The sequence below is a fragment of the Neolamprologus brichardi genome, chromosome 1 (genome assembly GCF_056152115.1).
Source record: "Neolamprologus brichardi isolate AB-2024 chromosome 1, ASM5615211v1, whole genome shotgun sequence".
In the NCBI taxonomy this organism is placed as follows: domain Eukaryota; kingdom Metazoa; phylum Chordata; class Actinopteri; order Cichliformes; family Cichlidae; genus Neolamprologus; species Neolamprologus brichardi.
This window is the reverse complement of record NC_142104.1, coordinates 17,552,223-17,613,170: the sequence shown is the minus strand read 5'-3', so window position 1 is coordinate 17,613,170 and position 60,948 is coordinate 17,552,223. Positions and strand designations below refer to the sequence as shown.

General features: G+C 39.2%; 3 protein-coding genes across 3 annotated transcripts; 1 reads left to right on the top strand and 2 right to left on the bottom strand.

The window, feature by feature from the left end:
* Window positions 1-9,559: 9,559 nt before the first annotated feature.
* kif7 (kinesin family member 7) lies at window positions 9,560-21,201 on the bottom strand. The gene is made up of 20 exons (XM_006780031.3): window positions 21,114-21,201; window positions 18,341-18,720; window positions 17,941-18,138; window positions 17,427-17,826; window positions 16,990-17,337; window positions 15,807-15,999; window positions 15,529-15,693; window positions 15,185-15,343; window positions 14,925-15,064; window positions 14,685-14,791; window positions 14,000-14,140; window positions 13,709-13,914; window positions 13,354-13,551; window positions 12,584-12,709; window positions 12,289-12,465; window positions 11,994-12,209; window positions 11,578-11,784; window positions 10,690-10,888; window positions 10,381-10,542; window positions 9,560-10,189 (listed from the first exon to the last, which is right to left on the bottom strand). Exons 2-20 carry the CDS (start codon window positions 18,669-18,671, stop codon window positions 9,801-9,803), a joined length of 4,062 nt encoding a protein of 1,353 aa, XP_006780094.2. The 5' UTR covers window positions 18,672-18,720; window positions 21,114-21,201; the 3' UTR covers window positions 9,560-9,800.
* Window positions 21,202-25,204: 4,003 nt separating this feature from the next.
* LOC102798466 (fibulin-7) lies at window positions 25,205-31,563 on the bottom strand. Its single transcript, XM_006780030.3, has 8 exons — window positions 31,410-31,563; window positions 29,427-29,586; window positions 29,175-29,345; window positions 28,442-28,567; window positions 26,514-26,702; window positions 26,277-26,414; window positions 25,874-26,009; window positions 25,205-25,797 (listed from the first exon to the last, which is right to left on the bottom strand). The coding sequence occupies exons 1-8, from the start codon at window positions 31,476-31,478 to the stop codon at window positions 25,434-25,436; spliced, it is 1,353 nt and encodes a 450-aa protein (XP_006780093.1). The 5' UTR covers window positions 31,479-31,563; the 3' UTR covers window positions 25,205-25,433.
* A 2,260-nt stretch (window positions 31,564-33,823) lies between these two features.
* Window positions 33,824-45,356, top strand: LOC102798175 (C-type lectin domain family 18 member A-like). The gene is made up of 12 exons (XM_006780029.3): window positions 33,824-33,955; window positions 34,803-34,894; window positions 38,665-38,898; window positions 39,017-39,114; window positions 39,202-39,323; window positions 39,458-39,565; window positions 39,686-39,778; window positions 41,730-41,836; window positions 41,930-42,059; window positions 42,226-42,322; window positions 42,758-42,849; window positions 44,490-45,356. Exons 1-12 carry the CDS (start codon window positions 33,832-33,834, stop codon window positions 44,525-44,527), a joined length of 1,335 nt encoding a protein of 444 aa, XP_006780092.2. The 5' UTR covers window positions 33,824-33,831; the 3' UTR covers window positions 44,528-45,356.
* Window positions 45,357-60,948: the final 15,592 nt, after the last annotated feature.

Genomic DNA, 60,948 nt, shown 5'->3' with positions numbered 1-60,948 from the left:
TTATTTAAAACATTGCTTTTTTCTTCCCAATATTACTACATGTATCAATATGGACATTTTATTATTTAGTTAACATAAGAAACTGAAAAACACATTTTGATTCTGCTAATTATAAAGCTACGTGCATGTCAGAGATCAGGATGGGAGCAGGATCTTCTATGAGGAGCTGCAGCTCTCTAACCTTTTCAGTCTTTTGCTCCCTTAGAGTCAGCGCGGGGTTGATTGCTTGCCTACAGCTGATAAACGACGACTGGTCCACATCAGGGGTCTTAGCTGCTCAGACCCACTCGACCATGGGAAAAAGGCGAGCTGTGAAAGGTCCCCTGTCGCTGTTACAAAGCCAAGAACAAGCCATAGCAGGATAATCGTGTTTATCCCCAGATTAAGACTGGATTGCAGCTGCGGTATCCTTGTGGGATGGGGGAATGGGGCCTGCAGAGATGTAAAAAGGACAATGTCTTGCCTTCGGGAGACCTCATCATCATCCTTACTATACACAGGTACTACACAGGTACTGAGATATGAGACTTTGACTCATTCGGATCAGACTCATTCCCCTATTAAAAAAAAGTTCTACTGTGTAAAACTTTGCTCTGGTGAGAGCAAAACACAAATGAAGGTTTCTCTAAAGTGAGCCATGAGAATAAAAGCCTCACTCTCCCTGCTACCCTTCACTACTCTTCACTTCTCAAGCAAGCACAGCTCACCCAGACAGAGCTAACTAGAGTCTAATCTGTGTGTTGTTTTTGAGTATTGAATTTGACACATGGCAACATAAACTGATCAACCAATAAACTGATCATCAAAGCCCTCATAGACAAACTAAGCGGGCCAGCTCAGACCGTCTTTCCAGTTGTCCAGTATATTTCTTCATTTGTGTCTCTGTGTCTTCTTCGTTGGCTGTTTTGCTGCCAGTTTACACATTTCTGCAATGAATCGTTGCAATCTTTCCGTTACTGCTAAGATTTTGGGTTTTTGCTGGGATATTTGTAGTGTGTCATGTGCTGCTTGTTAAGGCATGTTAGGCAAGATTTTTCTTAATCGTTCTTTGGAAAATTAAGACTTACATTTCCTCATGATACATGACCACATTCACAATTCAGTTTGTGATTCGCAATAGTTCAGGCGTAAGACAGTGCATTAATTATATGCTCACAGCATGAAAGTCAGTGTCAGACATAAAGAGGCAGGAAGACAAAAGGACAACTTCTACCAGAGACACTGTTATGGCTGCTGTGCTAATGCAAGCATCTGCCACTGTCTAGTCTTGACTGTTGTTCCCACCACAGGGTTTACTGCAGCAGCCTCTCAAATATACAATGTTGGGAGGGGGACAAAAAAAAAGAAGTGGTGGACCTTTGTGAAATACTCCTTTCACAAAGCAGCCATTGTGGAGAGAAGGCAGGATCAGAATTATAATGTGGAGCCTGGTCACTGTTTACCAACAGGCCAACAGGTCTCCTGCAGCTGCACTGTCCACCACCGACATGCAGACTGCACTGTGTTTGTATGTACATGTGCACGGGTGCACATTAAAGCCTTTTGTGTTTATCCATTATACCTGTGAGTGCAGTCAAACAGCGCTTTTCCAATAAAATACATTTCAGGAATGACTTTTTTATACGAGAAATATTTTTGAATTCACTATACAGTTATTGTGCAGAATGGCAGCAGGTAAATAATCAAAGATGCAGTCACAATTCCTTGCCCTTCCAGATGTTTAGCTGTTTTCTGGACCCAAAGCACATTAAACCCAGCGTAACCTTACTGTATGAATTTAAAATTTAAATAAAGATCCAGACATAGAAATTAGAGAGCTGAATGCTTCTTGAAAAGCTAATAATGAGGATTTAAAGCATGTGCTGTGTGTTGCTAGTCACGCAGTATTCCAGTGTGTCAGCATTTATAATTACCCAGCTTTGCCCTCACCCCCCCCCTTCCAGTTGAATGTCTAATTACAACATGTAATAAAGGGACAGTTCCCCTTTTACTTGTTCAAACCACAGCCTCTGGCTATTAAAACCAGTATTTTGGCATGACAGAGGGAAAAAAATATAGAAAAAAAAACTAAGAAGCACATGGAGGGCTGCCAGCCAGCAAGAATCTGAAAGACAATTTTTTAAATCTAAAATAATCTAAAATAGCATTTTCTCGGCATCTAGGCACAATAAAAATATAGCTGAACTTTTATCTAATCTAATTATTATTATTGTTATTATTATTATTTACTACAACTTCAAAAATATTTAGGACAATAAAACAATCTTTATATTAAATATAAGCATAAAATTATATTAACGTGTTCAGAATCGCTCTATCTTTTCATTGCTGGGTGGAGCTCGCAGGTGGTGCTGTGCCTTTAAATGGGCCTACTCGCTTTTACACCCAGTTTTGATGCAATTATGTTAATATGCAGAGCTTGTCTGCGTCCTATTCATTATCTGCTAGAAATGCGTGATTGTTTTCTTTATATTACAGTCAGGGTCTTCATGCATGCCGTGATCCAACAGAGAGCTGTAAGGTGGGTTATTGGGTGCACGGTTTATTCTCCTTTAAAAAATAAATAAAAGGAAAAGATATTTTCTAAGTACTACATAAAAAAATCTAATTGCCAAGACTGATGTCCTTTTTTCATGGTCTAACTATTAAATCTTATGTAGGTCACCGGACGCAGTTCAGCCCACTGACAGACCTCGACTTAAACCTGGGCCTAACGTTAATCTCTCTCCGTTCATCAGCATCACGGCAGGAAACGGAAGGCTGGAGGAAGCATTTAAACATATTTGAATACAGCGAGTTAGAAGAAGGAATGTTTAAAAATAAAAAGGTTTAAAGGTGGGGGAAAAAACGAAACGTGTATGTCGAAAAAGGATGTAAGTGTAAATGCATATTAACCCTTCAGCTTCAGCTGTATCCTTTTTTTTTTTAAATCAAAGGGGACAAAGGTTAATTTAAAAACTTGATTCCTTTATAAATAATCATTCTTTTTGAAATAACAAAAACGTAAATCAGTGTTTCGTTTTCCAGGTCACAACTGCATGTTTTTGTCTTTTACACCAAAAATAATTAAACAAGCAAACAAAAAAAAACCCATAATAATTAATGCATCCGTTATTACAGGCTAATGGTCTAAAAGAGTTTTACCAAAACAAGACGTTTGCCATACCTGGCGTTTTGGTTTCTAATTTTCTACTTGCAGATGTCATTAGGCAGCTGATCTCTATTTGATTTTAAAATGATTACTATTGAGCTAAAAAATAAAATAAAATAAAATAAAATAAAATAAAAAAAGGGAAATATAACATAACATTTTGCATTTTTACTTTCATTTAAAAAATATTATTTATAGTTTACTTGTATTTTTTTTTTTTTTTGTATTCTAAGTGAATGATTTGTTTTTAAAGGAGGCCTAACAAATAAACTCAATACTGGAAAAAAAGGAAATTACAAATAAATTCTATATATTTAATTTCAAACTTTTTTTGCTGACTAGCTTTTATGGGAAAAGAATTAAACATAAACAGGTAACAGGTAATCACTCTAAACTGCTTCAATAACCTTAAAATGTCAAAAGTTTAGAAAATGTTGCACACAATAACACGGTGCTGTTACTTACATTGAGGTTTTAGCTTTTGAGAAGCATTTTTCTCCTTTGTGTTTTGCTTCGGTAAACTTGGAACAATTGTAGGAATTTTTACTTGTTTCACCACCTGCAGAGTCACAGAGATGCAGGTTCCCTCTCAGCTTTAATATAATCAAATGTCATGAGGTTTTTTTTCAACCACTGATTCAATGACTTTCTCCCGCTCTGTTCAATTACTGCAGCAGTTAGAAGTGCAGTGACTCACAGAACGACCTTCAAAAGGCCACAGAAACGTGACCTCAGTGATTTGCTACATCTCTGTTAAGTGAGAGCACACCGGAGGTGACAGTTAAGACAGGAAGGCATAAAGACAGCAGTGATTTGTATCTGACGGACGGCTGATGATGGACCACGTTAATGCGGCTATACTTTCTGCTACACATCCATTTTAAACGCAGCATTGAACCTCCATCTAGATGACTCCCAAAATACAAACATCCCCACGTACTTAAATTTGAGAAGGAGGCCTCTCATTTAGAGGACAATGAAATGCCTTTATTATAACCGTGCTTTTAAAAATATAACCTTTTGACACAAATACATGGGTGCTAATCCTTGGAAAGACATAAGCTAACACTTGTGATTTCTCTCCTGGATCTTAACTGTTCCTTAAACTGTGACAAATTTAAAGAATCTGGAAATTTATTGTTGGTTTATACTGTGATAAGTAAAATACACACTCTGCCGAACAGAGTCAAGGCAAAATAATATTAATTTTCTAATTTTTAAAGCTAAACTGCATTCAGCTTTAAAAATAAAAACATTTAAATGTAATAGCATTTTTTCCAAACAAAAGGCATGACCTGTATCTCAACAGTCTCCTTATGCTTATTAAAGGTTTTAATCACAGTAACATAAACATTAACATGAGGTAAAAATGGTGTTTTAAATTTGACAACGTGAGGCCAAATTCTTCTGTTATACAAAGAAATGTCATCAGTATGTTTCTAAAGGAAGTCTGTAGGAAAAATCATTCATTCATGTACAATAAAGGCCCCTTGTAAATTCTTTCTACTTTCAGAAATATTTAAGTGACCCCGTGAGCTTATTATTCCCGGATCATTTCATTAAAGCAACCTTCAGAAAAGTTCAGTGTTAGAATTTATCAGAAATGCTTTAATTTCTGGGATTCTGTGTGTTTGATCATGAGGCTGATAACTGTTGTGGAAAGGTGCAGCAAAAACACCTTATTTTGAAAAAAGCTTTTTCAGTTTACTGATAAAATATTTACCCAACATATTCACAACCATTTTCTAAAACCTAAGACAATGTCTTCATTGTGCCAGTCTTTTTCTCACAAATAGGAAGGAAGAGGCACTTTTGATTGAAGAATAGTCAATAAGTAAAACCTTACTGTATGCATTTTCATAAAGAATCTGTGTATTATTAAACCTAATACACACACATAACCTACCTGAAAAGACAACATGTCCTCCTTTTGGAGTTTTTCTTTCTTTTCTTCTTCTTTTTTTCTTAATCTCATAAACAAGAGGCTGAGGATTTGGAGGTCATTCCTACTTTCGGTTATCTAGCTTTATGATGCATGATTATCACTCATACAGCTAGATAACCAAAGACAGGAACAGGCTCCGTCATTAGCGACAACAGCAAAAGGTAAGTCCGAGGCTTTCTGGGAACAAAGAAAATGATTTGGTATTTATGCAAGTTTAGCTTCAGGTTTCACTTCAACACCATCGAATGGTAATTTCTGTTTTTTTTAAATGTTTTTAAATCAGATATGTCAATCCCAAATCTCCATATCTTCCCCAAAACTAATTAAACCATTTTAATATCTCAGCGGTCTGTCAGTCACCGAGATGATACTCCAATTCTAGAGCCTAAGCACCAAAATACACATGAAAAATAGATGTGGGGTGACAAACTGTACAGTAGCTGTTCCTGTTGTGCTTTAAGGTGCAACTTCACAGCTGTGTAGTCTGTGTGACTGTTTGTGGATTCTGTGCTCCTTCTCACACTTTGCAAACAAACCCAGATCATCAGAATTCATCAAACTCCACTGCTTTAACGTTTCATTAAAGCCCATCTTCCACAGCAACACCTTAGGAATCTATCAAACATGTATGCTAAACATTATTATTATTATTATTATTATTATTATTATTATTATTATTATTATTAGTTGTATCAGCCTTTCGGTTATTTTTACAGCTATATATGATGAGTATTGTTATTATAGGTATTCTAATGGTGCCACTACAGCTTTGGTCACAATGCAAGATTACCCTGTCATATATTTATATCTATTTCTAAATTATTTAGCTAAATATTTGACTCAAATCAACCTCGTGATGACCTCACGTTTTTCCCCTGTACGTCTGACGTCAATATTTTTAATTGGGAAATAGATGCACCGACAAGACGTGCGTCACTTTCTAACGCACACAAATACTAACACTTGTATATATGTGTATATAATTTAAAATATTAAAAAGGCAATAGCAGGTTTCATAGTGTGTTTTGGGGGGTTCATAAATTTAAAAAAAAAATCACACTGTATGAGTCAAATTGCCTTCAGTGGCCTGGACGGTGTGTGAAAGGCTTCTGGTTGAAGAGTGCAGGCCTGCATAAACACTGCTTCACTGTCACAACTAATGTTTTGCCCTTGTTATATAAGTTAAGGCACAGGTAACTGGGTTACTCATGCACCATTTTAATGTTGTTCTCTTGCAAACTAGTTATAGAAGCCAGTACACATCGTTATCTATTGGTTATGGGTTTGACTGTGAACTTGAGCATGTCACGTTAAATAAATGCCAACAATATAACCATAAATGTGTCAAATGTCAAGTCTGCGCCCTCAGATCGAGGCGCATTTGTTGAAACACGCCTGAAGGTGGAATGATCTGTGGAAACTAGTCAAGCCTACCCTAACCAAAAGACTCACTTCTTGAGATGCCTCCTGCGTTCGTGGAGACCAAAACATCCACATGTGGCAAAGAGGGGCGGCCAGCGTCGCATCATCCGGGCTCCAGGTGTTTAGAACATGGAAATGAGTTTCTGTACAGCCTCGCTTCGACAAACAGGTGAGCGCGTGGATCAGATCGATAAATCCCACGCCATCTGCCGAGCCTGCGCAGACGGCTGTGGATGAGACATCCTCGTCGTGTCTTGTGCTTGTATCCGAGATCAGGACGTTCCCGGGTCAGTGCTGTGATCTCCGTGGGACTGACAGAGGAGCGAGACGCTTTTCATCAGCCACGTCCAAAAGCGCGCATCATCAGTCCGCGGTCCTGAAGCTGCGACGCGTCCCCTGACAGACACTTCAGTGCTCTCGTCTCGCCTCCTCTCTTTTTTTCTCAATACTTCCTCCTCCTTTTGCTGACGTCACGTCAGCAAGTTGCCGATAACCAATCGCAAACTCTCCCCCTGTGCGTGTGTGTGTTTTTGGAGAACTCACGAAGACATCACGTCGCCGTTGCGCTCTTTTAACTGTGGAAGTGGAAACTGAACCAGCAAAACAAAACTTAAAAAAGAAGAAAAAGAACCAGAGAGCACGTTGTTGCTGGCTAAAGTAAAAAAAAAAAAAAGAGTAGTTACAATGTTTTGTTATTATTATTACATAAGTTTAGTTTTCTTATCTGTTCAGCTTGTTATAGCCATATTGCTCCTGGGTGGTGTCGGTATTGTTAGTAATCTATTATTGTTATTTTTTTAAAGATGTGTTAGTAAAACAGAAAATCATCTGTGACACGTTTGAAGCCGGTGTTGGCAAATGCTTTTCTTTTTTCTTTTCCCGATATATTATCAACTGCTCCCCACTAATTAAAACCATCATACAGATCTAGTCAGTTTCTGACTCTAGCGCCACCCAGCGGTAGCAAAATCAACTACAACGCTGTGGCAGACAAGCACGTCCATCTATATGTGGTCTCTTACTCTCTTACTTATGTTTACTTACTTTTCCACTGCTTTTCAAAGGTGGGAAAAGGAAACACGTATAAAATACAAAAATGTAACACAAACTCATTCGGACCAACTCACATTTTCAGCTGAATATTTTTATTTATTTACTTATTTTTATGAGAAGAGGACACACCTGAAAAAATCCCCCCAGCTTTTCCTCAGATACACACCTTTTTGCTAATGGCGTCCTGAAACAAGGCTATTTATTTATTTTATTTTATTTTTTTTTCATATATAATATATTTATTTTCAAGCCACCCCACTTGCCCCTTCTCTATCATGCCTGTTTTTGAAATTAGAATGAGTAAGAATCTGATGTTTGATTAAATATTTGACTTTTAATTATTAATAATTAGATGTAGATCAGATTTCACATCATATTTTACATTGGGCTCTTTTCCACTGATTGATTACTTGTTCCTTTTGGACTTGCGAAAGTCAGCAACACAACACAAACACATACATGCTAATGTGGTTTTTTTTCTTGCTCTCTCTCAGAAGTCAATGACTTTACGAAGAACCAAAGTTTCTGAGCCCAGAGGGGAAAACAGTCCACAGAGATGAGACTTGAAAAAGTACAAAGATGTTCAGTCCACATTTCAGATTTGAGGTTATACTGCCTTCTAGTGTCCATCCAAACTCTCATGTCCCAGATAGTCTCCATTATCTTTCATGTGTTCCTCTGTATCTAACAGAAGAGAGAAAAAGATTATGTGTTCATTAAAAAGTGTAGAGAAAGAGAGAAATGGGAGAATATTGTGAATGACAATATTTAACCACTGCCCTAAAGTGTGGTACCTTTTCTCTTACAGGTGGCATTTGGCAGCTGAAGACACAGATCTTCAGACTTTTGTATTTAAGAGTAATTTTTCACTGTGAACAGATGTGCACTTTTAGGCTGTGTATAATAATAATAATAATGCAGTGTAATGCATCTTTGAAAACCATGAAGCAAAGTTTTACCTGGAATCTGGCTTCTTTGTCCTCAGCAAATTATGCTAATTAAAACACAAAATGATTTTCTTCTCTTATCAACATCAGCTTTGCTAAGATTCATCCATTAATTTAACATTCAGAACATGCAAACGCCACTCCAAAATGATTGTTTTACAAGTCTTTACAGCTACACATATTCAATGTAATTTAGTTTAATTACTAAAAATTCATTTTAAAAAGCCCCATCAGTGTGCTTTATACTGCAAGGTCGAGATTTACAAGATTAGAGATAAATCTCAAACAATTAGACAATCCAGTATCTGCGAGCAGCCAATGGATTTTAAATTCATTTCTGGATTCAACACAGAAGTGAAGCTGATATACAACAAATATGTTGCGGGAGTGTTTAGAACAAATGGGATCAGTGACATTCAAGCCTAGAAGTTAAAAATACACAAACAAGTTTTTCAGCTTTACTAGTGATGGGACGTTTCTAATTTTAGGTATACTGCACAGATGAAAGAATGTAGTTCTACTTTTTTGTTTAAAGGACATGCTCTGGTCAAAAATGACTAAGATTCTTCATAATGCTACTGGGGAGCGGATACAGCATCTAAGTAAGACATGTTTCTGAGATTTCTAGGTCAAAATACAAAAACCTCAGCGTTTATCAGAATTTAGAAGTAAAAAATCACACATCACTGTATTTCCTAAGGGAAGCATCTATAATGTAAAAAGCATGAGTCCCAGAACACAACTCTGTGGGACTCCATGACTTGTGCTGCAAACATTTTTTTTAATCGTTCTTTAATAATAGTTCCTGTCTCTATAGTAATTGATGTAGTCAGTGTTATCAAATATTTCACCTGTCAGAGGCTATAGGAGGATCAGTAATAACCTTCAGTAGTGCTGTTTCTGTGTTGTGATGGACTCTAAATCCTGACTGAAACTTAAAATGCACCAAGACTTGAATTCAGTACAAAAGAAAATAAGAAACATGAGGATAGAAGGCAAAAACCTTTTAATATAAAATATTCAAGAAAGTCAAAAGACTACATCATCAGAGAAAGACAGAATCTCGTTTTGTAGGGATGAAATGAGCCATATTGTTAGACCACATACCTACCATCTGTATGACATGAAAAACTTAGTGGAAAGTGCTTTGTATCAAAATCAGTGGGTGTTCATTATTTAAAGTACAAAATTCACATAAAAAAGCTAAAAGACTGACAAAGCAACAAAATCTTTCAGCGACCACAGAGCAAAAATACATGCGAATTACATGTTACATTTACTTTCAGACAGGATTCTTTCGCACATCTATTAATGCATTGTTTGAGGTCAGTGGTCCAATGTTGAGGCTGGAGCGACGGGACTCTCGGCGAGATTTAACCACAGGCAGGGATGTTGGCCAAGACCCCACAGCAGTTTGACCTACACGTTTAACAGGGCCGTCACTAGCCACCTGAAGCCACAGCTCCTCCATGATGGCAGGTTCCTCCGTTGGGAGAGAAGAGCGCCTCCACGTGGACGGGAGAGGGGTGTTCACCAGCTCCCGCATTTCCTCCCTAGACTTGGAAGGTCTGTCCAGCTGCCCTGCCCCACTGCCTCCTGAGCTGTCTTCGGGGCAACGGGGAAGCTTTTCCATGCTGCCAGCGTTCGCAGGTTTACCATCAGATGGCACGACTGAAAGACAGTATGTTATAAGGATATTTACTAATGCAGGAATACATTATTTTTAACGGTAAAAATCACTAAATTTGATGGGAAAACTCCAAAAGTTACAAAGCAGAAGGAAAATTTGAACTGAAGGCATCTTGTTCCTAGTCCTGCAGAATGACATCGCAATCACACACTAAAAATAAACACTTTTGTACCTTTAGGATGCTCTTTCGGCTGCGTGGATGACCCACAGAGTTCCCTCAGTTTGCTGTTTAGTTCCAGATTAGCCGCTTTGTAATGGTTCAGTTCCCTGCTGAGGTTGAGGATCCATCCCTCATACTGCCGCTGCCGCCCTAACAGACCCTCGTCCATTTGTTCTGTTGGGATTATAAAACGTACACAGTATATTAACGGAAACACCATCTGCCACTTTAACGTATACTCTACCTTTGAGCCTTAAATATGTTCAGTGTGTGAGACTACTTAGTCTGTAGTATAGCGTGACTGGTTTATGTTAGTCTCACCTCGACACTGCTGCAGTAAGAGCTGCACACTCCTCTCATGTTCCTTCTGCTGCTGTGTAAGCCGGCGATCTGTGTCGAGTTGTGTGCGATCGAGAGCATTTTCCAGCCACTGCACCAGCCTCTGCTGCTCATCTAGTTGCATTTCCAGCTCAGCTAGGGCAAGTTGCAGCTTACGCTCTTCTTCACGCAGAGATACCACCTGCAGGAAATGTGCACACAAACACTCATAAGCCTACAACTGGTGAGTCCAGACGCAGTCCAGAGTCACATGTGCAAGGTGCACCTGCTCAAATGGTTGTTAACATAAATATATCTAAACATGGCAGCAACTCCAAGCATTGTGCATGTAGACATGGCCAAGACAACTTGCAGAAGTTCAAACTGAGCATCAGAAAAAAGGTGGGGGGAAAAAAAATGGTGATTTAAGTGACCTTGAATATGGCATGGCTGTTGGTGGCAGCTGAGCTGGACTGAATGTTGCTGCTGATCTACACAACCAATTTTAGAGTTTACAGAAAATGGTCAGAAAAAGAATATATCCAGGGAGCGACAGTTCTCTGGATGAAAACACCTTGTGGATGTTGGTAAATGACCAGAGTTTCTCTTAAAAAACTCAACACAAAGACACATTTCAGCTTTGTAACTGCTGTTTTGTTGAAAGGGAAGTAGAATGCATCACTGGGCGTTTCTGTCAAGGCAGGTATGGGCACATTAAATGTGAAGGAGAGGGCATACTAAGGAAGAGCCACAAACTAATCAGACTGAGGTGCTTACATGGGCACAGTTCTCTCTCTTTTTATCATCTTAAGGTTTATTCTACCCCCTAAAAATGAATAAAATTTGTGAGGGTCTGTTTATTCAGAACATTTTTTATTCTGTTTCACATACCTTGTCGAAGTACTTGCACAGCAGAGCTCTGGTCTCAGAGGCAGACAGGTAACTAAGCTTGGCCATGAGATTCATCTCCCACTGGGAGAGCATACTGGCAGAAGCCCGAAGCTGTCTCTGTCTTTGAGTGATGGCTTCATTCTTATACTCAATCGCTGCATCCAGAGCCTCAATTGCCTCGTCCAGCTGGAAAAGCGTTCGCTCCTCCTGGTAACATCAGAGTGAACAGATGTCCTTAATGAAGATTTGAATTAATTCATTTTCAGTTTGAAACTAGTGCTTTCCAGATTCTTGATAATTAGGCTGTTATTGTGACTGTATTCAGTACATGTATTCTGTACAGCAAAATATTAATCTAAAGAGTGCTGATAATTAAAATCAGATAAAAGAGCTTGAACCTCAGAGTAATATCTGACCTCTGGTGAGAGCAGGCTACCCTGCCGCAGTTTATCGTCCAGCTCAACTCGCTGTTTAAGCAGTGAATCTTTTTCTTGACGTAGGTTGGAGATCTCTTGCCGGATCTGTTGGGAGTCTTGAGCACTACTACTGCGAAGGAGACCATTCCTCTCACTCAACTCTTCCTCGAGTAATTCAATGCGCCCGGTGAGTGTCATTAGATCTTTACTTAGGGCCTGGAGGTAAGATGAATAAAACAGGACTCAGCATCTGCAAGTCCTCTGTGCTAATAAGCTGAATTGTTTGTGTTAATACCTGACTGGAACGGAGCCTCTTGGTTTCCAATCCGCTGCGTTCCTGTAGCAATGCTTCTTTCTTGGCCAGGATTTCCTCTCTTTTCGTCAGCTCTCCCTCCAGATCTTCCAATCCTCTCCTCTGTTCTAGTATCCGTTCCATCTCCTCATCCAGCCAGCGCTTTTGATCCTCAATTTTCTGCTCACAGGCGAGTTGAGACACAAAAGGACACATAAAAGCACAATAACAGACAGTAGTAGTATTTCTAGGTGCTTTACGTGTATACACTACTACTGCATCTCAGCTCTTGCTGCACCTGTTGCTCTTCTAATGAGATGACAGAGCCGTTGCTGCCACTGCGTCTCTGCCTCTGGAAAGCTGCAATCGCTTCGGTCTTTATCTTCAGGATCTTCTGCTGCTGCTCATTCTTTATTTCAAGTTCCTGGTATGGTGTAAATAACATGAAAGTCACATTTTCACACATCGCACTGCAAGAACAGGAAGAACTGCAAGAACTGCATTTGGCTCCAATTTCCAGTTATGCTAATTTGCTCATCATTGACCCCCAAAAGACAGATTCTATACTCATTCTAAGGCTGATGAGTAAAAAGTATTTAAATGGAGGTGACAGAGGACAGGCATTTGTCCTGTAGGAGAGTTAGACCCTAAGATGAGACGTTTTAGACTCTAAAGCCTTTCTCGCAAGGGCAACCACCAGTCCACGCCACCCTACCACCACTGTGGGATGTCTGCGAGTGTAGCCTGGGGGTAAAGTGAGCCCCATTTGCTCTCTCTTGGCTCGAGCTGCACTAAACACTGAGTGAGTTTAAGCTGCAAAGGAAAGAGGTGCTTGATTTATAACTCAAGAAACAAACGAGAGCTTTTTAGTGAAAATGAATTCAAGAGCCGTTTAATCTAGATTTTTTTTTTTGTTTCGTGTTTGTTGGAAAAAAAAAATCATAACTGACATAAAATTGGATTAATTACCCAGCCTTAACTGAAACTACAGTGCCATCTGTCGCACAGACGAATATTTTTCAATTAAACTTTGCTTAGTTACAAACAAACAAAGCCACTAAGTGGTACCTTGACTCTGTGAGTTCTCTGCTGCATTTCGTTCTCCAGACGACGCTTCTGCTGACTTTCCTGACGCAGCCGCTTTTGCAGCTGCTCCTGCTGCTGTCTCATAGACTGGACGCTTCTCTCCAGCTCTAACACACGGCGCTCACTCTGGGCAGGAAGGTTGGCGAGACGGGCAGTATCCCTCTGACGCTGACTTAGTACCTAATGTTTAACCAGAAATATTTTCACTTTTCAAAGTTTACAGGTCATGTTTAAAAATCAGGAAATGAAATCATTAAGAACACAGTTTTAAAAAGCAGCATCTCACTGACACAAAACAACAACATCACTCTGAACTTGGCGTCACATGAACACAAACCTGAACTTTGCTCTGAGCAGCAGCTATCTTCCTGCGACATTCCTGTGCTCTGGTCTTGTCTGTGATGCTGATCTCTCTCTCTTGCCTCTCTAGGTCCTGCAGCTGCCGCTGGGCCTCCTGCAGCTCCTGCCGAGCCTGCACAGCTTCCCCCTCCAGAGCTGTGATCTTATGGCTGTACTGCTTGTTCAGAGCCTGAGCATCCTTACCTTAAAAGGCAAACAACTGATTCAGAAAAAACACACAAGAGAATATTTTTTATGAAAAGGATAAAGCCAAAATTTTAATTGCTACCTGTTTTGACAAGTTCCTTAATGAGTTCTTCTTTCATGCGAATGGTGACAGAGAACTCCCTGATCTTCTGCTGTGCCTGAAGAAGTCCCCACTCTGAAACACCTTCAAAGCTTTTTAGACTTTCCCCACTGCTGGAGTTGGCTACAGAGAAATTTGAAAGTGAACGCACAAGGTTGATAGGGTGGTGGTACAATTAGGAAGGGGACACAGCTTTGACTCAACTCAAGCACGAGTGGAGTGTAATATAGAAACAGAAAAGAGGCAACAGAAGCATAACAATCAGTTTTAGAAGTCTGCGGTAACCACTGGTTGAACATGTAACCACAATAAAGTACAGAATTAATCTTTCCACGTGATGTTAGTGTCCCTGCAATTTACTTAATTCATTTCTCTGTGCATGCCGCACAGAGAAATGGATACGCAGTCTGCAAAAAACACAGAAGAATAAGCAAAAGGACTTAAAACTGGATCATAACTGATCGTGTTTGTAACAGAGAGTTTCTGACTGTATGACACTGCATGACTTAAACTTGATTTCTGATTTGAGAATAAATGTTCCACTAGTGAAGGCAAATATAGTACAAAAAAGAAATCCTGACAATACTTTCAACATCCCACTCAATGCTCCATTAAATTATTTCTGAGCATCTGGTAATCTTGGTAGTGAGCAAGTTGTTAGACTTACATGCTTTTCTGGCTAAACAGGGGTGCTGGTCTGGCTCCAGCCCTTTGCCAGCAGCTGGTAATCCCCCTGACTGCATGTCCCACTTGGTCCAGGTCAGATTCACCTGCCTGACAGAATAACGCACAAGTCACAAATACCATGAGCACAGGCGTAATGCAATGACACTTTGAATGGTTGATTGACATGATTGCCCAGCAAAAAAAATTGAAACTCAATTTAGATTCAGAAGAAACAACATACCTTGACCTCTCTTGTCCAGAATGACTGCCCTCTTTTTCCCTGTAATGCGTTTCCGCTCCACCTGGGATCTCCTGCTCCTCATACAGTTTCCCATCCTGATCAGTGCAAGGCCCATTACCAATGTATCCCACTGGACTGACCTGCAATCACACAAAACACACAGATGTAGAGGTATGAAAACTATAAAACAAAAGAATAAATTGTACTCTTATTGCATTTTAATATGGATTTTCTACTTCTTTTTTTTAATGGCTGGTTACCTGTCTGTGGGTGCCTCCATTCTGGCTGTGCTGCATGGAGCCCATGGGGGCAGTGTGCGGCCGCAGCCTCATGTTAAGACCCAGGCCCATCAGTCCTGCAGTAGAGAGCTGACACTGTAGATCTGCTATCAGGTCCTGCTGCTCCTGCAGCTTATCACTCTGAGACAATAAAATCAGTATCACATCACTAAGATCAGATATGATCTGAAACATCAGTGTATTAAGTGTTAACACTGCTCGGGTGCGGGTCAGTAGGATTAACTTTGTGATGACAATTAAAAAAATCAAAAGTGTGAGTCACTGCTCCAACAGAAAAACAATATAGGAGATAAACTTTGTCTAACCTGCTGCTTGTACTGCTCCATAGCATCTTCCAGAGCTGCTAGAAAGTCTGTGTTCTCCCTCTCTAACCGCTGGATCTGTGACTGAAGGTGTGCAATAGTATCTTCTTTCTCTCCATCTTTATCACTGTCATGGTCATGGCTCCACCTCTCCTCCACAGCGGTGTCCTAGGGAGTAATTCATAGTTAGTAATATGTGTCCTATGTTTTTGTTCAAAACGTTACTCTTTAAAAATAATTACTAGTGATTTAGTAATTATTTTAGAGTGAAAGGGACAGACCTGGTTTCTTACAGAAGGCCTGCCCCTCCTCAGGCCAGCACTGTCCTCAGTGGAGCTGTTCTCAATACCGCTGTCTGGACCGGAAGCCGTGGTCAGCCCACTTCTCTCTTCCTCCACAGAACAAAGCCACTCCTTCACTCTCGGACTTTGTTCAGCAGTCAGAGCCCCTTCACTCTGCAGCTCCCGCAGCAACCTGTGATCCACCAGCAGCACAGACATTCAAATGTTTGTATAGCCATTGATTTCACTTATCTCTTCTACATTTTTGTATCAGAGAAACATCAAAAATTATGATTTAGAATAAAATACGCTGATGACTGGGTTTTAAATAGTTTTAACCAAGTTACCTTATGTGAAAACCACACTAAAGTCCCAAATTTTAACTTTTAATTTATTCTGTCATGCAAAAAACAGTTTGCATGACAAATTTCTACAAATTTTACTTCCATTCTCAGAATTATTATTGTTTAGTTAAAACGCAAATGGAAAAATGCTTATTTTCAACACATTTATAAATAACAAAAAACGGTTTTAACCATCAAAATCCATACAGCATTATCACCACAGGCTAAAGACAACAGTCGCCAGCACTAGGTTGCAGTACCTAGGAGTGTGAGACCGTTTTTTCTTATCATGGTTGAGTTTTGCTAGATGACAATACGGGCAAAATAGTGCATAAGATACTGTTTACGCCTCAGAAACTGTTCAAACATGCATTTTCTGACACAGTTTTGAGAAATACCTGCAGAAAGTGAATGTAAGACAAACACTGGAAATACTAAAAAGTTCAGTTGTTCCTGATTCTGCTTTGCTTGTTTTTTTTTTTGTTGGTAGCTGAGATTCTCAGTCTGCATCTTTGGCTGGCTATTCCCATCCAGCGTCACATATTAAGACTTTGGCTAACTGGACACTTTCACTGTCTTCCAATATTTAAAAAAAATAAATAAATTATGTAATTATAAAATAAACCAAACAGTGTTCTGTTTGCACTGGCTTTTTAAATTGTATGATATATACATATATCAAACTTTTCTCTCTCTAAAGATGTAGATGAGGATTAATTCACAAACAGCTGTCAACCAATGTGTACGTTTTTCTGGTAGGTTAAACTGAGTGTCCAAATCTTACAGCACAGGTTAAATAATGCAGACTAAATCAAACCCATCGATAAATGCTCTTTAACCTGTAAGCAGTGTCTGTGCAGGTCCTATAGTGAGCGCTCTGGACTTGCAGTCTGCTTATTTCTCCCTCTCCAAGTCGAGGTCTCCTATTGGGTTCGGCGTGAGAGATTATGCGGGTCTCTGAACGCTGGCGGTTTTCGAGGGCTCTGCGAAGCGCCTTGATTTGCTGCTCGAGCCCTTCCACGCGATCTGGCTCACGCTTGCAGTTGACTGTAGCACGGTTCTGAATGTTCCTTGCCCTTGTGGCATAGTTTAGTGTGTTCAGACTCTCATCAAAATCAGAAGAAGATGGACTGATGCAAGCAATCATCAGCGTTTTTGAATTTCCCCCTAAAGAATCTTTTAGTATCCTAGTTGAAAGAAGGGAAATAAAATGATCAGGTATTAATGTTTAGTCAAATTGATATGCTTAAATCCAGATCAACTTATTATAACTTACCTTGTAATTTTAGAATCTCTGTATGGTATGTGAGAGCCTTTCCTCTTGGGGTCCCCCAGTGCCCCGATAACATTTCCCAGAGCTAAAAGACCGCTGTTAATCTGGATACTCTCCTTTAGTCTCTCTCCAGTGTTTCCTGTCCTTAAAATGCGCTCTGATCCTGCCAGGTCAACAAAGTGAAACTTGGAAGACAACATTTGTGGTCCAGAACTTCCAGCAGTCCCATAAAGGCGAGAGCTTCCTCGTCGTTGGTCCATGTACACAGTAAAAATGGTGTGAGACCTGCTGGAGTTAGGATTCATTTGGGTTGCACCAGTGTGCCTGGCTGTGTTTCCAGACTCCAGTAAACTTAGCACTTCATCAAGACCCTCCACTTCACACTCCTTTACGCCGCACAAAACTACAAAGTCAAAATGCAATTAAATACATCAACAAATACTTTTTAAATGAAGACATTTCTGCATTGACTACTCAAAAACATGCTTAGAAACATTTAAGACTCTTTATTCCTCACCAATATTGCCCTTATCCTCCCGGATGTGGATGTCCTTGCTGGCAGTCTCAACTTCCAGCAAGTCCTTAAAATCCTCTTTGTAGATCTCCAGATAGGAGACTCGAACAGAGAAGTCTGTGAGGTCATTTTCATCGAGCAGCTTGAAGATATCTGCAACGGCCCTGGGGATGATGCCCTGCTCCTCATCACTAAAGGAACCTAAAATTACAGTTAATTTTTAAAAAATGGAAGATCTGATTCTGTTCAGCTAATTTTTTCAATCCAATAAAAAAAAAATTGCAAACAAAAAGCATAGCTTGTATTTTTAAAGTGTGTGCCATGCATGCTTTGTTGAAACCAAACATTTTACTAATATTTTGAAGTAAAAAAAAAATCTAAAAGACAAAAAAGAAAAACTTACAAATATTAGCTTCCCCAATGGTGTAAGTCTTGCCTGATCCTGTCTGTCCATAGGCAAACACTGTAGCATTGAAACCTTGAAAGAAGGCATCTATGAGCGGCTGAACAGACGCAGAATAAATCTCCTCCTGACTGCAAGTTTCCTCAAATACGAAGTCGCAAAGAAAGTGTCGGTCATGACCCAGAGTAACCCTACACAGCTCAGGATCCACAGTGATACAGCTCTCATGGCAGTGCAGAAGCTCTTTAGGCAGCAGGGGACGTACTCGGACAGCCACCTGCACTGCAGAATACTCCCCTCTGCCCTGGCCAGCAGGCAGTTTGGGAGACATTTCTTCTCTCCTCTCTGTTCCGCTGTTATGTATTGATCATCTTTGGACGCTTAAAGAAAACAAAAATCATTTATTGACAAATATTTGATGAACATCTCATGTCACATTTATGAATATGGTACAAGGTAATAAATGAGGATGCGATTGATGGCATGATAAGATGGGAAAAAATAAGTGCACCCATGGCTGAGTAGCTTGTAGAACCACTTTTAGCAGCAATAACTTAACGTAATCGTTTTCTGTATGACTTTATCAGTCTCTAACCTTATTGTGAAGGAATTGTGGCCCACTTTTCCTCACAACATTGCTACAGTTTGCTGAGGTTTGCCAGCTTTCATTCATGCACAGCTCTTAAAGTTGTCCACAGCATTTAATCTGTTTAATGTCTGGACTTTAACTGGGCCACTGCAGCACCTTGATTCTTTTATTTTCTGTTGTAGATTTGCTGCTGTGCTTGGGATCACTGTCCTGTTGCATGAATGAGTTTGGGCCAAGTTTGATCTGTCAGACAGATAATCTCACATGTGAATCAAGAATAAGATACAACTTTGCAAACCTACGCGGTGTTGCCATGTGCTGTAGTTCTTGTTTTGTTTTCTTAGTTTTTTTGCATTTTCTCTGAGCATTGCATGATCTGACCTTGGTGTGCATTTGCTGCGATGTCCACTTCTGGAAAGATTAAGGCCTTTTGTTAAGACACACTTGAATGGTCCAGACCAGCAAACTACCAAAACTTCTGCACAAACACCAGGATAAAGGCACATGCTGATGCCCAATTAATCAAAGTCACCTGATTAGCAGTACCTGGCTGCTACTAACCATCTACTACACAACACCTATCCCAGATGTAGTCCTGTAAAAGGTTTTTCACAATACTGTACTTACTGCTGAAGAACATTGAAAAGATATTTGTTCTATAAAAAGATCAAATAAAATAATGTTATTACAGTTATTTAAAAAACAAAACAAAAATGAAAGGAGATCCATGCACAACAAAGTTCTTATAAGGTAAACTCTATAAAAAGTGACAACACCACTGTACTGTATGTGGTAATGTCGACTCACCTAGAGCTAGAATATATAACTGCAAACCCACTTCTCTTTCAGTTTAGCCAACGTTACCCTTCAGTCAAAGGTCTTTTGGTCAACCCTGCCTCTTCTTGGCTATGTGTCAAATAACACTGTGCAAGATACTGAACCCCGGGTTGCCCCTGATGCATCAACTGGAATGTGAGTCTGTGTGTATGGGTGAAATTAGATAAAAGCACTGTATGAATGTGTGTTAATGTGTGTTATAGTTTGATACTTGTAACAGCAAGTACTCTGAGTTCTCAAAACTGAGTAGAAGTGGGACTATATAAGTATCACAGAATTTACCATTTTAGACAAAGGCATACAGCTTCTGAGTTGATCATTAAGAAATGCTGACCTGGGTGCAAACATGAAATAAACAAAAACAAACATCTGCAGGAAAAGCTGCTGTGTGAATGTTTATGATTATCATTCATATTCTATTCATGTAAATGTACACTCCCTGAAACTACAGTAAGGAAACAAACAACAACATTTCAGATGAAATAACTCACAATCTTTTTTAGATGCATGCAGTATAAAATAAGCTTTGATTTCGAGGCTTTTTAACACAGCATATCGCTCCCAAAGTTATAGTGTTACTAAAAATATATACCTGTACCAAGATCTTATTCAAAATACACGTTTACAATTTCACATTAAACCCCTTCAAGGATGCTTTATTATTACTTGGATTAGTCTGAGCCTATTTACTTCCCCTATTTACTGGTTAATCACAGCTCTGCACTAACGACACAGTAGTTATATGACACAGTTAAAGTCTTCAACAGTTTAAAATAGCGGGTGTCGCGTTGTGAATCATCTTTTCTTATTTTTTTGGTTAAGTACTGTTACGTTACTGCGTTTTAACCCAATGGTAGCGTTTCATCAGCGACTTCATTAGTTCATTTATCGCTTTTTCACGCAGACAAACCAGCTTTGTATCGAGTAAAGGAAAAAAAGTTATAGTTCACATCCAGAAGTAATCACAGCGCTGCTAACTTGTGTTTCCCAAGTTAGCAGGGTAACGCTAGCTCGCTGTTGTACAGGGTTACAAAAAACAAAAGAAGAAGAAAACACAAAAAATGTACTACCTCTATTAATGAGAATAAATGTCGGCTTTATCTTAGGACTGTTTCATTTTCACACTGCTTCCTGAAGTTCAGAAGTTCGTGAGGCTGCTTGTTGTCCAGATTCACTTCAGCTAAGCTAAAGTTAGCTGACAGTCTAAACAACAACATCAAAAACTTGAGGATGAGGGTGAATAAAAGCTGATAACGCGCGAACCAACTCGGCCCGTTAGAAATGCGTAACGTTAAATGGCGCACATCGACAGTTTTCGTAAGCACTAAACATTTTTTTACGACTTACTTTAATGCAGCAGGAGTTGTACCACGGATTCAGAGTAACTCTGGAGACCTTTTTGGGGGAAGAATGGAAGCTGAGGGGCAGTCCACGGGCAGCCCAGGGGAGGAGCACGAAACAGTGGCCTGGGTTTGATCTGCAGCAGCAAAGCATCTTGGCTGAGAGGCGACAACATCTCAGCAGGTCACAGCACACGTGATTTAGCACAAAAGGCACTTTAATCATTACGGTTTTGTTTTGTTTTGGATCCTGGATTGTAAAATAATTTATGGGAGCTGAGAGAAATTTCTGTTATCTGCACGAAAACCACATGTGTAAATGCAACTAGTCAAATCATGAAAGCTATTTTTTAAATTCACTTTATAGAGCCAAATCAAAACAGCAGGCGCTTTATATTGCAAAGTGAAGACCCTACAGTAATACAGAGAGAGCCCCCAACAATCACATTGAACCCTCTGAGCAAGTACTTGGCGATGGTAGGACTCACCTTTGACAGGAAAAATCTTTGTGCAGGCTCAGGTAAGAGAGAAAGACAGGGCAAAACATACTATAGAAGAGAGCTTGAGATTAATAATAACTAGGGATTGAAAGCAGAGTGATGTGTAATAATCACATAGTGAGTAAATGAGAAGCACTCAGTGGAAAGCGCCCAACAGCCTAGACCTAGTGTAGCTAAGGGCGGACTCAGGGTCACCTGGTGCAGCCCTAACTATGCTTTATCAAAAATGAAAGTTTTACAGTGATATTTATTCCATGGTTCATTCTCACCACATGAGAAGCCTTGTTTGGACCATAACTGACATTAAAGCTGTACTTTTCTGTTTTCCCCTGTCTCATTTTTGCTGAAAGGATAATCTTAGGTTGTGTCTTCAGTAAATATAACTTACATTATGTTTGAGAAAATTAAAGATTGAGGCCAGAGAACTGTTTAGTGGAAGAAAACTAAAGTAAACAGCTTATGGGCTATAATAAAATGAATGAATGGACACTGAAAACTATAAATTCCCAAACAACAAACAAAAAAACAAAAGATCAAACTCAACTGCTGATGTGTGCTGGCGATCATCCACCAATCACATTATTTGAGCAGGTCAGTTCAGATGTAACAAGACTTGAAATGTAGGCTATACATGATATGATGTTGAATGAAATGTTGGGCTATATTTAAAGTTCTTCAAAAATTCCCTACTTTCCACGGCTCCCATATTATATTTAAATATAACAGGCTTATTTACAATGCCCTTTCGCAAGACAGTCTAATGGTAGCTATAGCTCTTACTCTCACTGAAAAACTGGGTTTAAATGCCCACAAGAAAATGTGCTACAAAACTATTACTATTCTCTGATTTTGTTGAAACATTGTGCATTATAATTTTCCTAATGTTTTATTTGCTATTATGTTTGTATTCTCTCTATACAGGCCCTTCTTTAAAAAGAGCTCCAAATCTCAAAGAGGCTAGTTGGTTAAATGATGTATCTAAAAACAATAGTGATGCTAATAATCATAGCTATAATAGCCATGATTACAAATGGTGATGAAAAGCCACAAGCACAGTAAATAAATAAATGTGTGTCTGGATCCTATTGCACATGAAGTTTGGCCTTTCTCTCTCTCTCTCTTGCAATCTGATAAATCTTAGTAAATTCCAAACCGATAACCAATAACTGTTTAAACAGATATGGTTTATGGCCACTTTTAAAAACAGTTGAGGGTGCAGTATGTCTAATTTGTGAACAGAGGGCAGTGTTGCATCATATTTTGAAAAGGTACATTTTCTTTGCAAAGTCTCACAGTGTAGGTTTAACAATAAACTTGCTTTTTGAAAGAGAATAGTAATAGTATTCCTAACAGTAATCCTACTACTTGTAATTGATGTTACCATTTCTTCCTGACCACAACACTGTTATGGGACTTGTATGTGCAGTGGCAAGGGTGAGGTAGGAAGCAGGTGTTTTGTATGGGGTGTCAAAAAATTGAAAGAATGAAGACCAACAGCGCACCTCAGGAAATATTAAACAAACATTGTATTATTTTTGGTAAGACAGTATCCTTCATATTTATGTTCTTACATCACTCTCCCCTTTTACCCATCTCCATCTCAGCACTTTCACTCACGTGCATCAGCGTTTGGACCTCACCAAAGACGCCTCGCAATTACATGGCTCTCCATCTTACTGAAAGGAAAAACTAAACAAAAACAAATTAACTCTAAAGAAAGACATGGCTACTCAGTTAAAAGATGAAACACTTGTGTGGCTAATACATTAAAATACACAAGCTAAAATTTATTTAAAAAGGCCTAAACAGGAAAGAGCAGGGGAAACATATTTTTAAAAAAAATGGAGAAAAATGATTGGTAACTGAGGACCACACTGCTATAGACTAGAGATGCTAATAATGATGTGATCCTCACTGCTGCCAGGCACTGGGAAGCCAAACACAGGAAATAAAAATTTGGTCCAAAAACACCAGGATCAGACAATGATATAAAGAAAGTCACTAATGTGCTCATTCTGGTACCATCCTTAACCGGAATAAGGCCAAAAAGGCAAGAACAGGCTGAATAATGAGTGCATAGGACAATGTAAGCATTAGAGGAGTGAGGGTTCAAAAACACTACTCAGGTGAGGAACATTTTTCACTAAGAGTTCTCTACTACACATGCACAATCTGGAGATTCAGCAGACACCATCACTCTCTCCTTTTTCCATTAAAAGCAACATGAGACCAAGATACACGCAGTCAAAAGTAAGTACCACTGAAAACCCAAGTGGCTGTCAAAGTGAGGATGCTTGTTTCTGATAATAATGCCCCAACAACCAGACTGAGATCAGAATACTCACTGCAGTCTCACTTTGCAAGCACTCATTAGGGGGACTGTTTTGTTTTTTTTATCTGCACAGAGGTGTGACTCATCCACACTGGAAAAAGCTGTAGAGAAGGGCAGTGGAGCCAGAGGAAAAGGGATGGAATGACAAGAAAGTGGATGTAATGTGATAAGGTTAAGGAGCGGCGGAAAACAGGACGGTGAGGTGAAGAGAATGGGCAAAACATCAGATTTCAGGCCAGGTGCTCTCACAGACCAACTTTGTTGTGTATCAACCTAGACAGACAATGGAGAGGTAAAATGCAGAGGATCGGGGGCTTTATTACTGAATCATTACCTCTTGTGGATCCCTGGGGGACAGACAAAAGCCGCCCTCCAGCCTACAGTCTTTTATTAAGACTGTAGAGGGGAGAACTGAAGAACAGAGGGAGGTCTTTTTTGTGGTGGTAATAAACACTACTGTTTTTAATTCACTCTGCAGCTAAGTCAGTGACTGACTGGCTGGTGTGAATTGTCTTCTGTTCAGTCATCTCTATTCATCTGTCATTCTCTGTCTGCCTCCCTCTCTATCTCTGGGCATCTTTTTCTTCACTCAACACTCAATCTTGTTTTAGAATTCTGTGTCTAAAGTATCTCTGCTCCCTCATGGAGCCATTGCTGTGTCTCAGCCAGAGTACGGAGCCCTCTCTGCAACTAAAGACTTCCTGTTTCCCTCCAGTGTAACTACATCCTGGCACACTATCCACTATGTGATTCCTTATTTCTCAGAAAGCTGTGTAACATCAAGGAGAAGATAGATGGCTGGTGCAGCACAGTGGCGACACATTTCATCACGCTCCTTGGAAACTCCTCAGATATAAACCCCCCCTAAATGAAAGGAAAAAGATTGCACAGACTTTACTTTTAGGGCGCATGACACAGCTCTTTTCTGTGTGTACTTGTTTTGCAAATGCAAAAGTTAAAGTTATTCGTGCACTGTAGGAACACAGAGGCTCTTTTCAGCAAGCCTTCCTTGGCTGTCAGGCGAACAGCGTTGCTCTGTGCTGCAGGAACTGAAGTGTTAAACAACCTCTGATCGCATATGTCCCTACTCACAGTCTATCGGGCAGTTCTTAAAACACATTTCAGAAGGAATAGAGTGTAGAAAAGCCTTAAAGAATTAGTAAGGAAAAGACTGAACTGTTAATGTTTTATATGATGTTTAATGGGTGTACTGGAGGCAACACAGGTATTATAGTTTTATCACAGAAAGAGTACCAAAACTAGAATCAATAAAACATAATTATAAACCAAAACATCCGTAGGCATAATGATTACGTGCATATAAATTTTAAGGCACTATTACAAAAATAATGCTTTATTTCAGGACGGGCTGTCATTCTTTAGTCTTTCCAGCTTATTGCAAGTATCCTCAAGTCAAGTGCTGTTACTCTTTGCTACATGTACCAATTTTCTACATGCATTTCTATTTTTTTTTTGCACAATAAATAGATTTCTCTTAGAATTCATACTGGGAAACAAACATAGTGACTTTGGTGATGTATTTCCCCAGCTGCACTCGCCTCTCCAGCTCACTCATCTCCACCTCTGCCTCCAGAGTGGCAGGGCCCTGCACAGGGCTCACCAGCATCAGCTCGCCCGTGACGCGGTCTGAGCGCTGCACTGTGAAGTGGCGGCGAACTGGCCTTCCGCCTAGCAGGGAGAAACGGAGGGTGTCACCTATCGGGCGCAGTGCTGACACTCTGAACATGACGCGGGGAGCTGACAGGTTGGAAACAACAGCCAAGTAATGGTAGGAGAAGGAGTTTGGGGCCTGAGAGCACGCCTTGTTGTCCACAGGGCAGGGGTTACGTTCACAGCGCCTGGAAAATAATGAGAGTGATTTTAAAGAATTAGTTGTTACTATGCATCTCACACAAAAATAAAGATAATGCTCACGTAGGTGACGTTTTGACATATGTAGCATTAGGAATTTTGGGGCAGTCCACACGAGCACACTGGAAACCACCATATGTATTAATGCATATCTGGTCCTTCGTGCAGTTGTTTTGCCTTGTAGCACACTCATCAATATCTGCCACAAAAGAGAAACACAAAATCCCCACATTTAGTTGGGACATCATTTAGACTGCAGTTCTTTGATTTGCCATTACTGAAAAGAAAAAGAGTCAAAATGAATAAAATTTTATTAAGTGTACTTGTAGACTCTACATTTTTGTGTTACATTCCACATTGTTCAGAATCTGCCTTTTGGAGCAATGCTTTGAGTACAAATTTAGCTAAAGAAAAAATCAAAACAAAAGTGATAGCAAAATATAAAGCAGGAAGAAGGACTGCTCACCTTTGCAACTGCGTCCGTCACGGGTCACGTTGTATCCTGCAGGACAGGAACAGCGATAGCCTCCAGGGGTGTTAACACAAGCGTGTAAACACAACCTCCCAGCCTGTCCGTTATGAAACAGCTCACATTCATCAATATCTAAAATGCATAACACACAGACATGGCTAACAACCCGTATGGAAACATCATAATATGAAAAATGTATAGTCTGCGTTATACTAAAGCTGTTAGGTGTACCAGTGCAGGTGTAGCTGTCTCTGCCAGAGATGGTGTATCCTGGCTCACAGGTGCAGTGGGTGGTCCCCTGCACTATAGTGCACTGTGATGGACGAACATGAGGCCCGGTGGTGGCAGCTGGTAAAGTGGATGCAGCAGCAGCTGTGGATGGGGAGGTGGCGGCAGACGTGTTTGTCATGGTGACAAAGACTGAATAAGGAAGAGAAGACAGGTAAGCAATGCTGGTGTGTTGTAGAAAAAGTTTTCATAACCTGTTTTCATATTTTCTTTGCAATAGCTTTGTATCTGCCCCAGGGATACAAGTTATTTATTTAGTCAGCTGACAATATATGTCAGACACTGATGTTGGTGTGCCGATGGTGATATGAGACAGTGTCAGTCACGCCTGCCCGTGTCAAATGGAATCCAAGAGGAGAGTCACTGGGTTGTATCGGTGGCAACAACATAAAGCCCTCACAGATACGAGTTTGATAGGTAATATTTAATAAGCTCTGTTCTTCTACAAGAACAAGACAGCAGCATGAGCTTAGTGAAGATATCTGAGTTTTAATATATTTGGATTTGTTTATTTTGCCAATAAGGAATAAAAAGAAGAAAATGTTTGTGTAGAAATTCTGGTGAAATGTAATTTAGATTATTATTATTATTATCATTATTATTATTATTTTTAGGGCAGCACGGTGGTTAGCACTGTTGCTGCACAGCAAGAAGGTCCTGAGTTCAATTCCACCATCTGGTCTTTCTGTGTGGAGTTTGCATGTTCTCCCTGTGTTTGCATGGGTTCTCCCCGGGTACTCTGGCTTCCTCCCACAGTCCAAAAACATGCAGTTTGTGGGGATAGGTTAACTGATTAATCCAAATTACCCATAGGTGTGAATGTGAGTGCGAATGGTTGTCTGTCTCTGTGTGTTAGCCCTGCGACAGATTGGTGACCTGTCCAGGGTGTACCCCGCCTCTCGCCCTATGACAGCTGGGATAGGCTCCAGCGCGACCCTGAAACGGATAAGTGGATGGATGGATTATTATTATTAACTGTAAAGTTTGTTTTGTTTTGTCTTTTACAAAAACACTGCAGTTACCCACACTATGTTAAATGGGGGTTGTGGGTGGGGAGGAATATGTTGTACATGTTTAAATAGTGGGAGGTATAGTGGTTAGCTGGGTTCAAATCTGCTCTTCAAATCTAGGCTTCCTGTGTGGTGTCCGCATGTTCCCCCTGTGCCTGTGTTCTTTCCCAATACTCTGGCTTTCTTCAAAAACATGTCCAACAACATGGTTGTTTGGTTTATTAGTGATTCTGAATATAAGCCTTAGTGGTTGACTGTGTCTGTGTGTTGGCCCTGTGATGGACTGGCAACCTGTCTAGATGGCATACATGGCCTCTCACCCAGTGACAGCTGGGATGGAGTCTAACTCCTCACCCCCATCCCTTGATGTATAAATGGTATAGTGGTTAGTGCTGTGGCCTCACAGCAGAAACGCTCTGGCTTTAAACCTGTTTGTCAGCCAGACTTTTCTGAGTGGAGTTTGCATGTTCTCGCTGTGCTTCATCCCACAGTCCAAACACATGTGTTTTAAGTAAGCGTCTAAATTGAACCTGCATGTTCACAGCTGTCTCTCGCTCTCTCTTAGCCCTGGAAATCTGTCCACTCTCTTGGGTAAAGTTGGTGGATGTTTTAATGTAACGATTGGATGACTATCAAAAACATTACCAGACTTTCAAATCTCTCAGTAAACTATCAAACCATCTTTAACTGTAGAAATATTTAGATAGTGTGAAAAAGGAGATGAATTTAGTAAAACTGTTGGTGTCTACTGAATTTTAGTGCCTACACAAGCAAATGCCCAATGCAGTCTCTTTCAAATGGTAAAGTATCACTACATTTCATTCATGTGTGTGGTCTGAGTATGCAATGTATTTTACTTACATGTTGGCACAGGGCTTTGACAGGTAACTCCAGCCCAGCCTTTGGCACAGACACAGGAAAACTGGTTCACCTCATCAACACACGTCCCACCATTCAGACAGGGGGAGGATGCACACTCATTGATGTCTGAGGGGAAAAAGATATTAAGGTTATGTTTGAACTCTGTCCAGAGATACACATTTGTATGCAACTCAATAGCTTTGATGCTTGAACATCACGGAACATTACATAATGACATATGCATGTGTGTGGAGACATATGAGAAAATACGGGAGCAAATGAGTTAACAGGAGGGGCAGCCAAAGTGTAGGGGATGCCACATCCTGATCAAACAGCCTTTGAGTTGTTATCTCAAAGTCAGCAAGCTGTCAAAGGACAAGGAGGCTGGAATATCGCATGTCACAGCATTCAAAAAGCTCTCTGGACAATGACCAAAGTACATAAAGAAATATGATCATGGGTCACATGTGAAATGTATCATCGTATAGAAAAATGTTGTCGGCATGTTTGATGCCCAGCAAGCAGAATGGTGCAAATAAAAGGGGGCAAGGAGAAGAGAGGTTACACAGAGGATGTTGACAAGATTGTAAAAGTGATCAGTGGGTTAGATAGCATGATGAGTGATGGTCAGAGTAATGAAGTGGAGAAACACTGGTGGGAGGAGGATTAGGAGGACGCAATGGAGAAAATGACCATCACAGCAAGGCCAGGCAGCAGAAGGCTCCTCTCTCACCTCGGCAGGTTGGTTGCTGGCCGCTCCAGGTCAGGCTTTCCTGACAAACCCTGCTCTCTGATCCCACGAGTTCATAACCAGGGTCACACAGGAAGTGAACCTCATGGCCAATGCTGTGCGATTTGCCAAGTTTCCTCCCATTAATGAGGGACTCCAGTTTGGGGCAGGTACCTAGAAATTATAAGAACATAACAGCAGAAATATTCTGATATCTAAGAATTTGAATAAAGTCTTTCTAAGATATTTACTTACTGTTGATGGCTTTTGTGTTCTGCCTTGCAGCACTGCTCAGCAGTAAATTTATTTTCTTCTTTAGGTTGCGCAGACTCTGCATGTAGGAGGCTTCATGGGCTGACAGAAGCTTCTGGACCTGCTTCAAGGATCCTTGAATTTCTTGCCTGCTCGGACAGTCCTAGAATAATACAGAGCTACTGAATAAATTCATAAATGTTGGATATTTTAAGTCAATACTGATCTTCTAATTCACAAAGAGGATCAGAAAAACTGTTGCAACCATCTAAAAAAAAACATGTGAGAAGGTTAGGCACGCTATATAATATTAAATTGAAAATGACAGTTTCTTATTAAAAAAAACAAAAAAACACCATCCTTGCTAAATATCTGAAAATGGAAAAGCAATCTATTTGACTCAGCACAGGTAAAATTTGTTGAGAGATGAAAGCACCACAAGCCAGTGATGCTGTTTCTATTAGCAGTTTATTTATCTTCCTGTTCATTCAAGGACACGAATTCATTCAAAAGTCTTCAAAAAAGGATTTGCTTTTCTTTTTTGTGTCAAATGAAAAAAAAAAAAATTCAAACTTCTAGTGCATTTCTGTAATGTTAAGTCATATAAATTGCACCGGCACATATTTCTGTGTGAATGCTGTCGCAATGAGGGAAAAAAATCTCTTTATCTAAATGAATAGACAAATGAATCTGCTCTACCTACTGCACTATTTTACCCAGTGCACTGCAGAGGCTGAGGTGCTCATATGAAGGAGTAAATCTTGTGGGGATCAGAGAATGTTTTGTCACTATATTTGCCAGCAGGAACCTCCCCCCCAGCTAGCTCCATACTGTAACTCAGTCATGCTGACAAGAAAGGCTCTGTGTGTAACACTTTCTTATGTGGTTCCAGGTGTGATGTTCTGCTTAGGTTCGAAGTTTTAACTACACGAGTCATTATAGAAATGGAGGTAAAAGCTTTCATTAGAGGGTAATTACTTGCTGATTTTTGACTCACCCAGTCATCTCCGTCCAGCGCCTTGCTTTCATTTAACAGGGTGTGAGCTCAAGTGAGTTGTACACACCTATTTTCAACCCATAACCGTTCCCTCATTACTCTCGTTGATTCAACAGCATCAGGCCCCACCAGACCTCTGCTCTCTCACATGTTTTCAGACAACCAATTAGTGTTTTCATCCAGCAGCAGTTATGTAAGAAGAGTCAATATTTGTTGAAAACGCTTTTCTTATTTAGACTGAACTGAGGTTTGGAATGACTTCAGTCATTTTTGGGGCTGATGGCTGGTGTTTATCGGGTAGTTGTCAAAGGCCTCTTTCTGCCTGTGCTGGGAGATATTTCACATGGTGTTCATGTTAACTGGGTGATGTTACCACAGTCTGTAGGAGGCATGTGGTGCTGAAGCACAAAATTGCAGCACAGTTCTATTTAATAGATTTAGAGCCTAAATAACAATATGCTCTCACGCACATATACAAGAGTCTACAGCATCACACTCACATTATTATGCACTTCTACAAACACATAATTGGCTGGCCATTTTTCAGTAGAAAACAAACAAACAAACACATACAGACACAGACATGCATGGTAGAAGCTGAAGAGAGCCATTCACAGCCAGATGCAGCGTTTTGGAAATGTTTCGCTGGTTTGCAGTGAAGCACAGCATATAGTGAGTGAATTCAGCCACCGGAGCCTCTGGGATGTTGCTCTTGAGGCTTGCGTGCAAAGTAAGGGTGACTCAAGGTTGCTCTGTGAAACATTTTTTGTGATGCCAAGAAGTACATTCACATTAAGATCTGCTCTGGACTTCAGAAGAAGTTATGCATGCAATTCTCTTTAAGCCATACATAATTCATGAAGCACATTTTAACCAATTCCTTTTGACATAAGAACATTAAGTGGAATGACGTGATATAAGTTCAGGTACTCTGCTGTGACTAATTTATTCAGTCAATAGTTAACAATTTTAGTTACATACTTGCTTACCTGCCCCAAAGTAGGATGAAGCAAACAGAAACACAGTAAGGTGATGGCAGTCACAGGTGACGCAAACATGTTTCCACTAAAACCAGTCCAGTGTGCACTCACTAATCGCTTCTCAAATGTGTTAGAACTTGCGTGCAGTGTGAACTTTGTGCCGCCAGCTCCCAGAGTGTGTAGGAACTTCAGGTGAGAGAAGGACCACAGTTGGCAGTGGGAAAGCTGCCGCAGCTAAAGGTTGTGGAATGTTGTTTACTCTTCAGTAGCCAATCAGCAAAGGAGAAAAATGTGACCACATTATGATCCTTTTTTACTTAATTTGGAGTGCACTTCCTCTCTGTTTAAAGCAGCTTGGTCTTGGAGAAAAGGTACAGTGATGCTGTAACTTCTGCTGGAATTAAATTACTTTCCTGTTCTGTAATTAGACTGATTAATTAGATTGAGATAAAGACTGGTTTCAGCTTTCGAGCATAATGTCCATACCTGCCATGGCTATTATTGTAGCAGTGGATTGTGGGCAGCTGTATAACATCTGGATCCAAATCAAAAAGTGCCCCCAGTTCACTTTTACTTTGCTAAATTCATCTCTTTAATCTCAGATGCTCTTCTTAAATGAGCTATACGCAGCAAGAGTAAGCAGACTACATGTACACCTATCAGCCAGAATATTACAACTGCAGACTTGGTGTTAATAACACTGATTACCTGAATATAATGCAAGATAGAGTATCATACGTGAGATGTAAGAGAAAAACAAGAGATAATATTCTGAATATTATACTATGGAGAACCAAACTTTCAGCTTACTGTATATGCTTGCAAACAATTTGACACCTAATACCTCAGGACACCTTTACACACTTTTTGGAATCAGTGCATTGACTTATGAAAGTTTTGGCAGCATGACTAGTTGTTGAGGTAAGTGATAGATTATAATTTTTAAACCTGTCTGTATGGTGCACGAGTGATGTGGATTGAAGTTGCACTTGCAGAGCTAATCCTTAGTTCTAAAGAAAGCGATAAAGAGCTGCACCTTAAACCAGTTCTGCTTTGTCCTATACCTTAGCCTTTCCTTGAACAACAACGTTAGCTGTGGACAGATACACTTGTAATGTTGCAATAGGGATGAAACAGATATGTCAGTTTCACTCTGCTACATCTTTTTTTGAGTGAAATCTCATCATTTAAATAAAAATGTAGAGATATGCTAAAGAAAACATTTGTGTAGATGGACTATTGTCATCACACCCCTGTGAGCAGTCAGCAGCGCTACATTTCGATGTGTAAAATGTACCGAAGACCTTGACTACTGCTTTGAACTCAAGCATGAAGAATGTTTTGGTTCTTCCTTTGATTGTTGGTTTTACCTGAGAAATCATCTTTGTGGGTCTGTGTTTGTCTGAGCCTTTAACAGACTGAGCGCACAGCTGTCATTTGGCTCAGCGGAGTCAGACTGTTCCTCACTGATACAGCAGAATCAAAAGGATGGGAAATAAGTGGACAGCCAAGGGACCTCAGTGCAAAATACCTAAAGACCACAATGGAGAGAAATGAGTGGGATTGTATTGTACTGTGCTGCAGTCATCCCCAGACACTGAATCACCTCACAGTTTGCAGATTCATGATTCATGCTTCCCGTACTGGGTCCTTAAAAACATTGTCACCAAGTCTAAACAGGCACCCAGAGAGAGCACCATACTATACCTTTACACAGATATTTCTAGGCTTTTTGTACTACCACACATCATGTTCTCCTACAGTTTCATATGGCTTAGAAATGAAGACAGATTTCAACTGGCTCATTTGAAAAACAGATATCAGTGATTCAGTAGCAGCAATCCATCAATAAGAATGACAGAAATCATTAAGCCATATGTTTTCCTTCCAGCGTCTGACAGTAAGTGACAACACACCTGCTGTCAGTTTTGGAAAGTATGCAAACAAAGCATTTATTTTCAAGTGCTATACTTTATTATGGTATTCTACTGCCTACCCCATTTATTTTAAAATTGTTGTTATAATCTTGCTATACTCATCATATGTGTCACAGTAAAAGCTTAAAGAATTCTTGAAATATTGTAGATTACATTACTAATCGGTAGATAGTACGTAAAATTGCTATGGCACTCAGCTTTTACTCACTTTTATAACCTGTTGAAAGATCAGTATGCTTTAAATACAAATTAAAATTGGGATAATTTGAATATTTACTTAGTAATATATTGAAACGGCATAGAAACTCTACACTGTGTCTTCAGCCCCTGTAGGATTAGTAAATTCCTCTTTGAATAGTCAGTGGCATGTGCCGCAGCCTGAGGTGAAAGCACTTGAGCCGGTGAGGATAAAAGAGGGAGGAGAGGGGCAGGGAGGCAGGATAGGATAGCAGAGCAAGTGGCCACTGTTGGTGCAGACACTGCAGGAGTTCACAATGGGGTCGGTAACAGCGTCCGGGCATTTGGATGTTTTTGTCGTTTGCTTTCTTCTGCCCTCGTTTAACTCAGCAAACTGGATCATGGCAGAGACACCGGAGCTCCAGATTTTGCCCACCACCGGTAAACACAATTAGCGTTGTGAGAGAAGTCAGGTGGCCACAAGGGACAGTTTCCAGTAGAGGGTAATCAATTTACACACATTTTAGATTGGTTAAGTGCAGCTGTGAAGTGGGTGTTTGAAAGGACAGGTTCAGTTATAAAGGTTCAATTTTTTTATCTACTAGTTAGTTAGAAGTAAAATGTAATTTTCTGCTGACTACTAAACTTCATATTAAATGTGTCATTAGCTTAAATTGAATTAAACAGGCTCCTCTTTAATTTTTTCAATGTTTTTAGATCTAATATCAGTAAATTAAGTCAGTAAGATGTGAAGTTGATGATCAACAGATGAAAGTCAGCAGTGCAGTAAAATTTTCTCATGATACAGCCTAACAAACAAAGATTTAAGGTGGTCAGCCCCAATTTAGATTATTATATAGCATTTATTTTAGCTTGTCTAAGTGCTAAAAGTAAGGAGAATTGGGAATACGTTCAGTTAACTGTTTTACTTGAGTTAACATAAGATGTAGACACATTCTTAGTGTTTATTTATAGCATAATTACATACACTATGATCAGCAGACATACATATGTTGTTTAAAGACACTGCCAGCAGGTTTATATTATTAAAACAGTTTTAGATCTTTCATATGAGATTCATATGACAAAGAATTCCCTCAATAATGTTAAAAAGTTTTAAAATGTGTTGTGATTGATTTTGTGTTTAACCTACAGACTCCCGGGTGTAGATGTGATAGACTTTACAGTCCAAACTTTTACTCTCTGTCTCTCTCCAGTGTATTTGCATTTAGTTGCCACAGCGACAGCAGTAGAAGTATAGTTAATGACCATCTGTATCTTCTTCCAGGGCTCGGGGTGAAGGAGCACTCACAGATTGTTGCTCACCACAATAGACTGCGCAGCCGGGTCAAACCCATGGCAGCTAACATGCAAAAAATGGTTTGTGGCACCTATTGTCTGTCTCCTCTGTGTGTTTTTGAATGGTGCCTTTGCTGTCACTGAGTTTAACGTCACGCTTTTGTTAACAGTGTGGGCTCACGTAAACTAATCAGTGTGGGTAGACTGTCTGGTCTTCCTATGCAGCTCATGTTTTTCTCCTAATAAGGAACATTAGTTATTTGTTGTTGTTTCTCTTCCCATTCCTGTGTGAAAAACACTTAGCTGCAGGTTGTAAACTTAATTGTTATGCTTCTAACATTAAGTAAGCCTGCAGCTTCAGTCCCAAGGCCCAGAAAAACAGTAATTGTCATAAGTGTCAGTCACACTGATCAGGAATGTGTGAAGATATGAGGTAGCACGTCCGAGCTGAGCGCTCAATCAGCTAAGTGTGACTCTCCCATGACAGCATCTATAAACTTAGGAGGACTCTTGAGGTTACTGAGGTCCCTGTGCATTTAAAGGACACGCTGAAGTGCAGAAAAGGCAGCTTTGATCAGTGGCCACAGTTGTTTCACTAAAAATAATTTGAATTCTTAAAAGTAAACTCACCAAATGACCACACAAACAGCAGGGTTTGGGGTCGAGCTGTCTTCCTTTGTAGTACTGATAGTCTCGGCAGTGTGAAATAGTAGCGTTAGTGCACAATTTGTTCTGCTCTGCTGCAGGCTCACTGATAGCGTCCGAAATGAGAATGAGGCCAATATCAACTGGGTGTGTGCAAGTTTGTCAGGGTCACTAAGTTTATTTCTTAGACAACTAAAGTTAAGTAACTAAGCAACATTTTTCACTTGTCTCTTTATTCTAATGATCAACAAATAGGTCTATTGTAAACATGACAATAACAGCATGTTTCGAGAGAAACAATGAGTAATGTTTCTGAATGTGCAGCAAATTCTAAACAGCAGTGCTAAATTGTTTCCCTGTCTTACTCCATCAGTTGGTCTGCTATACAGTGCTTATCTGCACAACTCTCTTCCATGTATGTGATTATGAGAGGTAATGAAGGATTATGAAACTCACTGTGTACTAGATACCCTTTGGGCCCAATATGTGATTTGTGCCAGGGCAAACTGTCACTTTTTCATAGATTACATCCTCAAAGCCAGTCGTACAGACTGAGCCCCTTTTCTTCGACTGCTCTTCAGCCTCAGAGAACTGTTCGCAACTGATAAGGCAGTAATGAGAAAAAGAGGATGTGGATAATCACTTTGCATTCACAACTCTGGTTTTACAGGTAATTTCCCCATGAAAACCCTCAGAGAAGGCTTTGCCAAGCTGAAGAGGCATTATTAAAGAGCTTTACTGATAAACGTTAAAAGGCTCAAGGCTTCGCCTGTGTTTGCGAATATCTTAATATACTTTTTTTCTTCCCCCTCTCCCGCACAAGAATGAACCACCAAGTATTATGGTGTGATTGTGTTGAAGTGATTATTATATGGTCCTTTAGGCTTTGCTTTCAGGATGAGATAAAATACCAATATTCCAAGAATGAATGATGCTCCTCCTTTTCTCACCCAGTGCCCTGTCGGCGGATTTTCTTTGAGCTCTTTAGGCTAAGAAGTATTGAGGTCATACCATCACTCAAAGAGGCCGATATTGAAGTTTAGTGGTCTCTTTTGAAATGGAAATCATGACCTCTGTTTGTGAGATTTTATCTTACTAATCTCTCTCAGAACTATACCCAAGGGTCCAACATGTTATTTTAATGTAGTTAGCTTCAGTGGGAGCCATTTTCCTGAACTTTAGATGCAATTCCATTTTTTTTCTGTATTTTTACTGCTACTAAACACCTGAATATAACAGTTGTTGGTGCCACAAAGAAGGCTGAAATGCATAAATTGTTCATGCTGTTAGGCGCTGATACATAATGGCACACTTCAAAATGAAAGATATTACCCAGTGATCTAATAGCCCTCTGTCATCAAAGGCTTTGGCTGGCTGACATCAGAGAGCAGAGTGAATGATGAACTCAAGAGGCCTCAGCGTTTTGACACTACACAGCAGAGTTACACCAGGAAAACCTGTCTTGAAAATCCTGTCAGTCTGACATTTCAGACAGATTTGGATTTTCCATCTGTACTAATTATGAACAGAACAGAGGGACAGAAATACAAGCAGAAGCAGGAATCTCTGTCATTTAGGCTAAAAAAAATGATTGTGGACATTTGAATCATTCTTCTTTGACCTAAAGTTCGTCAGGATTGTAGCTAACCATGGACTGTGCTCACTGAGTTCACGCCTCAACTCTTAACAAAGCCCTGTGATTGATTTGGGTAGTGCAGTCTTAGCAGTGCATGACATCAGAGAGCCAGCCAAGCAGACACATCGATGTAAGATCCCTCACTCCTGTTCTGGTAGACATATTGCACACTGCTACTGCAAACTAATGGTTTTGCACCAGAATAACAAAGAGTTTTATGTATATCAGTGGACTGTTATACAGCACTTTATTTGAACACCCAAAGTGCTTTCTTACTGCACTCATTTACTCACTCGCTTTTATCAAATTTAGTATTCACACTCCAATAGATGCATCTGGGACAATTTGCATCTGGGACAATTTGCATCTTGGCCAAAGATACTTTGATGTGCAAGCCAGGTATCAAATCACCAGACAACCTGCTCTATCTCCTGGACAACAGCCACCCCAATATCAATAGTTCCAAAGTACATCATGATGGCTTTCACACGTGCACTTTAGCTCTTAACTGTTCTAGGTGCTTAAAAAGGGTATATGAGGGGCACATTTCTGACACATATTGTCTATATTAGCCGATCTTTAACTTGCCAGGTCCCTGGAATAAAGCCTGTGTGATGCCTAACTGTATGAGAACAGAGTCACTCTATAAAGGCAGTTATTCACTGAAACCCCACTGAGGATTTCTGGTACTGTTTTCTGCATCATGCTTAATGTGCAAAAAGACAACTTTTGTTCCATTCCTCTTATTCCAAAATTACAAAAAGGAAAAGGACAGAGCAGTGATGCTAGTGATAGTGATAAAAGTCTCCTTAAAGCGAGAAAGTTATTGGTTTGAACTCACCAGCTAGCTGGGGCCTTTATGTATTTTGCAATATGCATTCTCCTACATTTAGGAGCAGGGTGGCTGTAGCTCAGGAGGCCCTCTACTAGTCGGAACTTCGGTGGTTCGATCCCTGGCTCCCCCTAGTCTGCATGCCAAATATCCTTGGGTAAGATATTGACCCCAAGTTGCTCTGCAATGCCTCTGTTGGTGTGTGAATGGTAGTTAGAAAGCGCATAGAAGATAGTGAATGTGGCGCGTTGTGTAGAGTACTCCAGGAGAGTAGAACAATGCTATATAACAATCAGTCCATTTACCATGTAATCTTGATAGCTGACACTGGCTAATCACTGTGTATAATTAACCTACTTTAGATTGCCTTGATATACATCACTTTTTAAAAGACAAAGTAGTTTATTTGGAACTTTTGGTAGGAAATACTGACAATACTGATCAAGTCTGACATAAATATAAATAAATTATAAATATTATAATCTAATGCAGCTTTTAAACAAAAAATCAGAGAAACACAGTGTAGGGCCTGGGACAAGGACAAGACAAAGGGCCTGTTTGAGCTGCATTTTTATGATGACCCTCCTATGTTAGCCAGTTGCCTAGGACCATAGGACCATATAAACAGAGACGAGATTGGAAGCATTAGCCTTTTATCTTTGTGTCTCTTTGTTTACTGTTGAAATTGAAACCCATGTCACTCTGTTGCAGAATAATGGGGATGTTTATTTTCTATAGGACTGGAATGAGAAGTTGGCTACACTTGCAAAGGAGAGAGCCACATTGTGTCACAAAGAGCCTTTCCTTCAACACTCCTCGTCTTTCAGCCATATTGGCTGGAACACACATCTTTCTGTTGTTGGTGCTGCTTCATTTTCTGACATCATTGACTTCTGGTTCGAGGAAGGAAAAGATTTTCTCTACTCCAGCGGCCAATGTAAGGAAAATGCCACCTGTCAACACTATACCCAGGTATTCACCAGCATATACAAACCTTACACATGTTTATATGAAGTCCCACAGCTGCATACAGTTTCTGTTGCCTATAAAAATGCTGTTTTGTGTGTCCAAATCCTCTCTTGTCTTGTAGCTGGTCTGGGCTACTTCAAGCCAGGTGGGCTGTGCCAACCAACAGTGCTGGAGAAATGGAGAACTCTGGGAGATATTTGTCTGTGCATACTATCCTGGGTAACAGTTTGCTTTCCCAAAAAGCTAAATATTAAAAGTATTATTAGAAAACACAATTTTTTTGCTGCATATATTTTCATGTTTCAGGGGTAACTGGGAGGTAAATGGTGAACTGGTGATGCCGTATAAATCAGGGCTGTACTGCTCTCTCTGCACCTCCTCAATGTCTGGCTGTTTGAGACTGTGGGACCATGTAGGCGGACTATGTGGTAAGACAAACACACACACAAAATGTATTTATAGTTGTATTTTTTCAGTGACAGCAAACTTTCTTTAATATTTAATATGATCAGTTTCCCAGTTGTTCATTTTGCAGCCTACATGTTTTTGTGTTTCTAATCAGAGATTCCAAAGAACCCATGTCGTATGAACTGTGGCGAACACGGCCATCTTAATATCTCCTCTTGCAAATGCAAGTGTGACCTCGGGTTCACTGGACGCTTCTGCCAGGGTACCAATTATCAACTGCTGATGTCATAAATATCATTCTCAGTCTGCTGTCTTTGTTTATCTTAATGTACAAAGAGAAAGCAAAGGCAAAAATGCTGCTGTTTTATTGTGTGTTTTTCAGTTCGGTGCAATGTGCAATGTGTGCACGGACATTTCAAAGAAGAGGAATGCTCTTGCTTGTGTGCTGTTGGCTATGGTGGTGCTGAGTGTGCAGGTAAGTGAAGTGTGCTTTAGTATGCAACAGTCTGCCACAAGAGTAAGGCCTCCTGCCTGATATTGTGCAGGTCTCAGTTGTACTGACTGATAATCTCTAAGCTGTCAAGTGATGGATTTCACTGGATGTCAGATGCTGACTTGTGGTATCAGTCAGCAAGATGTTAGCAACACATCTTAAGTCTTGTGAATTGTGAGTTGTGGTCTCCGTAGTTAAAATTAGTTTGTCCAGCTCACATGTGCCTGATCAAAATGAGATCTAGAGAATTTGGGGATCGAGTTTACACCTCAGATTCCTGTAAAGTTTCTCCCTCTGTTCCTGAACATGTTTGTTACAGTGTTGCAAGGTTACTGTACTAAAAGTGATCGCTGGCACAAAGGGCTGTCTAAGGTGTCTAAAAAATAATAATATAGGAACAGCACCATAAAAATAAAACAAAGGCAAAACTAATAATAATAATAACAATAATAATAATAATGATAATGAAAATTAAATTTGATCTACTAGTTGAATTTCCTCTTCTTGGATCTTTTTAAGACAGCTTCCAAAGATGCTGCTATTCTTTGATCACTTCCTGGAAGTCCCATTCTGAGCATGTGCACTGTCCACTTTGCAGTTTCATCACAGACCTCAGACTTGTATAGTCAGCAAAAATTAGCTTCTGTTTACGACTGATCTCATTTTATCTGATTTTATGTGGACAATCATTGCTGTTAATGAAAGCTTGATTGGATTTGCAAGGAGTTTTCAGTTTACGAGTCCACATGCAGCATCTCAAGTGATGAGCAAGGTTAGAAAAACGTTAGTGGGTTAAAGGCTAATAGCGTTGGTAGGTTTAATAGTTTGTGCACCATGAATTTGTCCCCCAGGGTGAGACTGTCGTCACGGAGTTCCACTTTATTGTTGTGAGGTGTCTGACAGAGTACACTCAGTTAAGACCTGAAGTACAGAGTGTGCTTTATGGCCACACAAACACAGTATGCCCTCAGTGCCCTCCTTAGTTACTAGATTTGGTTCCTTGCACTTCCTGACAAGGAAAGGATAACCTATCTGACACATTAGATGAGTTAGAGCACAAAGGCTTGTGTTCAAGGAGGCCTTCACTGAGAGATCTCATAATAGCAACTACACTGAAAGCAGCCGAGAGAAAAGTCGACCAGACCAGAGGTTTTTTTTTTAATCACACCTTGACATAATGTGCAACTAAGTTTAGGCTGGTTGTATCTGTTAATGAACAGTCAGAGGACAATAATGCCTGCAGTACACACACACACACACACACTGTTCACTGATATAAATGAAAATGCAATTAATCATTTTTATCAAAAGCAACAGCTTTTTAAAAAGACGTGACTTACATTCACATTTTAGGTGCTCTTAGATGGTGGACAGTCAGCGTGTACAGCCTGAAAGCCATAAAGGTTTTACCCTTGTCAAAGTTACTGAGATGCTCACTCTTTTTTCCAATTGTCCTACTGCATTATAGAGCCAACAATTTGACATTTGCCAGCAGAATCAGACAGGAAAATCTTACTTCACCAGTTGGTGGTTTTAATATTGTCACTGACTAACGGTTCTCTATGTTTTTATATATCTAATCAAGTTTTACACTGAGACCAAGAAATGCTTTAATTCGTCCACATAGTCCACACACATAATGAGAAATGCCATCTGCTAATGACATGGTAAAGGATACTATAGCAGTTTATTGATGGTTTCATCATTGACCTTTAGAGGAGATATGAGGGGATTTTCTGTGATCTCATCAGGTAGACTGGTAGACACTTTAATACCTTAGTGTACATCACTTTATTTCTGAGAAACTGGCAGCCACTGAGTAAGGAAACTTGTGCTTGTTCCCAAGCATGTGTAAGTTTGTTCTGTCTGCTTTGAGGTTGGTGGTCAGTGTTATTACTCTTCATTTTTAGTTTATGTGCTTGTGTCCCAACAGAGAAAGTGGAATTCCCATTTCAAAGCTGTGATCTCATCATAGATGGAAATTGCTTCATGGTGTCTTCTGATGTTGAGACCTACTATGGGGCTAAAAGTCACTGTCAGGTATGTGTGCGCCTCATTAAGGAGCCTCATCGAGTTTTCTATAAAACAACATACAGAGACCAAGTTGAAACTTTTTCTTATGTAAACCATCAGGAACAAGGAGGCATTTTGGCTCAAATCCACAATCAGAAGGTTCAGGACATTCTGGCTTTTTATCTTAGTCAGCTGGAGACGAGCAACGAGCTCACCAGGAATGACTTTGAAACTGAAAACTTCTGGATAGGTACTCTTTTGTATTATAAATTAATATAAATGAAATATATCAGTTATATCTTTAACACTGAAAAACACTGACACTTTAACTTGCTGTTTTTTTTATATAGACATGCTATGGGTATGGATGTAGTTGAAATGGTGCATAGATAAAACAGCATGTTTTTACTCCACAGGCCTGACATATAAACCTCCAAAAGACTCATTTCGCTGGGACACAGGAGAGATTCCCAAATACTTCAGCTTTGCCTTTGGGCAGCCTGACAACCAAGGGTAAGAGACCCATTTAGAATGAGACATTAGCTACTGACAGACGGCCGAGGGAAATGGACCAAAACAAACAAAGCAATTCTCCTGAAAGGTGGAAAAATCTGCTTCTGTTTTGTTTTTTTGAGGGTGGGTTTGGACATTTGTTTTCTTTTAATTTAGCCCTCTTCCTCTCTGTTTACTTTAGCTCTTTATTTTTATTTCAAATTAATTAATTAACCCAGTTTTTAACCAATAGAAAAGACAGTGATCTTAGTTGACATGCATCCCTCATTAATACCACTAGATGTCTCTGTTTCCCTCTGTGTTTCCTTAACCTTTGTAATTATAATCACTTCTTTTGTCCATGCTCTCAGTAGCAGTGCATAATGCTAACCATTTGTGGTATCTATCACAAACCCTTCACATTAGTCCACCCACAGCTTCTCTTTTTCTTTACAGTTTTGGAAACTGTGTCGAGCTGCAGGCATCGAGTGGTTTCAACTGGAATGACCAGCGCTGTAAAACACTGAACAGATACATTTGCCAGCATGGTATGGCTCCTTCTGGGAGAAAATGGATGAAAACCTAGATTAAGTTTTTGCAGAACTGGTTGCCTAAAAATATTGTAACAGAATTTCAGAAAAACTAAAACTGTTGACATTTTTTATTCAGAGATAAAGCTTAACCTGAGAGGAACACTTCTTTTTTCTTCACTATGAAATCTTTGCACATTAATTTTACTCAAAAGCAACCGCTGTTTTGTCCACAGATGATTTGCAAATGAGAATGTACCGTCCTCCTATATCTCCACCCAAACATGGCAGTCTTCATTTTGAAAGAGATCCGTGTGTCCGAAGACCCCAGTGCCTATAGTGCTATTAGAAAAGGATTTACTACACTGACTACTTTGTAATTTATACTTTTTTTTTTTACATTTTAATACATTTAAGAGAGATTACTGTAATAAGATTAACGCTACGTTGCAGTTCAAGCACAGTGTTTTATCTTCTAAGCCACATGGTATAAATGATCCTTTGACATAACAAAAAATAAATAGATTTTAATATAAAAAAAAAAAAAAATCTATATAAAGAATGGACATCCTCTCATTTTTCCATTTAAAAATGGCCTCTTCTTTACAATTTTGGTTTCTGCTTCTTGTACATGCTGTGCTGCACTGTGTCGAGGCAATTAGTTTTCCTACTTCACTGCCTCTGCCACTGATGTTCAGTGAAGTGTAAAATATTAATCCAGTGTGTCCAGTAATGATGTGAAAACACAGAAATCTCCATGTGATCCCTCTCACACCTACCTCTCAGTCTAAATCAATGGCACTCAGTGCTCACCATCAAGAAGCTCTGAGTAATCAATATACCTCAGCTCCACAAAAGCCTTCAGTGTCTGAAAACACACACACACACACACACACACACAGACACACACACACACACACACACACACATGCACTTACATTGATCATGAGAAATGAGATGGTGGCAGATGTTTAGTTTTGCCCACTTGAGTGTGTCTTTGCAAGTGTTTGCTGTGTACTCTATTGATTATTCACAGCTGAATGATGGATCTGCTCTGAATCTGGTCCTCGTTGCAGGGATGTGATTTTTACAAACCACCTTTCTTTTTTCCTTTGTGTAAAACATGATTAGTAAATTGTGATCAAAGGAGAGCTTGCTGCTGAACTGTGTCTGTAGCAGATAATCCTACATAGTTTTAACAAAGCTAAATTTGTGGAAATATTCTTCCTCAATCAATAACGTTGTCACACTTCCTCTCAAAATAAAAGCAAAATTTCACTGAAGCAACAAAGAACTACAGGCATAAATTAAGCTGATTATAAGTGCACAGAGCCCTGCAGCCCATCAGGCTAATTTCCAGACATTATTGCTGTGTTGTTTTAATTGGTAATAAAATGATAAGTGGATATCACACAGCCTGGAGCAGACACTAAGTTGTGTTTCTCCACAGTACCGCTTGTCCTTGTGTCTATGTGTTTTTTTTATGTATGAAAACTTATCCACAGTTTGAAACTCTTTCATGACTTAAACATTTATGACTTTACAATCATTTCTGAAGAGAACCGAAGGATAACTTGAGAATTATAACACAAATGCAACATTTTTTGTGTGAACAACAAGCAGAATCTCTTTTATATTTCATGTTTTTCTTTTTACAGATGCAGAGCATATTGCTCAGTGGGAGGACAGCAGGTGACCTGGATTTTTCAAAGGGGTGAAATACTGCAGGTGTGATTATTTTAAGATACATGTATGCTGGGACAATAGCCAGCAGTGTTGGTGAATGTTTTGCTTTTGCTAGTACAGTACTGTGCAAATCTCTTTAACTACCATTTTTCCTGGGAGAGCAGGAAATACGTGTGATGCAGTGACTGATTGACATATGCGTAAACATGCATGAAAATAGAGTATGTAAGGCAGAATTTGTTAATGAAAGTCAACATTTGCTGTGAACACCTTAATTCTTCAACAAAGCCTGAACTCTCTTGGGTAGGTTTCCTTGTAATTTCTTTATGTAGTGTTCAGGAATACTTCTTCAGGCTCTTAAAGGACATTTAAAGTTCTTTTTTGGACCTTGGCTGCCTTTTGTTCAGTTCTCTGTCAAGATGATCCCACACTGCTTCAATAATGTTGAGGTCCAGGGGAGGTCCTGGGGAGGATAATGCATGATCGGACAGGACTGAAAATGACTGAAAAAGGCACCAGTGTTCACACACTTTCAGACCTTCAAAAAAACAAACAAAAAAAAAACGGAGAGCTTATGCTCAAAACCACTGGCCCCTTTGAAGCAAAATAAAAGAAAATAAGAAATAAGGGGGTGCTTAAGACTTTTGCACAATACTGTACATGGATTCGGTTAGGTTTAGATGTGCTTTAAATAATTTACAAGGATTTTACAATGAAATGGCTTTATGCCACAGCTGGAATGAAAAGTCTCACATGCATCAGTGCACTTTTTAAAATATCTTCTCACCTGTCCTGGAAACTCATGTGTTCAGCCAACATTAAAGCAAATTTGAGTTTGAGTTCTGTTCATCTCGCTTACAAAAATCAGGCATATTTATTTAGGTGGTCGCTTTGATCCAAGCTACAGCATCTCGGTACATTTTGGATCTGCATGGATTGTTTTTACAGTTTTTTCTGATTGCTTAAGCACATTTTTTGTAACTATTGGCTATTTTTGCAAAACTCTACACACAAATAAGAAAACCTGTCACCCAATTATCAAAACATTGTAGTTCTCTTGCAAAAGCGAACACAGCTAGATTAACTCTTCACACCTTCGTAAAAATGGTGTTTTCGTATCAAACAGTACACACAAGCCATCATCTACTAAGCACACAATGCGCTAACTGCACACTGATGGTATGAATAAAAAACACATCTGGCTTTTGCTTTCTCTGTGCACAAGGTAGGCTATGTCAGTTAACTTCAAGTACTATTATTCACACACATCAAAACAAACATAAGTGTTTATTTCCAAGTATAGGATTATTTGCAATCGCCATATTGACTATATGGGTTTCTTGTTCTGCAGTGAACATGCTTCCTCTGCCCCCAGCATCTGGTCGTCTAGCAATTCTGTAAAGTAACAATTTCAGTATTTTTACATCTATGGTATTGTTGTGCTACAAATCTTAGTGCAAAGTGACTGTACTAACTGATTCTCATTTCAAAATGTCCTTATGATGCTTGCTACAGAGTAGTGGCTCGAGTTAGGCTGAACCCGTTGGCCAGCTTCCCTCAGGGTCATTCCACGGTTGATTACATGGTCCACTATTGTAGCCCTGATGTCATCAGTTATTCTGTTTCTTACTCTTCTTACCCTTCCTCTCCCCCCTCCTCGTCCTCCTCTCCCCCCTTCTCATCCTCCTCTTGCTCCTCCTTGTCCTTGTCGTCCTCTTCATCCTACTTCTTCACCTCCACGTCCTCTTCCTCGGCCTCCTCTACTTCTCACTCTTCCTGCTCCCTCCATTGTACTCCACACACAGAGCTTACCTGTATTATAGTGCTTAGGCTGATTGCAAAGTGAACTAATTATCTAAAAAAGTTTCCACAAGTGAAAGTGTGCCAGACAGTTGGCAAAATAGTGTTAATGATAGCCATACATGTGTATAATTTTGCTAGGAGTGTGTTGGAAATTTGGTAATTGAGTGTAAGCAGTGAGTTGTGCCTACAGTTTTGCAAAGTGTGTGTTACAAAATTGCAAACTGAGTGCAAAGCAGTGTTTGTGCTTTTAGATTTGCAAACTCAGTGAGTGGTTTTGCTATAAGTATTAATAGTTTTAGGAATTGTGCTATAAGAATCACAGTTAGGGTTTAAGCATTCAGAAAAAACTGTAAGCAAACATCAATGATTCACTATCTCCAGAGGAAGACCTTCACAGCTTTGGTCATCCCCTAAATTCTAAACATAACCATGAGGTTGACATTTCTTGCCATAGTCTGATTTAATTTAGAGTTTAATTCTTGGTTACTCTTTGTTTCTTTGTTACCTGTTGTATTTTGAAAGGATTTCTTTACTTGTTTGTTTTTGTTGCTCTTACCTCTGTTTGCCGTGTCTTAATTCTTCCCACCTGTGATTAATCGGTCCTGTGTGTGTGCGTGTGCGTGTGTGTGTGCGTGTGCGTGTGTGTGTGTGTACGTGTGGGTGTGTGGGTGTGTGTGTAGTCTTTTCCCCTGCCTGCTTCGGTGAGTCTCTTCTAATTATTTCTCTGGGTGTGTTTTTTAAATTATTTTTATTCTTCATGTTTTTTTTCTTCTTTCTGTTGGATTTTAATGCGACTTCACGCTGTCTGTATCTTGGGCCACTTTGGTGCTAAATGTTAAAAAAACAAATAATAATTTTAAAATGTTGTCACTTTTAGAAAAAATATATACAGATAGACACAGTTATAATGGTTTCAGATAGTGAATTCAAATGATCTCTTCTAGAGCACCAACATGGGGTACTTATATCCTCATATACGTGGCCAGCTGTGTATGTAAGCACCTGTCAAACTCATCACCATCAGAATGAAGATGTGTAGGAAATATGAGGACCTTTTGGCCATTCAAAGACTTGTTTGAAGTTGAGACTTGCTTTTTACGGTTCAGGTTAAACATGCTCTACCTCAACTTTAGCTTAAAGTACAATGGAAGTTTAGACACTTGAAGGAAAGACAAAGGTTTGGGAGAAAGATTGCATTTGGGAAATGAACGGCCTCACAGGCATAACCATGCAAATGAGTGTGTGCGATTTAAATGTGGATCAGGTCAGTGAGCTTTTAATGGTGACTCTAAGGTCTGACATCACGATGGCCTTTGAATTAGCAGAGGAAGATACTGCTGGATGGTAAATAATACACTCAGACGGAAGAATGGGATCAGTGCTGCAATATAACTGGGTCAAATCAACCTGCAGTGAATTCATGCGAATAAGCACACAGGGCTAAATAGTTACAAATGTCCTTAAGCTTTCAATTTCTACTTTATATATTTTATATATTCTCTCTGCAAGTATGCAGCACATCCAGTTTTACATACACATACAGACAATCACAGCCCTAATCCTGCTAGTATACCTGTACCTATAGCTAATGCTCCAACACAGACATTTAAGGGTTAAAGAAGTGTTTAGCTGTAGTGGTTAAAGTTGGTATTTAAAGAGTCATTGTTTCATTGACGACATGAAAAAAGTCCTTGCGTCTAAAAAGATAACATGAATGCAGAGAAATATTCAGCCACATTGTGTGCCATCAGTGAGACGTGCTGTCCAATAAACTTTTTTTTTTTTTTTGCTGATGTGTTGGTTTACATCTCTGACAGTCTTTCTAAGCAGAGTGTGAGTCCTGAATGTGCCTGCGTCTGTCTGAGTGTGTGCTCAGTATGTGTGAATCCTTGCCTCATACTCGTTGCTCGCGCAGCTTCCTGCTGGTCTCATGGTGCCCCCTGATAAGCTGGTGCTGCAGAGGGTTTCAGAATGGTGCTAGTGGCAGTGGAATTAGCTTCTATTGTTATGATAATGACAGTGATACTCGTGCCCCTTCCAACTCAGACCAGCCATTGTATGGAAACAGGAATGCAATTTCTCCGGCAGCGGCAACCGACAATCCTCTATGAGAGTGAAAGGTCCCTAAATGACTCTCTATTCAAGCAAGGCTAAGGGGCCAGCAGCCAATTAAAGTGGGAGCAGAAGAACAGTGCCATCCCGAAGACCTGAGGCTCTCTAAACACACACATTAAGCAATACTGAGACACACACATTAGATTCTGTATTTTCTTTTTGACAAAGAACATCTAATCCTCATTTTTTCCTCACAAACCTGAATCTTTCTGGGGTACAGACAGTTTGCACTAAATAACTCAAGAGGTTTATTGAGCACAGTGTGTACACAGACTCAGGAACACGCGTTACTGATTTGAAAGTGCCTCAATATTGAAGTTGGAAAATTGTGGGACAGAGTTCCAGAGCAAAGTGGAGACACTCTCCCAACACCACCCATCACCGTTAAATTGTTCGGCAGTGCTTACGGTATCAGACAGTCTCCTCTGGCAGCTCAGGCTGAGTCACAATGGAGTGCGAAGAGTTTCGAAAGTGTGAGCGGTGAGTTAAGTGCATGTGTGCTGTTGGGATCTATGAGCCTTGAGCTCATCAAAAGCCCGCTGGGCCAGATATATTTCTTTTAATACAATACAACTAATACTGCCCATCACACCTCTGACAATTACTCAAAGAGTCTCCCAGAGAAAACAATGAACTTGAAAGTTTCATTTATTCTACGGCCACCTTTAGCCCCAAACTGTTTCTCTGCTCATTTGAACTGCTACTGCATAAACATCTTGTCCCCATCTAAAGTTATACGTGTTTAGCCATCTGAAAACTTTTTGTAATAACTGTTAATATGAAATCAATCCTCATATACTGCTTATAGTTAATCCAGCCTTATTAATTATTAGGTTTTAAATGCACAGTGCGGTGTCCAAATTTTGCACAGTCCATTGCTTTTGTTGTTAGCGGAGCCCCTGCCAACTTAAACCTTGTGTTACTCATATATTGTCAGTTCTCATATAAAACCTGTGTCTGATCAGATTAGTCAGTCCATAAATATAAGCTCAAGTCTAAACTATCAAACAAGCAGCCTTTGTTTTTGTTTGGGGGTTTTTTTGGGTTTTTTTTGCAGTATTAGATCTGACCTCATAACCAGCTTTAGCTTTACCAAGATTAGTTCAAATGATTTTTATTTGCAGCTGAAAATATTAGCCAATGAAAGGCACTTTTACTGTTGGTGTAAAAAGTGAGTAATTGGAAGAAGCAGCAAATCCCAGGTGTTCAAGAAAACAGCATTTGTCATACAGTATGAGCTTGTAATATGAACTGAATCAGAATTTAAGTCATTATAACTATTCTTAGTAATGTGCTGGTTCTCATTTATGCTGAGGTAGAAAACATCATTTCATTCATTCCTGGATGATAATGTATCCTGACTTTATTAGAGTGTCTCGGGGAAGCTGGAGGCCACTTAGATAAAACAACAGTCTTTAGCAGGAACTTTATTAAAATGCAGCAATTTCATGAAATGTTGGCTCTTTTGCAGCAGAGCAGTAGCATAATCTGCATTTCAAGGTACGTGGTACAAAATATCTTTCCACCACACAATATTTCAAGACCAGGACTTAGATGAAAGCTCTCATACAGCTGTAATCAGTCTGCAATTATCGCTCTTTACATCTCAATGAGGAAATCCAGCTGCACTTTAGTCGATGATGATACAGGCGGAGGAGTAACCATGTATTTTTATGTGAAGAGGCTGATGATACTTAGAGAGAGAATTACGAAGGGGGTTTCTAATCATCTGAACAAATCATAAGAGCTGCACTAAACACTCCCTTCTCGTCTTCACCTGATGAGGGTCTCTGTTTACCAGAAGTTTTCTTTCCTTTTTTTAATGTCCCTTGCATCAGTTTTTGAATCCTGACATCAGCATTTCTCATATGATACTAAACTGAGAACAAATGCCATTTGTTCTTCCCTAACTTCTTTCCTAGCTCTGTAAAAATCAAGTGTTAGTTTATATTAAAAACAGACCTATCAGAGTTTCAGATATGAACAGAGTTTAATTTTACATCAAACCAATATTCAGTCCACACCGTAAAAAAGAAATCCTAAAAAAACAGTAATATTCCGGCCGCTGGGGCGCCAAAATAATAACAGAAAATAACAGAAAATAACTTTCTCATAAAAATACGGTTATTTTCAGTAATGACAACACAGTTTGATGCCCTAATTTTACATGGGATTTTGCCTTTTTCAACTGCTTTTAAACATTAAATTAGGATCATTTAAATGTGATTAATCAATGAAATGACCTATAAACAAGGTCAATGAATGCGGCAATATGAATAATAATACTTAAATGTACAGAAATATACAGTTAACAGTTGGTTTAAATAATAATGGATTACATTTATGTAGCGCTTTTCGAGACCCTCAAATCACTGTACAATTCCAATACTCATTCGCTCTCACATTCACACACTGGTGGAGGCAAGCTACAGTCATAGCCAGAGCTGCCCTGGGACAGACTGACAGAGGCGAGGCTGCCATATCACACCATCAGCCCATCACCAGTAGATGGTAGGTGAAGTGTCTTGCCCAAGGACACAACGACCAAGACTATCCGAGTCAGGGCTCGAACCGGCAACCTTCTGATTACAAGGCGAACTGCCAACTCTTGAGCCACAATCGCCCTAAATAACAATGATAATAATAATTATTTGATGTAAAGAAAGTTTATAAGAATCATATTATATATTTTTCCATAGCATTACATTTGAATTTAACAGTTCAAGCTTTCAAATAACGGACAAATATTTGTGAAATTATGATAATTTGTGAATGTATTTTAACAATCTAAATATGCATATGTACAGACAAGTACATTTAAAAAGAAAATGATGTTTTATTACATTTACAGTGATTTTACTTTAATTTACATTTGAAATGTAAAATCACAGTCTATTAATGTAAATTTAATGATATTCTAGAAAAACAGTACAAAACTGTAAAATACACAGTAAAATACTTTTATATTACAATTTTTTTTTTCAGTGCAGTCAGACGACTGCCATGATTATTCCACCCATCTCCAATCACCATTAAACTATTATTTCTCTGTCCTTTATCTACACACTGCTCTCTCCCTCTCTCTCGTTCTCGGCTGCTTGCTTTGTCTTTTTCATTTTCTCCTTTCAGTGCAGTCGGTATTGAGCAGCCCGCAGCATTTGGATGCAAGATGAACTTTGATAAGAGTTAATGTGAATACAGCATTGTGCAGGCAAAGAATGGCTCGGACTGCACTCAAGAGCCTCCTCACTAGGAAATGGACTGCAAAGAGCTGTAGCCACCCACCTCTCCAGTTTGGAAGAGGTGAGGACAAGAAGAACCGAAGGAAGAAGCAGAAAAAAAAGAATGGAGAAAAACTAAATATATGACTGAGAAGCAGAAATGTGGAACAGCGCAAGAAGTCCAGGGTACAAACATAATTACACATAATTGCCACATTTATATAACCAACATAATTGTACTCAGCCCAAAAACACAACATCTCTGTATGTCTTGCTGTATTAATACATTTCACCCAAGCTAATAATAATAATCTAATAATAATAACAAATAGATATTTAAATTTAAACAGCAGTTTTGATGGAATCCCATAGTTAGCAATGAACACAGTTGTTTGTGTGCAAGGACTTTTTGTTACCTTTTTTTCATTAATCAAAGAAAAAAAAAGAAAAGCACAGCCTCCATTGGCTGGCACCTGTTCCAGCACTCTATCAGACATGATGTTCTTTTAGGAATGAACAAGCTCTTCTTGCAATTGGCAACAAATAACCAGTACAAAAGAAAACAATGTTCAACAACTGCAACTTCTGCCTTAAAATTCTGAGCATCCTTGTCTGTGCAGCCTAACCGTCCACAACAGAATTCCTGTATGTATTTGTTTGGGAGCAGTGATGTGCGTGCACTTTTTTAGTTGTGTGTGAATAGTCCTTTGTTAAAAATGCAATAACTACGGAGTCGTGCACATTTGCATTTCTGTCCATGTAGAGTTCTCCTAATCTGTTATTATAAAGGTCATGTTCTTTAGCTAGTCGAATAAGATAAAAGATTTGTGGTTCATATTTCAGGGAAAATTACAGAATCCACAAAGACAGAAGTCAAGCTTTATAAAACAAGCTCACACTGTCTGCAAATATCAGTGCTGTGATCAACCACAAAAAAATATGGTCAACAAAAAACCATACCCATTTTTACCTGCTAGCCTTCTGAGCCTCAGTGAATAATTAATAAATGAGTGTTTGCTTTTAGTTAAATAGTCATTTATACACCCATACATTTTCTTCTCCTTATACAATTCAGGGTCACATGGAGTCCAGAGCCCATCACAGATATCACAGGATGAGAGCTGTGGTACACCTCTCGTCCTGCCAGCCTGTCACAAAATTTTAAATGATTTTAATTCCTCTATAAAATAGAGAAACACAGTCAGTTACACTTAACTTTCTGACCAGCTGTTTAAACAAAATGCAGTTACACAAGCATCGTCTTTAGCACAGTGTCCCTGGAAATATCTAAGTACATAGAGTGTTTTTGTTAAAGGTAGTATATTTTTTCCTTAGGCAAAACTAATAATCAGTCCATGGACAAAAGGATGAAGTCGCCTCATAAAACATACACACAAAGACGTTTTGACCAAACTATTGGTGAGTTGACCGGCAGATTATATCACTGTTTGAAATCCAGTCATCTATAACATTCTCTTTTTCAAGATCAGAGAGTCCTGGCTTGAACATACAGTATTTTGTGTTTTCATAATCTTAAACAACAAAGCCATCTTCAGAAATCAGAAACATCCCTCACCAATATTTATATTTCATGTGCTAGCTGAATCTTGAAAACTGTAAACTCTATCACAAAAGAATCTGAGGGAATATTTAAAATGCCATCTAAAATTCAGTGGTTGTGTTTCTTATTTATCTGTGAAACTTGTTCTTGCTGGAAGAGAAAACTCCCTCCTAAAGCTTCAGCTTTTGAGGAAATAGCCTCCGGGTAAAAGCTATAAACAACTTTGGTTCAGAATTTACAGATTTTAGATTAACGCACACTGTGCTCTGTACCCCGACTCTTTTAGCTTTGTCATACATTGAGCCCTGAATCTCACTTAAAGTGTTTTTTTAACACATTGATCTCCTTACAACTGACCCACGTGAGGTGGCGTTTTCAACATCCAAGAGATGTGATGCATTATTGTAATTTGTGTTAATTGTGGAAGTTACCAAACACATTTCTTAACATATATTGTAAAGCAAATAAAAGCAAATAAATTAGATACATTCACATTTCTTTACACATTTTAACTAAGAGGGATGTTGACAGACAAATATAAAATGTGATGCAGTGGAGTAAAAAGAAACGTAGACGAGCAGCTGTTGTGTGAGGGACTGAGTAGGAATAGTGATTAAGAATAATGGCCATAGTAGAGTGTAAGATGAGGGTAAAAATAAGACATTAAACAGACATTAAGACATAGAGTGGTGGCATGATGAGAATAGTCCCAAACAGGAAAAGAGGAGGAGAAGAAGAGAAATGAGATCTGGAGTGAAACATCTCCAGGAGGCTCTTGATAAATGAATAAATAAAGGGGTGTGAGACGAGAGGGCTTCTCAAGGATGTCATATCTTAATTGAAAATGACAACTTCAATTAAAATTGTAATCATTCTGTCCGTTTTCTAATTAAAAGCGAAACGACTGATAGTTTTGACTCATTAACTTCAAAGAGTGATGCAGCCCGACAAACTGGGAAAAGTATATTATTTTCTGAATGCTACAGAGGGGAGCCGATGATGAGGAGTGGTGCAAAGGATGAAGGAGACTGATGCATAGGGTAAAGGATAATCTGCTGCAATGACTTTCTATTACAGAGACACGGGTCTTGGTCAAAGAATGAAGGCTTAAATGATAATAACCAGGAAGCATAGAGATGCTATTCTGTCAAAGAGGCAGTTAGTCCTGACAAAAAGTAACAGCAGTAAGTGGCAATTATTCTGTTTTAAAACGAGTAGCTGCTTCCTCATTACTGCTTTTGTGACATGGATACAAAGTTTTTTAATATAACAAGACAAGACGACACACACATGCACAGATGCACACGCCTATTACTGGAGTCACATATAGTTCTCGCTCCATGAGTACGCTATTTAAGGTCTTTTGTTGGACTGGTCACTGCCTACAAGAATGACTGACATTTGAAGAACAAAATATTCTGACATTGCCACTGGATAAAAACAACAGCACACCAAATACAACATGGCAGCTTTGACTGTCCAAACTGGTAGTTAGACTCAATAATAGCCAGTGCAAAGTCAACATTAACATTTTGTCACTTTCTCAGTCTGATTAGGCAAATACGAAGCTATCTAGTTACCTACAACACGTTTGGGGCAATAACAGTATTCATTCTGATTGTGTGCTTCTCTATAACTGGCTAAGGAGAGAAGTGCAACCATGAATGTCTACAGCCATCAGTAAAACACGGTGGAAGCTCTGTCATAGTTTGGGCTGCAATTTAGCTTTGTCAAAATTGGTTGTATTAAGAATGCCACAAAAGTATTTTGATCTACCATGTAATGCAATTTGGAAAGTGTTAGACTGGCTTCATTTTTCACCCTGACAAAGATCCTAAACACAGAGCCAATGCAGTAAAAGCATACCTAGATAGAGAAACAGAGGAATCCTGTCAGCTGCCCCAAGTCTCAACCTCAATATTTTTGAAGCAGTGTCGGGTTAAAATCCCAAAATGAATAAATGAAATGAATAAAATATACGCTGACTTTGAATTCGATTCCTGCAACATGTTTCAAAATGTTGGTCCAATGAAATACGTGATTGGTTATGTACTGTTTAAAAACCACCTGGCTGAACATTTCACAACTAATGGCCTTAATTAGTAACATGATTAGATACAGATTACAAAAGAACATCACAGGGACTGAGTCTTTCTGAAGTTAAATAAAGGATTTTACCGCCTTGTGAGAGAGACTACACAGACAGATAGTCCAACTGGACTGTTAGTGTATAAGATTTTAGCCTAAAATTATGGGGAAAAGAACAAGTTTCATCATCTAGTGTACATCACTTCATTGAATTATTTAGAGGTTTTAGACAAAAGTCTGTACACAGGGTCAAGGCCAAAAACCAAGAATGAACAGTGCACACTAACCACACTATGGCCCTCTTTAGTGCAACCTAATTTTTAGTTTACTTTTTTAACAAACTGACATGCAAAATTGGATTAGCGCTAGATCATTTAAACTATTTAGACATCGGTACAAATGTTTATTCACACATGGCTTGGTAACTACTGGACAACAAGCTGTTCTATTTGACACCCAGAGGAGAGAAGTTGGCTGAATAAACAATCTTGCAATAATGATAGCATTCTTCTTCACCCAGGTTTTGTGATGATATTTTCTGCAGCACATTGATTCTTATGGAACTATTTTGACAAATCAGACAAAATAAGTCTTAAAATCATGAATAAATGAGTTCTAATATACACAAGCAATATACCACAGTGCACTGACATAATATTCTCTCCATATCTCTCCTAAGAAGAAAAACTAAAATTCTATAAATAACTATGCATTTACTTGTACAATGCACACACACACACACACACACACACACACACACACACACACACACACATATATGTATAGAACTTAAGAACCTAATCCTTCATTCAGCATCACTCCTTTTTGTTTACATAAAGTTGAAACATGGAGTACTATGCTGAACCAGCTCAAAAATAGTTACTGTTACAAAACCCCCACAAACTGTTACAACGTACAAACATAATCAAATTCAACCCAGAGTTTATTTGTAACCACCAAAACAGGAACAGTATATTTACACAGCTATCTTATTTTGTTGTTACATGAGGAAAATGGAAAATAAATATATTTAGAGAAAATTGTATTTCGAGAGCCTTTTGCCAGATAAAAATCAATAGAAACAAAATATTTAAACAGGTAATTTCTGGCATGTATATACGTTTAAAGTCAGCTGTTGGTGAAAAAAAATGATATCCTCACTATGCCATCCTCAGTTTTATTAAGAAAGGTTTTTTTTTTTTAAAATGTGTTGTCCTCTACAACACAATAATTTGTGTCCAGTTGAAGCAAAGAAGACCAAAACAGAAGGATACTTAGAGAGTACTCTTATATCATAACTACAGTACCCAAAGTTCATAACTGCTTATTAGAAAAACAATTAATATGACGACATGTGCACATGCCTGAGTACTTGAATGCCAAAGGAGCAATATCAAATATCAATTCACTACAATGTTTATTAAACTACTCTGACATATTCTAGCATTTTAGAACAGCTGGCATGCTGTGCACACCTCCCTGTATAGCAAGAGATCAATGCAAATTGTTTGACTAGTTGAGGGGACACCTGGTCACAAGGTGCTGGTCTGATGGAAATATTCAGTTTCAATTTCAATTTATTTTTATAGCACCAAATCACAAAAACAGATGCCTCAAGGCATTTTACATTGTAAGCTAAAGACCCTACAGCAAAACAGAAAAAACATAGAAAACACCAACAATCGTATGAACCCCTATGAGCAAATATGAAACAAACTTCCAGTACCCTCATATTTATCCAAATCAGCACCAAATTGAATTGGCTCTTTTTTTGCTGGTGCTCAAGCTCTACATAAAATTTCCCTTAATTCTTAAGGTAGTTTTTGCTTGTTTGTTTGTATATGATTATATTTATTTTTATTAAGTGTGTTTAATAGTTTTAGTCTCTTTCATATTTTCCTTGTTGTGTTGTTTTTGTTTTTCTGTCTTTTCTGATTTCTGTCAGGCTCTCAAGATGACACAGAAGTTTCTGGTTAGTTAAGAGATTTTTTTTCTTTCGTCACAGCTGGGCAGTCCAAGTGAACAAGACTATCCCTGACAGAAAAAGATAGGGCTCTGGAGGATGATGAATGGGGTTGTTTGAGAATGCGACTCAGTTCAGCCACACTCTCCGCTGTGTGTGTTTCACGGTAGGAGTCAGGGAAGGAGGCGGTAATGCAAAGTTAACTGAGTTTCAGGTTCTCACTATCTCTGAACATAATTGAATCCTCCTACTAATTACTCATCAGAGAATGCCCAATATAGGTTGGCTCATCCTCTGAGGAACCTACTGTGCTCTTTGTCAAGCCAATTTTTCTTTGTTCACTACATCACAAGTCTGGAAACAGCATACAGTTTTGTGTGTGGTCTCTGTCCGAGAGATGCTCCAGGGAGAAATGGCCTCATCCAAAACTGAGATCAAACTGCACAGAGGACACTGTTATCTCACATTCAAGCTCCTCACAACAAAGACAAAGTCCAAATTCATGTTTTACAACCTCACAACACTGGGCTATATTTTCAGGAAAAGATTACAATCCAAGGTTGTCGATTTTTGTATACCATGTTTTACACTTTAACATCTTAAAGTATAACTCATAATAATTTATAGGTATTCTGGAAGCATTGGTCAGTGTTTGGTCATAAATAAAATGTTTGTACTGCACAAAATAATATGTTTAGCCCGATCGCTCAAGGTTAGCATTAAAGCTAAGTGAATAGTGCCAGTATAAAGCTGTCTTGAAATGTATAGCCATTATCATCAGCCAAATTACACGGCTGCCACAGTTATTAAATGCTTAAAAAAAACTGCCCCACCTGAGGACTGTCACAGTGATGGAGTCCTTTTGATTCATTCACCACAGATCACATACAGGTGCATGCACGCACACAAAACAGAAATGAATGCATGTGCATCCACACTCAAACAGAAACACAATAGCAGACACACTGGCTCAGACATGAACTATAACTTGCTGTCCAATTGAGTTTGCAGGTCCAGTAGCAAAACATAATGAGGTTTTCACACTGAGACACTCAAGCTGGAGAGAGTGGCAGGGGGAAGGTGGGGGTGGGGGATTCAGTGGGTGTGACATGGAGAAGGAAGGGGTAAGGAAAGAGAAAAGGCACTCAATGATAATGTATGAGCTGTCTGCAGTGCTCCATGGAGGAGGAAAGAGCGCAGTGGTGCATTTAAAAAGAAGATTATCATGTCAAGATACAGTAATACCTCGCTGAACACTGATTTTCATTGGGCATTGGTCGCTGCTGTCTGTCTGGGTGTGAACACAAAAAGAGGCTAATCAGGAGAGGAGAGTGTGTGTAGGACATGCTGCCGAGTCATCCCATAACAGAACAAAGTAAATTAAAATGAGAACATTTTAATTCATCCTGTATTTATTACAGATGGACCAGCTCATATAATCCTCTTTTACGGGCACGTTCAGTCAAATAGAGGTACTTCTATAAACTTTCTAATCTAAAGTTTCAGGACATTATAAAAATAATGTGGTCCATAGTAAGTACTTAAACTTTGTAAATATAAATATAAACGACAAGAGTGATTATTTAACAAAAATTAAGCCAAAGTGCAGAAGCAGTGTGAAAAAGTAAATAATTGGATACTTCAGTTGCTTGCTCACAATCTCACAATAATTTAAAGTAATTTGAAGCATTCGTTTTCTATATGACTTTATTAATCTCTCACATTGTTGTAGAGGAAAGGTGGACCACTATTCTTTACAACGTTGCTTTAATTCATTTAGGCATTTGTTTATGCACAGCTGTCTTAAGGTTCACTTGGGTTAAGGTCTGGACTTTGAGCCATGTGGAACCTCGACTCTTTTCTTTTTCGATTTCTATATTAGATCTGTTGCTGTGTTTGGAACCACTGTCTTGTTGCATCACACAATTTGTGTCAAGCTTCAGCTTTTGGACAGATGGCCTCACATTTGATATACAGAGGCGTTCATGGTCGACTCTAGGACTGCCTAAATCATCAACCCTCCACCTCCGTACTTGACAGCTGGTACAAGGTTTTTGTGCTGATACGATATGTCTGATTTTCAATAAATTTGGTGCTGTCCAGCCAAACATTTCCATTTTGTTCTTGTCCTGTCTAAACAGGACAGGGTGGTTTGCTCAGATGCACTTTTGCAAACTTGAGCTCTGCTGCCATTATTTTGTTTTTTACAGAGAAGAGACTTTTTTTTTCCTGGCAATCCTTCCAAACGAGACATAGTTGTTCAACCTTTCCAGTGTCATGAACTTTAATATTTAACATGCTAACTGAGGCCTGTGGCTCTTGGATTGTTTTGCAGTTTCTCTGAGTGTTGCACAGTCTGACCTTGCCATTTGTTGCTACTTCCTCTCGGAAAATTGGAAACTCTTGCTTTCTACTTGTCAGTCCACATGTCGGTTCTTTGTAAATGGCCATGTATCTTCCAGTACTGATAGGCATAAAATTGTTGATTCTTTACATTTACCACTGATGTTCTCCTTGGCTCTATGCTAACACACATGTGATTCCTCCAAGCCAGCAAACGTCTGCTGTTACGGAGATGCTCACACTTGGTTATGATGAATTAATTAAATGCATTCGGTTATCAGCACCTGGCTGCTTCTACGCCTCTTAATTCGTATGGAAGCTAAACTTACCAAAGCTATACTTAGTTTTTCACAGGACTGCTTCTGCATTCTGACTTAATTCTTGTTGCATAAATAAACTGATTTGGTGTAAGATGCTATGTTTTTTTTTTATCCAACTGAGGTAAGACTTGCAAATGACCAGATTATTATTATTGTTCCCATTTTTTAAACAGTGCAAAGTATTTGCGAGTATTGTTGCATGTATATGTTTTCTGAAAAAGCTAACAAAGTAGGTTCTATGTAATATTCTACCCAATAGAAAAAAATGAAGAAAAGGAATGAAGCTTTAGCTGAAATAAATGAAGACCTGTTTCATTTGAAAGCAAGCAGGTGATCGGCTGCTTTAGACTTTGAGACCTTAAGAGGGAGATGGAGAATGCACTATGTGTTCACTTATGCTCTTTTGTTATCCACATCAGCTGTAACGTACTGATATTGAAAGGTACAATTCTGTTTTTTTAATTGCTTCATAACTGTGCTGGAGTACATGGTATGATTTGTCGATATCCAGGTGTCAGTACAATAAATAACTCTTTTCATATATTCTTAGGATCTGCGTTTGAATGCAGAGAATTGAAAGAAAACTGAGACTCCAGCTGTAAATTCATGTTTTAAACACAAAAGAGTTTTGTGGTTTATGTATGTGTCACAGTTTGTGCAAAAGACTCGCAGTGCAATGGTGTTAATGAACACTTTCAGACAGTGACTAAGTACTGACAATAGTTCAAGCAATGAGTTTCAGGGTTTTTTTTTTTTTGCTGAGTTAAGTCCAATTACAACCAGGCGATTTGGCAGGTAAGAGTGTTTTGTTCACACAGGTTGCCAGTTCAGGATAGTAGTAACTGTCTTTACAAGGAAGACTTTAGATTAATCTTCTTTGGCATTCAGAGGCATGGATGTAGGACTTTGCAGTTTTTCCTCAAGGATGTGTACAGACAAGTATTCTCAAAATCCACAAATTTGCACTCAGGTAAGTATGCTTTAGTGGACAATAGTTGAACAGGTATGTTTCTCCAA

Coding starts and splice junctions, on each gene's coding strand:
- kif7 (XM_006780031.3), bottom strand. CDS start 18,671: ATGTCTCCCAAACTGCCTGCTGGCCAGGGCAGAGGGGAGTATTCTGCA. Junction 17,338..17,426: donor AGAGATTCTAAAATTACAAG/GTAAGTTATAAT, acceptor TCTTTCAACTAG/GATACTAAAAGATTCTTTAG. Junction 14,792..14,924: donor TCTGGACAAGAGAGGTCAAG/GTATGTTGTTTC, acceptor TTATTCTGTCAG/GCAGGTGAATCTGACCTGGA.
- LOC102798175 (XM_006780029.3), top strand. CDS start 33,832: ATGGGGTCGGTAACAGCGTCCGGGCATTTGGATGTTTTTGTCGTTTGC. Junction 39,779..41,729: donor TGGTGGTGCTGAGTGTGCAG/GTAAGTGAAGTG, acceptor GTGTCCCAACAG/AGAAAGTGGAATTCCCATTT. Junction 42,850..44,489: donor CAGATACATTTGCCAGCATG/GTATGGCTCCTT, acceptor TTCTTTTTACAG/ATGCAGAGCATATTGCTCAG.
- LOC102798466 (XM_006780030.3), bottom strand. CDS start 31,478: ATGTTTGCGTCACCTGTGACTGCCATCACCTTACTGTGTTTCTGTTTG. Junction 28,568..29,174: donor CCAGCAACCAACCTGCCGAG/GTGAGAGAGGAG, acceptor TTTTCCCCTCAG/ACATCAATGAGTGTGCATCC. Junction 26,703..28,441: donor TCAAAGCCCTGTGCCAACAT/GTAAGTAAAATA, acceptor TTCCTTATTCAG/TCTTTGTCACCATGACAAAC.